Source organism: Pipistrellus kuhlii, unplaced genomic scaffold (assembly GCF_014108245.1).
Source record: "Pipistrellus kuhlii isolate mPipKuh1 unplaced genomic scaffold, mPipKuh1.p scaffold_m20_p_14, whole genome shotgun sequence".
Taxonomy (NCBI): domain Eukaryota; kingdom Metazoa; phylum Chordata; class Mammalia; order Chiroptera; family Vespertilionidae; genus Pipistrellus; species Pipistrellus kuhlii.
The window spans coordinates 24,848,950-24,918,047 of NW_023425449.1; the positions used below are offsets into that span (position 1 = coordinate 24,848,950).

At 38.7% G+C, this 69,098-nt stretch overlaps 2 protein-coding genes and 1 long non-coding RNA gene across 10 annotated transcripts; 1 reads left to right on the plus strand and 2 right to left on the minus strand.

Annotated features, from left to right (window-relative positions):
* Positions 1 to 3,417: 3,417 nt before the first annotated feature.
* Positions 3,418 to 6,158, minus strand: LOC118718276. The gene is made up of 2 exons (XR_004987742.2): positions 5,691 to 6,158; positions 3,418 to 5,619 (listed from the first exon to the last, which is right to left on the minus strand). It is a non-coding gene; the product is annotated as an uncharacterized LOC118718276 (long non-coding RNA).
* Positions 6,159 to 6,446: 288 nt separating this feature from the next.
* Positions 6,447 to 53,782, minus strand: PLAG1 (PLAG1 zinc finger). Of its 4 annotated transcripts, XM_036436949.2 has the most exons (5): positions 53,546 to 53,782; positions 21,652 to 21,756; positions 13,766 to 13,865; positions 10,462 to 10,820; positions 6,447 to 9,936 (listed from the first exon to the last, which is right to left on the minus strand). In XM_036436949.2, the coding sequence occupies exons 4-5, from the start codon at positions 10,701 to 10,703 to the stop codon at positions 8,679 to 8,681; spliced, it is 1,500 nt and encodes a 499-aa protein (XP_036292842.1). In that variant the 5' UTR covers positions 10,704 to 10,820; positions 13,766 to 13,865; positions 21,652 to 21,756; positions 53,546 to 53,782; the 3' UTR covers positions 6,447 to 8,678. The 4 variants fall into 4 exon arrangements, with proteins under 4 accessions (XP_036292842.1, XP_036292841.1, XP_045437379.1 ...); XM_036436948.2 differs by lacking the exon at positions 21,652 to 21,756; XM_045581423.1 differs by lacking the exon at positions 10,462 to 10,820 and having other exon boundaries at positions 53,546 to 53,781.
* A 289-nt stretch (positions 53,783 to 54,071) lies between these two features.
* On the plus strand, positions 54,072 to 60,634 carry CHCHD7 (coiled-coil-helix-coiled-coil-helix domain containing 7). 5 transcript variants are annotated; one of them, XM_036436963.2, is made up of 4 exons: positions 54,072 to 54,236; positions 57,673 to 57,742; positions 59,656 to 59,754; positions 60,505 to 60,634. In XM_036436963.2, the coding sequence occupies exons 2-4, from the start codon at positions 57,689 to 57,691 to the stop codon at positions 60,607 to 60,609; spliced, it is 258 nt and encodes an 85-aa protein (XP_036292856.1). In that variant the 5' UTR covers positions 54,072 to 54,236; positions 57,673 to 57,688; the 3' UTR covers positions 60,610 to 60,634. The 5 variants fall into 5 exon arrangements, with proteins under 5 accessions (XP_036292856.1, XP_036292852.1, XP_036292855.1 ...); XM_036436959.2 differs by having other exon boundaries at positions 54,097 to 54,236; positions 59,612 to 59,754; XM_036436962.1 differs by lacking the exon at positions 54,072 to 54,236 and adding an exon at positions 54,245 to 54,693 and having other exon boundaries at positions 59,612 to 59,754.
* Positions 60,635 to 69,098: the final 8,464 nt, after the last annotated feature.

Genomic DNA, 69,098 nt, shown 5'->3' on the forward strand with positions numbered 1-69,098 from the left:
AGTCTGTGTAGAATAAGCAAACAAAAAGGTCTCCTTCAGTGGCTTTTTATTCACTGGTCTAATTGCTACGAAGAAAAGGAAAATAAAATTTAAATACGGTTTAAGGAGATTTCAAAAATGATAATTTGTTATGAGAATTGATCATAAGGTTATATGATGAATATAACCTTAAGAGCCCTAACTAGTGATACATGTACCCAAACAGTCACACAACTTGCAGAAGTTTTAGAGCTAAAGACTCCATGGTTAGGCTATTAGAGGCCTGGTGCACAGTATCGTGCAATGGTGGGGGTGCAGCCAGCTGCAGGCCTCATCCCAGTCAGCTGAGTGGCTGTGCACCTGCCCTCTGAGCAGCTGCTCTGCTGTGGTAGCAGCTGCTCATCTGGTCAGCCGAGCGGTACTCCCACTGTGAGAGCGCACTGACCACCAGGGGGCAGCTCTTGCATTGAGCATCTGCCCACTGATGGTCAGTGTGTGTCATAGTGACTGGTCAACCGGTCATTCTGCTATTAGGTTGCTGGGCTTTTATTGTATAGGATGCCTATATAATGTATAATTTATAACTGTATCCCTGAAATATGTTACTATATGATGTATATTGCTAAACAAAATAATACGTAATTACTAGAGGCCCTGTGCATGAAATTTGTGCATGGAGGGGGGGAAGGGGCAGTGGTGTCCCTCAGCCAAGCCTGCACCCTCTCCAATCTGGGACGTCTCGAGGGATGTCTGCCTGCCCATTTAGGCCCAATCCCACCAGGCCTAAATGGGCAGTCAGACATCCCTCTCACAATCCAGGACTGCTGGCTCCCAACTGCTTACCTGTCTGCCTTCCTGATTGTCCCTAACCACTTTTGCCTGCAAGCCTGATCACCCCCTAACCACTCCCATGCCAGCCTGATTGATGTCTAAATGCTCCCCTGCCAGCCTGTTTGCCCCCAACTGCCCTCCCCTGCAGGCCTGGTCACCCCTAACTGCCCTCCCCTGCAGGGTTGATCACCCTCCCTTGCAGGCCTGGTGCCTCCCAACTGCCCTTTCTTGCTTGCCTGATCACCCATCACTGCCCTCCCCTGCTGGCCATCTTGTGATGGCCATGTTGTGTCCACATGGGGGCAGGATCTTTGACCACATGGGGGTAGCTATCTTGTGTGTTGGAATGATGGTCAATCTGCATATTACTCTTTTATTAGATTGGGTGGGGGCCAGCTGGTTTGCCCTGAAGGGTGTCCCAGATCAGGGTGGGTGTTCCTTTAGGGTAGGGGTGTTGAACTCAATCAGAGAAGGGGCCAAAATCTAAAATCCAGCCTAAATCGCAGGCCGAATGGTTTACTTAACAGTCATAAACTGTCATTGTGATGAAAACGCAGCCGAGTGCAGTGATGACAGCGCGGTGCGGGCCACATTGCAAGGCCTGGTGGGACGGATTTGGCCCGCAGGCCTTGTGTTTGACACATGTGCTTTAGGGTGTGGGGCGGCCTGTGCAAGGGGCCTGTGGTTGTTTGCAGGCCAGCCATGCCCCCCAGTGACCCAAGTGGAGGCCCTGGTATCTGGAATTTATTTACCTCCTACAATTGAAACTTTGTAGCCTGGAGCAGAGCCAAGCCTCCTGCTCATTCCGTGGCCGGCAGCCATTTCTGTTTGCATTTGTTTACGTTCTATCATTGAAACTTTGTAGCCTTGAGTGGAGGCTTAGGCCAGCTAGGGAAGGTGGAAAGCTTGGCTTTTTCCATTGCCTGGGAAACCCGAACCTCCCTTCTGCTCTTTGTGGCTGCAGCCATCTTGGTTGGGGTTAGTTTGCATACTTGCCCTGATTGGCTGGTGGGTATAGCAGAGTGATGGTTAATTTGCATATCATTCTCTTACTTGGTAGGATATAATATACAGATCCCTGGAGAGATCTGATAAGTTGTAATAAATGTTCGTAGGCAAAAAGTTACCTTTCACTGGGTGAGTCCAGAGAAAGGAGAGCTATCATTAAAAAAGGACTGGAGGAGGGATCAGATTTTGTATGTGGAATTCATAGGCAGGAACAGAGCAGAATAGAAAGCAGGATAACTGAAACCAAAGGGATGGATAAGCATAAGACACAGTGAGTAGCTTCATATGAAAATGCCAGAGGAAGAGGAAATGGATAGACCCAATTAAGAATGGAAGAAAATTTCAGCATTCTTTAAATCACTGACTAGTACTAACTTGAAACTCTGAGTAAAGGTACACTTCAGGAATATAAAAAAATCTGACCAAAAAATTCCACAGTAAGTACTAATACTTTACTACTTACAAAAGATAATTTAACTTAGAAGTCTGCAAATGAGTTGAACTCTTCTGCTTGAAGTCTTGAAACAAAATGATCTTCAAGACACTTAGAACTGAGTTTATAGTAATCAGCATTTATTCTGGGGTTGGGAAAAGCTGACATACCTTAAAATCTTGATTGGGCCATGGCTTAGGCTATTAACCTACTTACACAATGAACATTCCTAGGGCATGAAAATCTGGTTACAGGAGTCTTCTTAGAGATGTCAGCAGGTGTGTGAATACTGATAACAGATTGGTTATGTATTTCTAGAAACAGGGCTGTTTACCAGTATTATCCCAAAGGGACTACCAACTGCACTGACCACACTTTGTAAGGGGCCCCAAGAAAAAGAGTGAAGTTTTAAAATTACAAATAGAATAAACCAGAAGTTAAGCTTTTCCAAAAGTCCTAATAAAACAGAAAATTTGTAGCTTATTCGAGGAACCATTATACTTCTGACCCTCAACCCCTCAAACCTCAGGGCCTTCACCTAGGTATAACTATTTTGAATTTAGGAGTTTTAGATTATATGTGCTTATTATTTTGGTGTAGATGAATTGTCAAGGGAGGGTTTTTAGCAAAATTTTAGACAAAGAGCACAGGGGAACTTCTAAAAGGATTTTAAGTTCTGAAATCTAAAAGGATTTTAAGACAATAAATGTTAATATAATACTTAATGCCAATTTTATCTCACAAAAACAAAAAGATTTTATCAATTTATACTTTCTGATAGCCTTTTAAGAATTCTGTTTTGAATTCTTACCTGGATTAAAGTTTTGATGCATCATGTTTTGACTTTTTTTATTTATTTACAATTTCTATCCTTCCTTTAAATGTACAAAAGTTTTTAGAAAAACAAAAGTAAAAAGAAATCCTAGAACTTTACATTTCAATAACAAACTGTGTTTTAGAGCCAGCTATTAGAAACTTGTATTTATCAAATGAGAAAATATTTAAAATTCAAAGTGAAGGAAAAAAAGTTATAGCAAATAGAAATTTATCATCTATTAAAATTTCAGGTATTTATCTAAAGCAATTCTATAATTTTATTCATATATTTTGTGGAGTTCACATATCTTTTTCTTACAGCAAACATAACACTGTAGGCCACAAGGAGCTGCAGTACTATTGTTTAATTAGCAGCAAATTAATATTTTATATCTGAGTAACTGGACAATAAATAGCCTGCTTCTTTGGATGTGGATGTTTTAAAATGTAGTATTACTGCAGCTTCATAATGTGACTGCTATTTTACAGAGCTTATACACACACAAAAAATACGATCTTTGTCTATATTTTATACAAATACAACAGTAGTTTGTGAATACATTTTTAAGTACATGATATACATGATAAGCCACTTGATTTCCCAATATCACAGAATAGCCATTTTAAATGCAATAAAAATATACAAAATTCAGCCTGGAATGCAGATTTTTTTTCTATTTTGACTCAAAACTTTATCATTAGAACATTTTAAAAAATATTAGTTCAAACACTTTTTTATCAGCTAAAAATACAATTTCAGCAGTCCAGCTTACGTTCAGGCAAGATGCAATCTATTTCCTAATGGATTCCCAGTTTTTGTTAAATTCAAAGGGCCATTAGTTACACACAGCATGTTCTTCACTCTATACCATATTATAAAGTCCACTTTTCTTTGAGTTACAGTCATCTTGTGGACAAAAGCTGGGTTTGTTCTGGTAACATTTGCGTGTCCAAGATTTCCTTTTGCAAGTGCACATGAATACATTGTGGTGAGTGTAAAAGTTTGTTAATGACAAATCAAGTCACAGTATAAAAATATATTGTACACCTTTACACCTAATGAAGTCCTTTTTTTCCTATGGATAAAAAAAAAATTACGACTGAATGAGACAGAGACGTTTGTAGCACCATGGAGAGTTGTATCCCAAGTTACATTAGCAGCATGATCCAACATCATTGAAGGAGTGTTTCTGAGAAGATAAACATTCATTCTGGTTCATCTGTACCACTGAAGCTTATATAATGAAGTGTGTTATACATTAGCAATAGTTCTGTTATTTCTAAGCTAGGTAGCTTATCAAAAGACACTGCCTTCCATCCTCAGAGGGTTGATAATGCAGGAGGGAATAAGGGTGATCTGTGAGTGCCTTTTTGTTGGTAGTATTAAGTTGCTTTATATGATCTGAAAGTAGCTCTTATGGGTTTTTAGCACAAAGCTACACAAGACAACTTATGTGATCTATGTAATCATAACAAACAACCTGTGTTGTTTACATGACTACTGACACAGTGAGAAAAATCAGACTAAGTCAACTTAGCCACTCATTTGTCAGAGATAACAGTCTGCCATTACTAATGAAGAATACTCAACATTGAAATGATCTCCTCCAATGTCACATGGATCTCAGTAGGCTAGAAGCAACTTGGGTGAACTGGTATTTTTACATCTACATACTGGGAAGACAGTGTGTTTTGAGACACGTAAACCTTGTAAAAAAATAAACCATTGTAAAACCTTATGAAAAGACACACACTGATTCTGTGCAATATAGCAAATTGATAAGAAAACACTGTAAAAATGTACCTGTTTAAAATATCGTCTACCATTTTTGAACACAAAGCATTATATATCAAAGTTCTACATATATATCATCTAATGGCACTTGAAACAAATCATATAAGTCTTAAAATAAAAGGCATAACCTATAAGAAAGTTTCTATAAAGGCTTAGATTGTTTGAAAGTGCTATATCTTGTAATATGTGTAGTATAGAGGTTGACCAAGCTATATTTTTATTAAAAAAAAATATTGGCCTACATATGTGTATTGCTCACTAGATGAATGATCCTGAAAATATGTACTCTTTAACATTCATTATTAGCTTAAAAAAGCAATCAGCTCTGGCTCATGTTTCAGTCAGTATATGGTTTTTAAAAACCGCTACTGTCCAAATTAACACAAATGACTAAGAATAATAAAGCACAAGCAACAAACAGGCAAAAATACGTAGTAGGGAAGAAATATTAAATGAAATTTAAAAGCTGCACAAAGAGTGATGCATGATCAGCCAGGACAACTGAAGTTTTGAAAAACTGAACTTGGTGATGGGATTTAAAAATGCAAATCTTAACAGTGACCAATAAGTATAAAGATGACATTTGCATATATCAATGAATAGTAATTGCTTACTGTGCCATGATCCTTCCACAGTCATGCTTCCGTGTCTGGTGATCTAATTTTTTCACGCATGTGGAAGTTCAAACTGAATGAGGTTCAATATCTTGTCTGAGGTCCACATTCTAAACTGAAACATTTTTACTTAATGATAATCACTTTTTAATTTTTATTTAACCAAGCAAAGGCACTACTAGAAATTTCAAGGATGATGATTCTGGCCAATCACTTTTTAATTTTTATTTAACCAAGCAAAGGCACTACTAGAAATTTCAAGGATGATGATTCTGGCCACTGGAGAATAAAAACAGCATTGGCAATAATTATTTTTAATTATATCCAATTGACATAAAAACAGATGTCAACTTTTTTTTTTCTAGGAAAAAAAAAGAGAGCCAATTCTGTGTTGCATACTTGTCAAACCGTTGTGCAATGAAAATAAATGAGTTTGCCTCATCTTTAATAGAAATTCTCTCCAAAATGGTTTAGTGACCATTACAGTCAATTAAAAAAAAATTAGCTGAATTCCCTCTTAGTTGGAAGTGATATTTTAAGTCTGTGGGGGCAGCAACAGGCAAAGAGGTGTATGTATGAAAATTAAGACTCTATACTTTTAATACTGGTGCCCTGAAAGATGTGCCTCCATGTATCTGAAATCCATACAGGGCGAGAATGAGGCATATATATATATATATATATATATATATATATATATATATATATATATATATATATATATTGCCTTTCCCATTTCTAAAATGCTTTATTTAATAAATCCTGGTACTCCCTTTTTTTATTAGCAGTGAAATACAGCCTACTAAGGCCAATGTCTCAGTTCATCAATTTGATTTCTTCTTTAGCAAATTTTAAAGTAGTGTTTCCACACTTGTATTTGTGATTTCTATTTAAAAATAGTTTTTCTATTTATTTGTGCTCTGTCACCAAATTTCTTTTTCCATTTTTAAAAATGGTCATTAAAGCAATATTGAACACTAATCATTCAACTAATGATTTCGGTAAGCAATCTGTTTCATAGAAACTAAAGGAAGCAGTAATAAAGCAGAGCTAAAAGCCTACTTTCAGAGCAAATATTCTCCTAATCAAAAGCTTAGGAGCAGTTTGAAAAAACTTTTAAATGCATTTCCTTATTAACATATATAATCTTAATGCCTTTGGAACACTTTTATAAAATGTAATTTTTAATAATAAAATTTAAATACATAAGTATAAAACTACAGCTCCTAGGACTAAAAAAATAGGAGCATGATAAAATATCAGGAGCCAAAGTTCCTTAAGAGAGCAACTTTGATTCTATGAAGTGCGATAAATGTATGTGTGTGTTTGTATGTATAGATATAATATATATAGTGAAACCCCCATTTACATTATTACAATTTACATTCCTCCACAAATTATACTACTCCCAAATATTTTAAATAATGCAGTATATTCAATAATCTGCACTCATTTTTAGAAATTCTTGGTAAACATTGCAATCTGCAGTGATAATTGGCCCTATAAAAAGGAAAAGAAGCTTCCGTATAGGGCTGAGTGCTCAAAATTTTTTTCTTTCTTTTTCTTTTTTAGAGAGATATATACTCTTCTCTAATCTCCCATCCCTCCCTCCCACCCTGCCCCAAAGGACAGGCTCCCATATAAGGTGTTAACAAGTGCTTAATAGATATGTTTTTAGGTTGATGTTCCTACTGACAATTAGAAAAATATAATTTGACCTTTCAGAAGATTATGGTTGTTGTCTAACATGAGGAAAGCCCATTATGACTTTATTCAGTGAACAAAATATTTTTGATTATTTTCACATTAACTAAGATAGTGCTAGTCTTACTTTACTTTTTCTCCTTCTAAAAATTCAACTTATTTACATTCCCCGCATTTCCCAGAGTTGTGTAAAAGTGGGTTTTACTGTATATATTTTTAGTTGCTTAAAGCTTTGTGATCATTCTTCAAATAGTTTTCTAATGCATTTCAGTTTAAATTCTCTATCTGAAAATAGCAAGGAAAGATGAATTAACACTGAATAGGAAAGATACCCTAGGGCAAAAGTGTTGTTTTTGCTTTTGGCTCTTAAGGGAAAGAAAATGTAATCACATTTAGCTACAAGTGATATAAGCAATAGGCTTTTACTTAACTCCTAAACAGTCTAGTTTCCAACTCTGGCAACAGGGGGCATGACCCCTAGACAAGTCCCTATGTTGAACTGTATGCTTTACACTATCTTCCTGCTTAGGATGTTTATTACACCATCTAAGCTGGGACAGTCCACTCTGTGGGTAAATACACCTAATGCCTGTGTTCCACAATGGTTCTGGATTCTGGACTGAGGACTAACAATGAAAATAAAAATGTGGCTGCACTTGACCCACCCTTTGGCCTTGAAAGGTGGAAAATGTCAAAGAGAGCTGTCTGTATACTGACTTTGAGGACTCCGATACCATATATATTAGTATTATTAAATGGAAAGAGAGCAAGTTAAGCAGTTTAAAACATGGCAAAATTTAAGGCCAACTATTAAGTAACATGGAATGCTGTGTCACCTTAATAGGAATCTCTTTTTGCTATAAATCTGGTGCTTTGTGTTTAGGTTTTGTTTCTTTATATTTGCACAATAAAGACAGCAAATATTTGAGCCAGACAATAGCGAATCTTCAAAATATACTGACCTGAAATTATTGTTTTATCTAAGAAATACTAGTTATCTCCCCAAACTGGATTCTTAATTCATTTCAAACATTTATGAATCCATTTAGAAGCTAGTAAAGATTAAAAAAACAAAACAAAAAACTCTTGGGTTAATCATATACATTTTAGAAAATTTACATTTTCTTGCAAAACTTTTTAATGAGCCAAATGTCAAAAGGCAGAGCCATTAGTAATGGACAAAAACAAAAATTCTAAGATGAAAAAGTGATTTGAATGTGGGACTTGTAAGACTTCACTACTAATAATGGCTTTCCTATATGAAAAATAACCTTAAAGTATGACAATTGGCAGTGAATTAGGATGAAATACCCAGGTAAACATAACTGGACACCAATGGTTCCAAAGCTAGTTCCTATTTTATACTGGCTTAATAAAAATTGGTACTATACAAAAGCAGAAACTTTTATACTGTCTAAAAAGTAGGCACTAAAATAAAAGCGGTCATCTAAGGCAGGGCTACACATACGTTTCTGTAATAAATCCACGTCTTGGAGTCCTACTGAAAAGCCTGATGGAAACGCGGTAGGGTGGTGCTTGTGCTCAAACTACTGGTGAAAGCTGCTGACAGGGAGTGCAGAGACCCAAGACCTATAGTGTTTGCAGGATCCTGAAGATCCTGTGTCTGTGAGGGGAGCTGAGACATAGAAGAATGTGCTTCTTCTTGGGAATAGCTCATTCCGAGGCTCCCCACTGATATGGGATTATAGGGAGGGCCATTTAATGGTATGAAATTAAACAACTGAGAAAAATCCAATGCTGGTGTGTTTAGGGGGTCACTGATGGAAATAGAGCTTTTTGACAGGGGGAGGTCCCCTGCACCCTCCTCAAGAGACCCACTCTGAGAATCTAACCCTAGCTTAGATGACGATGCTTGAGAATCCTGGGATGAAGAGGGTATGCCACCTGGCAGCTCCATCACATAACTCTCTATTTCCCCCTTTAATGGCTGTTCTTTTTCAGGAATAGAAATTGCATATGAGGTAGAACTGAATGGGTATTTGAAGGAAAGGTGGTGAGAAGGATGGACAGCATCCATATCTATGGGGCATGTCATTCCCAAAGGTAAAGTTGTGATCATTTGGTGGGCAGATCCCGAGCTCTGCATGGACTGAAATGGAGTGTTATAGAGGTTTAACTGCAAAGTGTTTGTGAATGGCTTTGATAACAGTTCACTGGAAGGTAAGGACATCACCGGAAGGAGCTCATCTTTTATAGGCACAGAAACATTACAGGTAAATGGATCTAGAAAATCCACTGGTTCTGTTTTGACCTTCAGAAGTTCTTGATTGTGACTCTTCTTCATATGTCGAGTCAGGTGATCCTTTCGGCCAAATCTCTGGGCACAATACTGACAGAGGAAGTCCTTTCTTCCGGTGTGCACCACCATGTGTCTCCGGACATCTTTCCGGGTGTAGAACCGGCGGTCACAATGCTCGCACTGGTGCTTTTTTTCTTTAATCCCGCCAGACGACTTGCCTGCATGAGATTTAAGGTGCTCCAGCAGCACTCCTGTGCTTTCAAAAGTCTGCAAACAAACCTTGCAAGTGAGGTCACCACTTGTTGCAGCATGCAAGGCCAAGTGACGTTTGAATCCAAGCTTGGTGTTGTAGTTTTTCCCACACTCTTCACACTTAAATGTCTCTTTGTTAGGGTCATGTGTATGTAGGTGATTCTTCAGGTGATCTTTGCGGTGAAACATTTTCTCACAATAATTACACTTGTGGGTTTTCTCAGGAGAATGAGTAGCCATGTGCCTTTAAACACAGACATATTCTGTAAGTATCATGACAAAAAATGGTACGTATTCACTTTTCAAATGGAAGCTAAACTGCTATGCTAACACAGAATTTCTCTAATAATGGACACTTTTAAACCTAATATGTACTACAAGGATAGTTAATATACCTAAACACTGCAAAACTTGAGTCATTTAAGTTGCCACTTTAGTTTTTCACTGACTGGTTTTTAGCTATTATTACAAAAGTAAATGAATAAGGCTGAATATACTCACGTAAACGTCCAGACTTTTTCTTGTAATTTCATTGTACAAACGGAAATTCTATTCTCATTAAGCATTTCACTTTTAAAAAATCCAAAGACACTAACTCATAAAAGTATGTGATTTAGAATACTAAAACTAGCCAACACATCTAATCTACTTAACATTTCCTCTCTGCAAATCAGCTAAAAAATGTGTATACACATATATACGTTTACACTGGCTTCACACGGCCAACATCATAGCAATTATAATCTGAAAGACAAATAGAGTTTAATACCTTTGTAATTTGTACTTAGAAACAAAGGCCTTGGTGCAGTCTTGTTGTGTGCACTTGTAGGGCCTCTCTCCTGTGTGAGAGTACGAGTGAACCTTTAATTTCTCAACACTGTTAAAGGCCTTGTCACACAGTTGGCAAGGAAAGTTTTTTCTTGGTTTGGTTTCACCACGCTTACGTTTCCCTGAAGGGACTTTCTGGGTATCTCTTACGTCTGACAAATCACCAGGAATGACAGTGGCCATCGCAGCCTAAACCAGGCCTTCTTGTTGGACACTTGGGAACTGCCCAACTCCACTAAATGATTTAGCTTTAGGTGGCTTCTCAAGTTTCATGTGGTCGTAAAAGAAAGCAAAAGGGGACTGGAAAAAAAAATAAGAAACAACTAGTTTGTAACTAAATTTAATTAAAAAGTTTTATTTGCTATGTGATGCTTTTGAATTAAAAAAGAAATCATAAAATGGATTCAGCTGGTCAAATGTAATATCTGTGGGTTTCTTTATACTTGTCAAAATACACATTAATGCATTGCTCAGAATGAACAGTTCATACATCTTTTGAAATTCCACATGACAAACGTTGTACTGAGGGAAAGCAGTCACGATTTCGGAAGCTCTGAGGAAGCATCAAAACATGACACTAATCTACAAGGCACTTTAGTCTTTCCCCAATGAGATCTCTCCATTGGTGGTGTTTATGGCTTTCCTTGTTTTTAGTGTCTTGTTTGTGACTTTTATGCCATCACAGAATAAACAGAACTGTGAATTATGGAAAAACAACAACAACAAAAAAAAAACATGACACTAAAAGTAGCTTTATTAAGCTTCAAATTTTACAAGGTACTAGAGAACATAAATCTGACTGAGAACATAAAAATGTTTCCACAAATATTTTAATGTCAAAATTATTTTAATTTTTACAAGTTGGCTCTAGTCACATTCTTTATTACAGGAAAATAAAATATAAATAAGCAACTGAAAACTCTTTTAGGCACCTTGTGAACCATTTAGTCCATGGAAGATGTACATAATCCACAGACACCAGAGGCCTGAAAGAGTTGAATGCATCACCCAAAGTGAAAATTTACTCTTTATACCAGTGTCATCACACGCAGAGGAATTTCTGAGTCAAGAGTAGAAATGACTTATCTTCATAACAAATGTGCATCCTTGACATGGAAGTTTTTTTGTTTGTTTGGGTTTTGTTTTTTTTGCACTTAACTGGTATCTGTGTCCATTGGTTATGCTTATATGCATGCATACAAGTCCTTTGGTTGATCTCCCTTTGTCCCCACCTTCCCCAGGGAAAAGCCTTTTGATGTTATATTAGGTGAGGACCATATTAGGTGAGGACCATGGCTCCTTGTCATTTGGAGAAAAGAAGGATTCAGTTGAAGTGATTTTCCTGTTTTTCGTTTTTCACATCATAGAAAATGATTCTATTCATTGGGCAGACTGAACCAGAGTCATCAGGCTTCCCCCAAGAGCAGAGGGGTCAGTCTTTGACACACTCGTAACCAGTGTGCAGCACACAGGGACTTTTGGCTTAGAGCACAATACCTGTGCAAGGATACATCATTATGGAGGTGTTTCAGGTTGTAAAAACATGTGTCAGAGTTCCAATTCATTATCTGTGCTTTGAGAAAGAATGAAAAGAACAAATTTTATGACAAAGAGTATGTTTACTTAAGCAAAAATTTTTTAAAACTGACTGAAACCTTTGGAAATTTGTGGACAAGAGTAAATATTTTCAACTGTATTTCTCAGAGTAAGAAACCAACCCCTAAAGATTCAATTGGCATAAAAGAATTCAATGATTCTTCAAAGTTTATGAATGCTAGTCTAGCAATATACTGTTAAAGAGACATAGAAATAATGAGGTGAAGACTGTGGGTGGGGGGTGAGGGGAAGTGGAAATGGGGTGAAAAGGGGTCAATGGAGGAAAAATAGGACATCTGAAATATTTTTGATAATAAAGAAATAAAAAAAAAGAGAGACAGGAATTACAACTATAATCTCTTTTAAAATGATGTTTTTTAAACTGAAAACTGAATCTGGCTAAATGGCTGCTGTTAACTGCTAATCGGATTTTTAAAATCTTATTACATATTCCAAAAAAAAAAAAAATCAATTTCCTCACACCACTTGTCTTTTGCATGAGATGACACTTGTCTTCACAAGCTAGAGGTATGATACTGACCTTCACAGATTCCAGTAATATTTTTGCAGGGGCTCTAAATTTAAACTGCATATTTGTAAAATAGAGTGTATGTTACAATAGACCTATTGTATTTTAATGTAGAGGTGTCACCAAACAGGCAAAATGGAGTAATTAATTACTTGTGATTAAAATGTAAAGCATGTGGGTAAGTTCATCAGTGTTTGGTTCATGCATCCTTTCTTCATCAGTAGGTAGACACAGGCAAGGAAGCCTTTCTTTATGTTGTTCAGATTGTTTAAGTCTCCACTGCAGTATAAAAGTGACAAGAATACAATAATGCAACTGATGTTGCTAATGCTAATGCAGTACTATGTGCCCTCTGATTTAAGATCGGGTTTGGAATCTCAAGGACTTGTTCTTTTTCTATATATTTGTATTCAGGAGACATTCTCTGCCTCTCTCAGAAATATTTAAAGTTATTCTTCTGTAACTAGTAATGACACTGTAAATTGGTATAAAGCACTCTCCCAGCAGGAAAAAAGAGCAATTTTGACTATTTGATTTCCTATCATGATGCTTTTATGCACTTATTTAGAACATCGTAGGAAATAAGCTAATACATTTTTCAATTGTAAAATCAACACACAATGCAAATAATCTAAATCCCTATTATATAACTAATATCTGAAAATATTTCAAAGACTGGTCATATCTGTCAGTGTGTTATGAGATCCAAACATAATGGGCAGAAAATTCCAGTTGAGAACTTCTAAGTTATTGGAAAAATTATACAAAGTATGCTATTAAACAATATATAAGCATTTGATTATATTAAAATTAGCAATACTCAACATGGAGTAACAAATGAATTATTATCTTTGGATGTACATACTGAGCAATGAAGAACTGCAGATTTCAAATATTACACTTTTCTAAGACCAGCTGAAATTTTTTCATGGCTAATAACATCTTTTTATCTCAATATATTACAAAACTCAAATAAGTTATTGATTCATTTAAAACTTCAGAATAAATACAAGGCTGTGAGCTCAATATCAAATAAAAGTCTACATTCATAATATGCATATCAACCAATTACTTTAAAAGTACATGCACAGAACTGTAGGGATTTTTGTTCAATGCATACCTGATGCCAGGTGGAAAAAAGCCTCAGACCTTGATCTTAGCCAGTCCCACTGACTCTTCGTGGAAGAGAGCGGAATCCAGTCCTTCCCATTTTGGCCAATCTATGAAACAAAAAATAAGAATGGACTACACTCTAAGTGGAACCAGCATATAAATTATGGAAAATAAAGAATAGAAGAATTGCAATTTCATGGCACATGCTTACATTCCATATTCTGCTGACAAGTCATGCATTAATTTTTACCAGTTGCAAATTTATTAGTTCTAAGCACATTTACAGACAAAATAAATGCAGAAACAAACAAAAAAAAATAGTTTTACCTATATAAGTGGCATTTTGCGATGCTGAATGACTCCCCATTTCTTTCCTAAATTTAACTTTTTAAATCTAACTTGCCTACTGAGAGAAATGGGTATTAGAGCTACTATTTGTAACCAAAATGTCAGTGAGCTTAACATGGAAGAGACAAACTCAGTTCTCTCTTGGAGAGAGTGCATGTGGGACATCACAAAGAACAGCAGTCTCCCGATGAGAGCACCTCACATGACACACTGCACATGCTTGTGCAATTGGGCTTGTTACCTGCAATCCCTGACAATTTCTCTCTCCCAAAAACTTCTGAAATGTGGCAATAACTCTGTGCTCTTCAGATTTCAAAAGCATGCAAGGGAAGCTAAATATAGGTTTGCTGGAGGAGAATATAGGTTTGCTGGAGTATCAGGAAGAAAGCATCATTTGGTTTGAAGAGTTCATTATTAAAAATCTTGAAATATCTTTAAAATGCCTTTTAATAACATGATCTTCAGGACACTAAGACCATGTATAGGAAAAAAGCCTGTTAAATTATTTTTTTATTGTACAAGTAAATGTAAAAAGAATAATGGTCAAAGCAGGAAAAACTACAATGATCTACTATCGAGAGTACAGGGCACAGAGAGCTAAAGTAAATTGGGTATCTTAGAGATGAATACTTAGAATCATGATTACAAGAACTTGAGAGGGATAATATAAATCAACTAGATACAATAAGAAAAGAATTCACCAAATGACAGAATAAATCAAAATAATTTTACCTAATGTTCTAAACACAAATCTAATTAATTTCCCCTGACATCAAATTTTCACGTATTTTAAGAATTTGATGATGTGTAAATAAAATATTTAAGAGAGGACATTCAAGCATCATTACAAAAATTCTAAGGGTATATTTGAAAGCAGCATTATTCTCATGGTTTAAAAGTCAAGAAAAATAAAAATTTAGACTAATAAAAGATATTTAAAAAGTTAAAGCAAAAGCTCCATTCTTTGGTAAAGCACAGGACATGCATAAATGGAAGAGCTGAATTCTGCACATCAAAACGGCAAAATAATAAAATTAACTTTGTAAATACTTACTTGCCCAGGGCACATACTGAGTTTTTGGCAGGGTAATTAAGAATACGAGTCTGTTTTATGTATTATGATATTTTAATAATATAAATACCTTACAAGTGTACAGCGTTTCCATCTCTATTACTGCCCTGGAATTCAAATGGATCTGAGAGGCGGACACATTTATCATCACTGCCATTTTAAGGTGAGAGGCCCAGAGAAGCTGAACATCTTGACAGCATACATGTGGTTAAGCATATGTGGTCAAGAAGGGGTTTATGCACTAAAACTCCTATTTCACTCTTATTCTACTACATTCTAAATGAGCAGATTGGCAAAAACAATTTGAAAGTAGATAAATCCTATCATTATACTTAAAAAATTAAAATAGGGGTAGTGCCTATTTTCTCAGCACTGCCAATATAATCCCCAAATAGAAATAAATTTAAGATCTAAAAGGCTACTTTTAACAAAGACTGTTTACAAAGTAAATTTTAAATAATTTAAGTAACAGTTAAAATAATAACTAGTATAATTGTTTAATGGGTGGGTAGGAAAAGATCTAAAACCAAAGATGACTAGTAAACAACGAATTATATATTTCTTTTTTCCCAAGCAATATAAATTTTATTGCTATCTCAAACACATTCATAAAAATTTTATTTATGCTTATTATTCATTGAAATTTATGAAAGTCCCTTTGAGTTTAAGTATTTCAATATAGTTTAAAATTATGCATCTTGATGTGAAATATTACACGTCTAAATTACCCCCTTTACATATTTTACAGTCTTAAGTGAAATAATTTATTTTATCACAAAACATAATTCCAATATCACAGTGATTTCTCTAAATTCAACCTAACTATTTTGAGTTTTTATGAGTGGCCAAATAATTTCAAAGGACTGCTAATTATTTCCCCAAACAAAAGAAACCAAGAGCTGGTTAGGGTTCATTATTACGTGGCCTGGTATAATAAACATAAAAAAAAAAAATACAATTTGCATTTCTGCAATCCTACAACTAAAATTATTTGTGTATTCTCTTGTATAGGATTAAAAAACATTTGAAAAGGCAAATAGTGACTAATATTCTAAAAAGTGTGCAACAAAATTCGTACTTCTGTTTTGTCTTTTTTACATATGGTTACTATGCTTCTCAAATTATTAAAGTTCATTTTAGCCTTGATCTGAAGAATTGTGAAAAAAGGTAGAATCTGTACATATAACCATTTCAAATCACCCTAAGATGAAATAGCACTTTAGAATATCCTTTTCGCTTTTACCGATACCAGGACAGACATTTTTTCTTAGGGCAATTTTGTATACATAACAATAATGAAAGGGGATATTGTGTGCGTACAGGTTATCTTCCATGTTTTACATATTAAAACAGTGACTCACATAAAAAGAACAAGCAAACATGAATCATACATCAAGTGTCAACTAAAACGAATTCTTATTAGGATGCTGGCAAAGGAAGAGACTTGTACTGAAACTGTTTCTATATTTAAAATGTCACAGTTCTGCTGTGATTTTTTAACACTTACCTGAGTCAATAATTCTTTCATATTTAATTTAAAAGTCAAACATATATTTTGCTAATTAAGGGCAAATGTCATCCATAATCAAAGCTTTATTCTCCTTTATGCTAATTATAAGATACCATTAGTAAACATTTCAGAAAATATCAATATTTGCTTAAAACATGTTTTTCTTATAAACAGGTAGGTAGCAAAAGGAAACTTACCAGTAGTTAATACTTTAATTTACATATGTAAGACACAATAGAGCTTTGAATAATTGAAATAAATTATTAACAAGATAAAAATAATTGAAGACAGTCAATTTTTGAAGGGTGACAGCATGCATAAAAATAATAATATTCTTTTTGATCCTGTATGATAATGTGGAAGTTTTTTACAGCATTCAATTTTTGTAGGACTGTAAAATCACTTATTAAAGAATAAATGGAAAAAAATATCTTGCAACTATAAAACATCTTAAATGGATCTAAAAGCAGACTGTAGGTAGCACTGGGGCAAGAGCTGAGTCAGTTTGATTCACTGCTACTTCTTATAAAAGTAAAATTTCTGGCGAATTAATGAAAATAATTAGAGGAGGGCAAGTGCTTTCCAGCAACAAAATGAAATATAGGCTTGCTCAGTCACTACAGTAGACATAACACAGAATATACACATCTATGTTCAAGTAAAAAAAAAAAAAAAGCACACACACACACACACACACACACACACACACACACAAAAACCACCCAAAAAACATAAATGCAATTTGGTTCAACAAACTAACTGGCACTAAGCAAGGTATCTTTGAAACTTAGCTTTGTAATGTCTTAGATGAAAACAATAGCAATTATAATAAGAACTGTCTAAAATACTTTTCAGAAAACAAGCCTTCTCTAATTAATCTATTGCTAAGGAATCAATTAGTTAAAGTAGATAATATCAATTCAGTTCCCATTTCTAATAAAAATTTCTAAAGTGAAAACATGCCTAGTGTCTGCATCCATGCCTGCTATGAAGATGAAGGATGGCTAGATGGTTAGATGGGGCCGCTGATGTCTCAAGAGGAGGAGAGAAAGAAGCAGGAGTGCCCACTGCAAAGCAGGAGATATAGCAGAGAGCTGGGTCTGGCACCTGACCCACCAGAGTTGGAAGTAAGTACCCAAATATTATACCTGGAATATTGAAAATTCAGCACTTAGTTTCCTATAGTAGATGTCACAGATAACTAAAATGAACTAAAAACAAGGATGTCTTCTTTGAATTGCTGTATTTGATGTTTTCAGCTTTTGAGGAATTAATGAAAATGCAGTTCTAGGACAACCCTTTTGAAATTTACCATTAAAATTTAGCCTTCACCTGAGGATATTTTTTTCCATTGCTTTTTAGAGAGTGGAAGAGAGGGCAGAGGAGAGAGAAGCAGAAAGATAGATCAATGTGATATAGATACATAAATTGGCTACCCTGAACAGGTTGAACCTGTAACTCAGGTACCTGCCCTTGACCAGGAGTCAAACCCCAATACCCTTCCGTGTGAGGGCAAACACTCTTAACTACTGAGCAATACCAGCCAGGGCACCTTAACGGATATTTAGAGAGTCTTATTTTTAAATACAAATAAAAAGCAAGCAGAGAAGTTAAGGAAAATAGCAGAAGTATTTGATTTTAAGAACCAACAGGAAAAAGTCAATGAATTCCAAAGCAGAACCAACAAAATCCAACATCAGTTTTCTTCTCTGTAAATTAGGATGTTCCTTTTTGGGTCACCTTAAACCTGGGTATGGCTGTTTATTTTGTTTTTGGTTTTCTTAAACCAGTGGTCACCAACCTTTGGGACCTCATGGACCACTGTTTGGCAACCGCTGTTCTAGAGTCCCAAAGAGAATGACTAGACACTCTGATGATGAAGATCAAATAAATTTTATCTTCCAATTCAGAAATATTTTCCTTAGTTAAGAGATCTGATAATTATGCTCCTTTACCAATTTTACTTGAGCAAGAATGAATTTCAGAACTTATTTTATGGAGCAAAAATGTTTAGGTTGAAAAGTTTTCTTCTCTTTTAGAAATGCTCTTTTAATGATCCTTAACTTAGAAATTAGCATTTCTTTTAACTACTATGTGGGGGAATTTTGTCCCCTTTGGTTGTATATTTTTATCAAAATAAAAACTAAAAAATACAGATGGGTGGTACACCAGGGATGTTTTTATTTTCTTCACATAGGGCAATTAGTATTTGTAAATAGAAAATGAAAAAGGAATAGTGCAAAAGGAAAGCAATGAGGTTTGAGAGAGCAATAAATTGCCATTATATCTTTATACAACCTAAGATTGCTTAATGAAAACGTACACCGTTTTTTAGAGGTTTTCCTGGTTTTGTCTGTTTGTTTTTTTCCTTTTTCTGGCATAAAGCATTTCCAAAATATTAGTGCTCTGGTTAGGATTAAAAAGTAAGTGGCTACAAGTCAGCTCAATCTGAAAATTTCATAGTTTTCAAATTGCAAAGAGTTGTTTTTATTTTTAGTACCACTGACCCCTTAAATTCCTGGGGCTACCATAAAAATGCTTAACACCCGGTATAATAATGTTCACACTGAAGGACCCTAAACACTTGGAGGACATGCCTCCATTCATTTTGGTTAACTGTCTAATGCTATTAAAATTACAAATACAGCATAATCCAGGCTTCATGTTTGAACTCCCCAAGCACTCATACTGAATCGGTCTATAAATTGAAATGAAAAGGCAGAAATAATACATATGAAGACAAAGTGATGAGGAAAGAAGGTTTTCCTTAATAATACAAGCTCATGCAGAGAATTAGTTTTAAGCCATCCCAAAGTAAAGTGCACTTTTAATATAGGTTTGTGGTATAGTATACAACAAGGTATAAATGTTAAGTGTGCAAAATCTTGAGTAGCACTACTCAATCTAATAAAAGCAGAACCCACATTCCAGGAAGGCTCCATACATGCCGTGACTCTGTCCTCCCTCAGTTATGCCAATGGGGCTGTCCAGGACAAAACCACTGTGGAAACAACCACTTCTACTTATTCCCACATTACTGAAGGTAAATAGGTTAGATCTAGGCAAAATTGTCAAGTCAATAGTGGCTACTCCCTGCAGAGGACCCATGCACTCTTCCAGCTGTCACGATTGGAAGAGATTTGATAATTATGTTCCTTCACCAATTTTCCTTGAGCAAGAATGAATTTTTCAGAACTTTACTTCTCTGAGCCTTTTACCCCCTAAAATAAGGACTATAAAACTCTTGACACTCCTTGTCTCTCCTGCAAGACTGCAAATTCACAGAGAGACTATTATTCATCCTTACATCTCTAGCACCTGTCAGGGCCCTGGCATGCAGTAGATGTTTGATAAATATCTGTTGAACATAACTATAGTCCCTTAAAAGAATTTCAGGAATCAAAACAAGCAGGTAAACATGCTTTGGGGTTCGTGGAATCTCAAATTGGTAATGCAAGTCAGAAGACAACCCCCACAGAATGAAACTGTTTTGACAGAGGGGTGGAAACTCAGGGGTGCATCAGAGCCACCTGGGAATCTGTCCTGTTTCTGTCAGTAGGTGTGGAAAACTAGGGAGATGAGCATATGCTGCTCAGAGGCCTGCAGGCATCCTGACAGGTACAGAAACACACCCCAGCAGCACTCAGCTGGCCGGCATTTTTCGGAATATTTGTGTTTTCATATTGTTCCTGAAGTACATGTCATCTGTACTGATAACAATTTACCATTTGGAAATAGCCAATGACGTTTTATGGGAAGGAAAAAGGAGCAAAGGAAAATTAAAAATCTTTAAAGAGGATGTTCTTCATGTGAAATTAAAATGTGACGAGGATGTAGAAAATATCAGAAAATCTTTGACTGGCTACAGAGACGAGAGAGACCAAAAGAGAAAATCTATGTAAATGTAGTTGACTAAAAGTAATGAATTATTTTTCTTTTCTTAGCTTCTAAAAAAAACCCCAAAGCTTTGTTAAAAACAAGTTTAAAAACTACAATGAAATGGAAAAAAAAAATCTGTAACTTGAAACACTAAAAAACCATTAACATGCTTTCATATATTTAAAACATATTTATAAGATACAAATGACCAAAAAAGTTATGCTAACTTGACTTTAACACTTAATCTCCACAGAATGCTGTCATTAGAGAGTTTTAGCCAGATTAATGTACTTTTCATTTTATTATAAAGCTCTGTTCATGTGGACTGTGAGGCCCTGCCTGCATTCTCTTTTTCCCAGGGCTGGGTCCTGCCTGTGGTCAGGAGAGTTTGGGCCCATCCTCTGGCACTTGGCAAACCATCTTTGTTTTTCCCAGTCTTCCTCCCATCGTAGGTCTCTAAACCTCCATCCTGTGCCTGAGGTCCTGCTCACAGACTTACCTGAAGCGAAATCCATGTGTACCTGATTTCCAAACATCGCTACACCTTGATTCTGTGCCACTGAGCTGCATTTACAAGTTGGAAAATCTAGATGCCTGTGCGTGTGCTCTTTCCAACAAGCGTGCTGTTGATCCAGAGTTCCTTGTTCTAGTATCTGTCCCATCCCAGCAAGCAGAGCTAACCTTCCCACCTCACCTGCTTATAGTTAAACAGATCTTTCCAGGTAGACAGGAGATGGAGTGGTAACATGGGATAGTCTATTCCTCTGAGCAGGATTCTGGCAAAGAGCTCAAGAGTTCATCTGTGGGCTATTTGGGGCTATAACTAAGCTCTTATAGCAGTATGCATTTTGTGCAGAGTAAGAAAAACCGTTCCTTGTTAGTATTCCAATCCTTCCATCAGACCATAGCTATTAATGAAGTCCTACTGAGCATAATACATATAGACAGACCTTAAAATAGTAAGTGGCATGCTTATTATGTGGCATGCTTTTCAAAGCTTTTAATATTTTATCTCAGATTATTTAGAAACTGGAGTGATTGATTACTTTGAAAGCTATGCCATATAATGATAAAAGCCACCTACCTGAGTCCCTGCTCCAAACTCTAGCAAGGTAACCTTATTAATAGACCATGATAGAATGAAGCATTCTGGGTGCCAAATACGGCCAAAGCAGCACCAAGAGGCAACCTAAAAAGAAAAGAAGAGTTAGTTTGAGATTCCAAAAGTCAGACCCAATCTGGTCAATGGCATATGAACCAAATAGTTTTTTATTCATTATCACTTGTTCTTTATATTTTATCTTTATTGGAAAATCTATTTCAAATCTTGTTAGAAACAAAATATTCACAGTACAGTTAAAAGTGAAAAGTAAATAAATCAGTATCCCCAGATTAATATCTTCTTCCCTCAAACCAATCACAATTAAGTTATCTAAATGTTCATATTTTTTATTTGGTAAAATATTTATCCAAATCTACTGCTATTTCTCAAAATTGCTGCTATTTTCTTAAACGCTGAACACATCACTCTTTTCTCTATACCGCCGTTTTCGGAAAAACCTTTTGAGGTGTAGATTCTTATTCTCAAGGACAGCCAGGGAAGAGGTCTGCCTGAGCAGTGTGTCCCTCAAGCCACCTGCTCCCAGGAGAGAGCGCAAACCACAAGTGCAGATAAGGACATGGACATTCTCTTTATGACGAGAATATTACTGGATTGAAAGTAAATTCACAGGCACAAAAAGAAAAACCAAAAGTACTTAAACTTGTGGATTGCCTTCAGCTCCGTTCTGTTGGCGCAGGTAATGAAAACCTGCCTCCATGGGCAATAACCAGGAGAGAAAGGAATGCCAGGTGCTCTATGCAGAAATCATCTGCTTCATTTCCCCAGGCCAGAGAGTCAATGCTGTTATACCTGGCTACCACTTTATTAATATAAACAGCTGACAGTGAGGTAATAGATATTACCACCCCTATTATACCACCAATCTGAATTACTGGGGATGCTAACAGACAAGGCCCCTCTTCTCTAGGATCTTACAAGCTAGTTGGGGCTGTAGGGTAGATACCTAATGTCAAGTTAAGCAATATGACTATTAAATAAAATAGAAGCTGCCATAAGGCAGTATTAGAGTGAAAAATCAATAGTAAAAACAATATTATATGGTATAAACAAGTACCACAGGAGGTCAGGAGAGGAAAAGAATACTATGGATTTTTTGGTGATTTTTGCCTTGAAGAATCCTATATAATAAAAGCCTAATATGCTAAGTGTCAGGTTGACCAGTCGGCCGTTTGACCAAGGAGTAATATGCTAATGATATGCTAAGGCTGCTCAACTGCTTGCTATGACGTGAACTGACCACAAGGGGGCAGATGCCCTGACCAGTAGGTTAGCTTGCTGCCAGGGTCCAGCCAATTGGGACTGAGTGAGATGGGTTGGACACACCCTGGAGCCCTCCCCAACTGGTCCAACCTCTCGTGTCCCTCTCCGGCCCCAATCATGCACCAGTGGGGTCCCTTGGCCTGGCAATCCGGGACCCCTTAGGGGATGTTGGGAGAGCTGGTTTTGGCCTGATCCCACAGGCCAGACTGAGGGACCCCAGACTGAGGTCTCTAGCATTCAATAAAGAAAGGGGTGGTGGTGTAAGGGGTGTGGGGGACGTGCTAGTCAGTCATAGAAAATTTTACGTTAAAATTGCAGGTTAGTACAGATTCTAAGATGACCCTCTGGTTGAAGTGTAGCTCAGGGTATAGCTATTGTAGGAATTCAAATGAGAAAGGTTCACTGAAGCCCAAATGCCCAGGATATTGTACACTCATGCACTAAAGATGAGAAGTGAGGTAACTGAGAAATAATGAATGGGTCAAAAGCACTAAGAACAAGTGCTTTTGGGGAGGAGGGAGAGTGAAAAAAAGGGAAGAGGAGGAGAAACAGGAGTGTTTGTTCGAATGAGATACAGGAAGTGGGTGCTGGAGTAGTTAGTCCAAAGCAGAGGCAAAACCCAGCAAAATAAGCATTTCCTAGAAGAAAGGCCACTTATATGCCTAGCAAAGGAGATAGACAAAGATAGTTGTTGTATAGCTTACTCTAAAAAATGATTCTAAATAAATTACTAGCTAACCCATGTTGGAAGAAACCAGGTAATTTAAAGTGTGGAGGGGAGCCCACCCTGTGTGGTTCAGTGGTTGAGTGTCGACCTATGAAACAGGAGGTCAAGGTTTGATTCTCGATCTCTCGTTCTCTTGCACTCTCTCTCTCTCTTTCAATCTCCTTTCCTATCTAACATCAATAAAATAGATTTAAAAAAATAAAGGGAAGAGGGGCAGAGACAGAGCTTCAAGGTGAAGAATGAAAAAGGTGGCCAAATCCACAAAAAAGATAAAGCTGCTAAGAGTTATAGAACTACACTGCAATTTGTGCAAAGAATTCAACACTTAGGCATGAAGACACCAAACTTCAGCAAGAAAGAGCATTGTGGATAGGATGGATGGGAGTTAGAGAATGGGAGGAAAGAGGGAGAATCATCTAAATGAGGACATCTAGTTGAGTGACAAGGAAGTAACTTCCAGCAAGAGGATGCTTTCTTTCAAAGAACCTTTCACTGAAACAGAAGAATAAAGGTAAGATGGTGGCTAAAGGGAAACTCAGGATGCCAGGTGGGAAAGATAAGTGAGCCCTTTTGTGCTAAGGATAAAGAAACAGAGAAGAAAATGAAGCATTCTGGGAGACAAGGCAAAATGGGAAAGGTTTTTAGTAAGAAAAGGGATTTCTTTATAAACCTAGGAGAGAAGTATATTCATACTGGGAAGTTTTTGGTAAAACAGGCTGCTTAACTTTGTCAGTGCCAAGTAAAAGGGTCATATCTGGTTAAAAATGAAGGAGGAGCAAGGAACTTGGTTTGGGACAGGAGGGAAGATTAGAAGGCTATTCAGAGAACAAGAGAGGGGTGTTCAGGGGCATCCTGGAGGGTTTTATAAAAACAAAACTTGCCATAAATAATTAAATTTCTTAGTTATTCCTGGTGGGAAAATAACACGTTGAAATATCTCTAGAATACACTTTGGAAATATGTACCGTATTTTTCGGACCATAAGTCGCACTTTTTTCCCCCCAGAAGTGGGGGGAAAAAGTCCCTGCGTCTTATGGTCCAAATATAGCCTACACATATACTTTAAAAAAAAAAGTTTTTTTTACTTGCCCGGCTCTGTGTGGTCTCTGTGTGCTTGCCCGGCTCTAAAATGGTTCTAAATGCTGCTGTTTACTTTACATGTGTTTATGACTGTGATGTTGGGTTTTAATGCACATAAAATATTTTAGGACACTATTTGTTTCAGAATCTTTTTTTCTTCATTTCCCTTCTCTAAAAACTGGTGCGTCTTATGGTCTGGAGCGTCTTATGGTCCGAAACATACGGTAATCAAAGCCTTAAGTCTTCATGTATGTTGATCTGACAATATATTTCTAAAACTTAAGCACCCCCCCCCCAAACATATACATATGAGAAACAAACATATGTGTGTTTAAAGTATGTTTTAATAATAAAAGTTTTTAACACTTAATAAGAGGGATAAAGTATATTAACTATGTAGCCATTAAAAATAATGCATTTAATTAAATCTCATGGGAAACCACTGATATAATTGTAAAAATTTAAAATGTAGAACACTGAATATACCATTATTCTAATTTTGTAAAGCACACACTTAGAACTACCCCCTCCCACCAATACACTTAAATGAACCTGGGGAAGTTATAGATAAATAAAAAATTAGCAAGCTATAGGCTTTACACCCTTCTATATTTTATAAATGCGTTACTTTTATAATTATAAAAAGTTTTTACCAGAGAAAAATGGCTTCTCAATAAACAGTACTAGAAAAGTTTGTTTTCCATTAACAAAAAACAAAACTTGGATCCATACTACACATCATATACAAACTTAACACTAAGTGAATCACAGACACAAATGTAAAACTAAAATTATAAAAATTTAAGAAGAAAACATACTAAAATCTTGTCATATTAGTTAGCAAAAAGTCCTTGGCCACAACACTAAAAGCACAACCCATAAAACAACAAATTGATAAACTGAATTTCATTAAAATTTAAAACTGCTCTTAAAAAAATGTTAAAAGAATGAAAAGACAAACAATAAAAAAAATAGAAGAAAATCTTTGCAAAGCATATATCTGATACACAACTTGTACCCAGAAAGTGTAAAGAACTTCCAAAACTCCGTAAGAATACCCAATTAAAGAATGGACAATCTCTGACATATGCCAAAAGAACTTCTTCACTGAAACTGACCCTAGAGCAATGGAAGCTAAAGGAAAAATAAACAAATCAAAATAAAAGCTTTTTTACAGCAAAAGAAACCATCAACAAAACAACAAGAAAGCCCACTGTATGGGAGAACATATTTGCAAATGTTATCACTGATAAAGGTTTAATCTCCAACATCTACAGACAGCTTATACAACTAAATAAAAGGAAGATAAATGATCCAATTAAAAAATGGGCAATGGACCTAAATAGAATATTTTCAAATGAAGACAGAAGGCAGAGAGACACATGAAAACATGCTCAGTCACTAATCATCGAGAGATGAAAATCAAAACAATGCGATACCATTTCAGAATGGCTAACACCAACAAATCAACAAACGACAAATGTTGGCCAGGCTGTGGAGAAAAAGGAACCCTCGTGCACTGCTGGTGGGAATGCAGACTGGTGCAACCACTGTGGAGAACAGTGTGGAGTTTCCTCAAAAAACTGAAAATGGAACTCCCATTTGACCCAGTAATCCCACTCCTAGGAATATATCCTAAGAAACTAGAAACACCAATCAGAAAGGATATATGCACCCCTATGTTCATAACAGCACAATTTACAATAGCTAGGATTTGGAAAAAGCCTAGATGCCCATCAGCAGATGATTGGATCAAAAAACTATGGTACATCTACACAATGGAATACTATGCTGCCATAAAAAAGAAGGAATTCTCATCATTTGCAGCAACCTGGATGGAATTAGAAAACATCATGCTGAGTGAAATAAGGCAGTCAATGAAAGAGAAACACCACATGACCTCACTCATTTATGGATAATAAAGAACATTATAAACTGATGAACAAAAAGATAGATAAAGAGACAGTAAAGCAACAAACAGACTGTCAAGTTACAGCAGGGAGGGAGAGAGATATGGGGGAGATAAGAGATCAACTGAACACTTGTATGCATGCATATAAGCAAAACCAATGGACGAAAACTCTGGGGAGGGATGGCATGTATGGGAGTGTGTGTGTGGGGGGCAATGGTAAGATATGTACACATATAATACCTTAATAAAAAAATGAAATAAAAAACTACTAATATGCAAAAAACAAAACAAATAAAAACTAAAAACTAAAGAATGGACGAAATATTTGAATAGACATCTTAAGATAAATGGATGGCAGATATGTGCATGAAAAGATGCTTAATATCATATCACTAGGGAAATGCAAATTAATATCACAGTAAGATACCACTATCTACCCACCAGAATGACTAAAATTAAGACTGGACATCTGATGGTATCAAATGCTGGTAAAGATATAAAGCTAATGTAATCATATACCACTGATGAGAATGTAAAAATGGAACAATCACTTTAGAAAACAGTTTGGCAGTTTCTTAACAAGTTAAACATGTGCCTATCATATGACACAGCCATTTCACACCTATTATTTACTCAAGAGATATGAAAACCTTATATAAAGATTTGTATGTGAATGTTCCTAGCAGCTTTATTTGCAATAGTCGAACACTAGATACAAACCAATGTCCATTAATGTGTGAATGGATAAATTGTAGTAGAATCAGATAATAAACAAATACTAATTCGAATGAAAGAAAGTCAGGCAAGAAAAAACAGAGAGAGTACGTATATTAGAGGCCTGGTGCACGAGATTCGTGCATTGAGGAGGGGCCCCTCAGCCCCGCCTGCGCCCTCTCTCAGTCTGGGACCTCTTGGGGGATGTCCTAAACCTGATTGGGCCTAAGCCAGCAGTCAGATATCCCTCTCAGAGTTCGGGGCCCCTCACTCCTTACCGCCCGCCTGCAGTCGAGGCGGGAGAGGCTCCTGCCACAGCTGCTGTGCTGGCCAGCCATGAGCCTGGTTTCTGGCTGAGTGACGCTCTCCCCATGGGAGCGCACTGACCACCAGGGGGCAGCTTCTGTGTTGAGCAACTGTCTCCTGGTGTTCAGTGTGCATCATAGTGACTGGTCGTTCTGTCATTGGGTTGATTTACATATTATGGCTTTTATTATATAGGACTAGAGGCCTGGTGCACAAAATTCATGCACAGGGTTGGGGGTATCCCTCAGCCCAGCCTGCACTCCTTCCAATCTGGGACCCCTTGGGGGATGGTCTGATTGCCGGTTTAGGGGCATTAACTCCAGCCATTAGGAAAATCACACAGAATGTCCTTGACATACAAACGGTGTGGTTTTATGAGTTGCTTTGATAATAATGGCCACTCCTTTAAATAATATCTGGTTACATATAATATAGCTGGTACTATGTGAATTCAGAATGGTAATATCACAAAATCATAGAAGGTTGTAGTAGAAATAACCTTGAATTGTCTAGTCCAAACTTTTATAAATATTGGAATACCCTTTTCAAAGATTTTGAATGCTTTTTGTCCTAAGAAGTGTAACCAACTTTTGAGGCAACAATTTCTGTGAAAGGACTGAGGGACTTTGGCACTGTGTGCCTGCCACCCCCCTGGACTGAGGGGACTAGGTGCTGCCATCTTTGTGATGACAGGATGGTTAATTTGCATATTCCCTCTTTACTTCATAAGATGATTCATTCCATTTATATAAAATTCTAGGAAATGCAAACTAATCTATAGTGAAAAGAAGCAAGTCAGTGGTTATCTGGGAGAGAGGAGGGAATATTCACAAAACACATGAGCAAACTTCTGGGAATGATGAATATGTTTACTGTGCTAACTATGGTTTCAGGAATATAGACTTATGACACAACTTGGTAAAATTGTATGCTTAAAATATGTGCAGTTTATTAAATATCAATTATAAACTCAAATTATAAAAGAAAAAATTTTCATATTGAGAAAAACTTAAAATTAATAAGGATAAGAAACAAATCTTCATATGATTTACTTAACTTTGCAAACAAGTCCAAAACATCTTTCTGTGAACTGATAAACTAAAACCCTTTAAAAGGGCAATGACTCAAAATGACTAAAATCTTTCTTTCCCATTTGGGAGAGGGAAGAAAGAAGAATATGGGCTTAGTGTAAGAGTAACATTCAATCCTTATTAGAAAGGATGTCTGGGCAGTTTTTATTTATTCTTTTGGCTGTAACACATTTTCTTTATTTTTCAATTGATGAACATTTAGGTTGTTTCCACATTTTGGCTATTATAAATAGTGCTGTGATGTACAACTTGTGCACAAATTTTTGTATTGATATGTTTTTATTTCTTGTGTGTGTGTGTATATATATAGGAGTGGAGTTGCTGGGCCATATAGTAACTTTGTTTAGCCTTTTGAGGAACTGCCAAACTGTCCTCCATAACAGCTGCACCAACCTACACTTTTACCATTAATGGGTGAGGGTTCCAATTTCTCCATTATCTTAGTCAACACTTGCTAATGCCTGTCTTAAAAAAAAAAGTGTAGCTACCCCAGTGAATGTGGACTGGTATTTCATTGTGATTTTGATATGAATTTCTCTAGTGACTAATAATGTTGATCATTTTTTTCATGTTCTTAGTGACCACTTTATGTCTTCTACAGAGAAATGTCTTTTCAAATCCTTTGGGCAGTTTTTAGAGCCACATTCTCAGCTGTCGCCCTTGGAGGAAGCCAGTGCAGTTCACCTGTTGCTTTACAGACTGGCACATCATATTACATTATTTAAAGGCTCCAGGAATACAATCTAACTGGAACTAAAACCTGCAAATAACAAATAGTTCTGAGATAAGTTCCATTTATTAAATACGAAAGGAAGTGTCCACTGAAGTCTCTTAATTCAGCCTCTTGAAAGACCCTTTAAATATGTTAATTAGTGGTAGCTCTAAAAAGAAAGAAGTGCCATGCTAATTGGTAGGTCTGACATTGATTAATTAAAAAAAAAAACAACACAAAAACCCACCAAAGTAACACTCCAGTCAATATAACAAATGTTAGCCAAGCATGGGCTAGGTAGAGGAAATCAGAAACTGAAGGATGGATCTGGGCAACTTCAGGCAATCTGTTCTTTTTGGAGCCCCAAAGTGAGAGACAGAGTGGAGCTATGAGACTGGAGGGCAGAGGAGTCTTGTGAGAATCACAATACCAAGGTCTGACCAATTTACAATAATTCTGATGATTTACAAATTATCCTAAATGTAGGTGCCTGTACCATTTGCTCCTCCATGACCATCTTCAGCTATGGTTTTTTTGGTTTTTTGTTTTTGTTTTACAGAAAACAACCCATCTCTGTGCACCTTTGTTGACTTACGGAGCAGAATGAAGTAGTGAGCTGTCTTTTGATTTTTATTTAGGTGTACATTTTTTGAGAGAAATCTGACCTTCCTCAATCATAAACTCAGGCCTTTGCAGTGTTTGCGGACAGGTCATTAACAAAAAGGGGCTTAAATCCATCAATGTGAGGCCCTGGGATTCTCTTTCCTGAAGCTTCAGCCAGGACCTGGGGCAGCTCCTTCTCTGGTTTCTCCCCCCCCCGATCCCAACTTTGGTAAAATGTGTCATAATCTTTACAGTATAGCTCTGGCAGCTGTCTTTACCCTGCTCCTTTAAAACTCTGACTTAGAGAGGGCCTCAAAATACACATCTTTACATCGCTTAACAGAGCTGAGAGCAGAACAGAGGAACAGGCAAGGGACTTGCTTTTCGGGAATCAGAACTGAATTTGAATCCTGCCTGACTGGCCCTTACTATCAGTGTCACTTTGGACAGTCTGACCTCTCATCAGCATTTTCCTCTGCAGGACGGGAATGCATACTTACCTTGCATTACTGCAAGAATAAACAAGGCTATGTACAGAAAATCTCTAGCATAGTTCTGAAGGCTCAAAATGCAAAGCTATTATATTTAGTGTGCTACTCAGAAATAAGTACTGCCCCACATGGCCTAATGTGTACTTAAAAATAAGTTGTTTTGTTTTCTCCTTCTACTCCCCACCCTTTATAGGCTTTTATACAGAATCACAGCCAACAATCTTTGAAGAAGAAACAATGGGACTACTCTATGTGAAGAAGACTTTGCGGTCATATGTAATGTGAGATTTAAACTAAAAGTAATATTTAGTGAAGCAGTATACTTGTGGTGTTCTCATCTCTGTGACCAAATGGGGCATACCTGAAATTTTTATGGTGCTCATAGTCTCACAGATAATCTCACATCACAGCAAAAAAATAAAACCAATCCACATGGAACCAGAAGTCATTTTCTCGTGTTGAATGGGATGGTAATTTGGGAAATATAAGATTATTAACTATCCAGGGATAGGCTGACCCCTGCTTGTACAGGCTTAACAGTGGTAAAAGATTATAATGCATTCATGAAAATACTAAGATTACTAAAAATCAGAGAAAACAGCTACAAATTTAAAAACTTACTCTACCCAAGTACATACCACAACAAAATGTCACACTGTATATTCTGCAATATGAATGTCTCTTTCACTTCGTCCCCCCCACCCTCAATCCTGAGAATGAAGCAAGGGTTGGTTGGTAAGCGGGGTGGGGAACTGAATACCTTCTTGTAGAGTCAGGCTGGAGAAGGATTAGGTATAGAGGAAAAGCACAGGGAGGAGGGGGAAGCCAATACTGCAAAAACACTAGTACTCAGCTACCACAAAGGGGCTGCTCTAATAGACAGTAACTTCTCTTTGTTTTTAAACAAGCAATGTGTGATTTTTGAGATTTCTAAATGATCATACGTGCACTATTTTTACAGTCTTGCTTATCCCTTGCAGAAGAAATGTTTCTAAATACTAAATGTAATTTTAACTAAGCAAATTTACATTGGTTCCACAATGTCAAATAGTTACCTTTAGCAACAATGCAGTGTCTGCCAAATTTATCCATAGGTACCTGCCCACAACACTGGACTTGCTTGTTTTAAATTTTTTTTTACTGGCATTGCTCTTCATCAGAATGCAAGGAATGATACAGAGACCTGAGTATCTATTTTTCCATGTATTTTCCTATGCAATCCTGGACATGTCTTGGGGCCTTTCTGAACCTCAACATCTTTAACTCGAAAGAGAACACAGATGATTTTTGATTGACTGGAGTAACTGAGAAGTAAGGTAGAAAGAAGGCCACAGAAAACCATGGCTGGTGCTCTTTGGCTTTTTAAACGGAAACCCTTCTGGATAATATAAAACTATGGCTTTAATCCATGCCAGGCGAGAGGGGGGGAAGTGACTTCAGGAGTAAGAAACATAGGGAAAAAAACATCTTGGGTGTAAATCCAATATTTTCAGTTGGGTCCTAGTGAAGGCTGCAGAATAAGCTCCATCGGAGCAGACATATTGCCTTTATTATCCATTTCTATATCTCTAACATCTAGAACAGTGGACACACAAAGGAGATACTCAAATATTTGTTGAATGAACAGAGGAGCAGAAGCGAGAAAGAGGGAAACTCTCCATTCTGTTGGCCAAATGGATCTGTGGAAGAAAACAGCTGCCTAACCTATTTGATTACTTTGGTGAATAATTAGGAATTGATTATATACTTTAAATTTGAAAATTCTTTTGTATTTCCCTGGAGTATTCAGCAATCAAGAACATCTTGTTCTTTCTCGACTTGGCCCACCCTCACAGACAGCAGGACGCTGCAGTCACTGTGCCATCTTGTGGTCGTATCTAGAAAGTTCGTCTTCCTCAATATAACAGTAGAATCTCCTTACCTGCACAGAGGCTCTGGGGATGGGCTGTAAAAATAAACTTTTGGGTAAATAAATAAACCTCTTTCGGGTAAATAAATGTATTATTTAATTATCGAGGTATCATGGAAAACACAAAGATTTATCAGGCACTAGTTGTACCATCAAAAAGTCTGTAATCTAATAGGGAAGGTATCCCAAAAGGATACCTATAATTTGCAATTTTTGATAACACGAAATAGAAGGGAGAATATGCAATAAAATAAAGCATAGATTAGGAACAATGGGAATTCACAGAAAGAAAAGATTCTTTTAAGCTCTGGAGATGAGAATTTTGGAAAGAAGAGCCAGCTGAACCAAGGAAAGAAGTAAGATGTGGAGTACAGCCTCAAGGTGAGGAGCAGCCCGGAAAAGGGAGGGCCCGCGGAGTGCGCAGACTGCAGGAAGAGCAGTTATCCTTCCCTGACTGGAGCCCACAGAGCCTTCGGGGAAGGAGTGGGAAAGGAGGCTGTAGAAAGGCAAGGCTGGGAGCAGACTAGGACCATGGGAAGGGCCTTTGCTTTAGGAAGGTGAACAGCAGAGGAAAAGGCAGTTTTGCTTGTGGAAACAATCTTTCCTGGTAATTACAGGGGTCACAGGGACTAGCTGTGTGGCCTTGGGTAAATGACTTACCTTATTTTCAGCTGGTGTTTCCTCAGCTGAAAAGTGAGATAATTAAACCCTACAGGGTTGCTGTGAAGAATAACTGTTACTTGTATATAAAGCACATGCCACAGTGATCAGCACTCATGGGAAGTCACGGCGATAACGTGAAGCCCTTGAATGGCAGCTGATTTAACCAGCAAGGGGGAACCAGAACAGGTTTTAAAGAGCCAGGTAAGGACCAGAAGAGAAGAAGGCCTGTGACGGAGACATGGGAGGGATGACTTGCAACACACAGGTGTTTTGGGGAATAAGTGTGGAGGGGGCAAAAGCAGGAACTCTACCACCTACAGAATGGACAGAAGAGGATGGTCAATAGTAGTATAGAAGGAACACTATCGAACAGGAGGAAAAGCAGGAAGGTTCTGTCATAGAAACAAAAGGAAGAGACTGGTCCACGAAGACAGTGATCAAAATAAAGACTAAACTCTACTCCCTTTTGATTTAACAACCTGTAGGTTTTCAGTCATCTTGTAAAGAACTATTTCAGGGGTTGGAGGTTCCAGAATGAAATTAAGTAAGTTGAAGAAGGAATGCCAATGTGAGAATCCTGAGGTTCTAAGAATACATCACTCTTTGGAGAAATTATCAGCTGGAGGAGAAATTAGAGAGAGCTTTCTGTCACTGTTTGTTTGATTTTTCAGATGGCAGAGATTTGACATGTTTAGGTTCCATAGGAAGGACAAGGTAGAGAAGGAAAGGCTGAGGATGAGACTCAGAGCACAAGAAGAGACGGAGAAGGACAGGGTATGTGCAGATGCTGAACTACAGACCCTGCAAGGCACAGGTGGACGACAGAGAAGACAGTAATCAATGTCGCTTCACAGGAGAGGTGACACCTGAGCACAGTTTTCAAGAATGAACAGACTTTGGCCAAGTGGACAAAGGATGACAGAACATTCTAGTAGAAAAAATAGCATGAGCAAGGGCAAGCCTACGAATCCCAGTCTGACATGCTTAAGAACTTCAGTAGTTTGGTGCGAGGTGAGGGAAAAGGGGAAGAAGGGAGAGAACATTCCTGGGGCAGAGCTGGAGAGTAACTGGGGACCAAATTACAATAGGCCTGGACTCAAGCTGTCCTTTCAGGCCTACTTTATACTCTCTTCTTCTAAATCACCCCGCCAGGGCCATTCCCAGGCATCTGGAAAGCCAATAAAAGAAAATGCAGGGGACAGAATTCTTCCAGGGTTGGGAGCAGTGAGGTGGGTACAGAGGGCAGTCGCTGGGGTGGAATGTTCGTAAGCACTAGTGAGAGCAAGCTGTTGGTGGCAGGCAGCAAGTGAAACCAGAAGGGAATGGACAGCCCGAGAGAAAAGGAGGAGCTGAGGGTGGCAATCATGAAAGAACAGGTTCAGCAGGAGCCAGGGAGTAAGCAGAGTTAAAGGACATGAAACAGGTCAGCAAGGTCCATGACAGGGTTCTAATTCAGAGGGGAGCAGTTCCAAGCCGCAATGACAGGTTGCAAAACATTATGCAAATGTGAGGTATTTTTTTATTATGTATTGTAATTTAAGAGAATCTTGATTATGACTTTTGAATATCCCTATCAATCTAGATTTCTCAATGGACATAGACAATACTTAAAAGTATCAAAACAGGTGCCAATTTGAATCACTATTGTTTTTAAAAGGAATTATTAGGTAATATACAGGTATATAATTACTCCCTTAAATCACTTGCTTCCTAACTTCTGATCAGTTCAGAATTTTTCCTCTCACCCTATCGTGAATATGTAGCATTAATATAAAGTGATCTTTCATTTATTCTACATGGTCAGTGATCTAAAACATAGGAGGAAAGACAAAAAGGGGGAACACAGGTTCGGAACAGCCAAATTAGATGCTACAAATCCACACAGATCATGAACTTTATTGTGGAGGTGAGGACCATACGCCTCCCTCACTCAGTGCCAATCTCACAGGAAAAACGATAACAAGTTGAGTTACTGAGAGTTTGGGTACAGGCAACCTCACGTGTCAAAGGCAAATGTAATGATGGCAGCAAGAGGTGACTGCTAGGAAGGAAAACACAGAAAGAAAAATACATATAAGAGAAATGAAAGGGCACAGACAGTAGCATGGTTTATGTGGTGGGGACGACAAGAAAATGGGCACTCCCATGGAGACTACTGGCAGCTACCTGAGGACAAACTGGCCATGCAATAGCCAAGCAAGGAAGCATTTATCATTTTGTCCACTCGTTTCACTCCTAAAATATTATTTAAAGAAAATAATCTGAGATGCACATAAAGATTTAGGCACAAGGCATTCATCACTGCATTATTCATTATTTAAAGACTGAAAACAAACTACACAGCCAACAATTGGGGGAGGCTAAATAAACCATGGTGTTCATCCCCAAGTACTCTGGGTTTTGAGGACTATGCAGTAGTAACACATAATCACATGGGAAATAACCTTTATACAATGTCAACTTTTCCTAAGATAGAATACAAAATAGAGACCCCAATTTTGTTTATTGAAGTATTGTCTATTATATAGGTTTAAAGAAAAAAAAAATGCCAGAAGGAAATACCTCTTAGTATTTATCATTTTTTAAATAATGTGAACATTAATATACCAGAAATGATATATATTTACTATATTTATATTGATGTTATAGTTATTGCTTATAGCACCTAATTGAATATTTACCTCTTACATATTCAATGGTTCCAACTTTTCTTTCTAGGGCATTATTATATGTTTGGAGGCAAAACATAGAAGTTGAATCTCACATAAAATGAGGAGACACAGGAGCACATCAAACAATCCAAAAGGAATGCAATTAGCAAAATCCAGACTTGTGAGAAACTCTGCAGGACCAAACCAAAACCAACACCTAATTTCTTCCACAAAAACTTTAAGGGTGAGGAAAAAGAAGGGGTAACTTTAAGGTCAAAAAGAATTTTAAGAGATATATCAACTAACTGTAGATATGGTCTTTCCAAATTTGGATCATGTAAATGTTTTTAAAAAATTAAGAAACAACTGTGGAGATATGACACTAAATATCTGATATTAAGGAACTATTGTTCTTCTGAAGTGTGATAACTGCATTATGATTATACTTTTAAAAAGCCTGAATATTTTGTAATATACCAAAAATATACAAATGATATGAAATAATTTGCAGGAGAAGGGGCTAGCATGGGTAGAGGGACAGACAAAATAAGACTGGCTACAGAGGCAATAACTGCTGAAACTGGTTATGGGTATATGAAGATTCATTCTACAATTCTTCCTATTTTTGTACATCTTCAAAATATTATAAAAAGATTTTAAAAGATCTCAAGAAGCAGCACTACTCTTAACATACCCAGTAAACCTATAAGAGATATACTGTGTGGGTACTTAAAGACTGGAAAGTCAGAAATTATTCTCATGCAATTTATAATGTTTACAACTTCTGTGATCTAAGAAATACACATGATCATTTCTGAAACCCTGACCCTGCCACAAAGTCACAGGCCAACCAACGGATCTATGCTACTCAACTGAAGCCAAGTAGATATACTTCTGAGGGTATGAAAGTAAAGTGCGTAAGAGTAACACAGTAACAATATCTTTAGTAGTCATGGTCTTACAATTATATAAACTATACTGGCAAATGGCTTCTAACATTTAGGCTTTCAAGCAATCATTCAGTACACAATGGCCCCGGACAGACCAAGCAGCACGAAAAAGCATTTGCTGCACTTGATGATGGAGAGAGGGAGAGAGTAAGTGATTGAGGAGAAAGAGAGTAAATAAGAATGAGAGTGAGAGTGAGAGGAAGAGAGAGAGAGAGAGAGAGAGAGAGAGAGAGAGAGAGAGAGAGAGAGAGAGAGAGAGAGAGAGAGAGAGAGAGAGAGTGCCTAAACTGGTGAGGGTCAGGAGAGGAGGCAAAGACGTGAAGGTCTGTGAAAGAGGACAATGGGATGGAGGTGGCAGGGTCAAGTGAAGGCTGCGAACCATTTTGGCTTGGAGAAATCTTGAATATCTCCACTGGCTGCAGAAAAGGAGCCAATGGGATGAACACAATTTCATATTCAATGACACAGAAAAGAGATGATGCACCTTGAGCAGCAGCATAGAGCTTCTAAGCAGCTAAGAAAAGAAGGGGTTTGGGTACAAGTGAGGTTGGTGGTCAGGGAACAGACTGTTAACAGGGCATATCTGATATACTCATTGTTCTCAGTGAACTTGGGGCAAACTTAGCTAATGTCTATTACAGTAGAATATCTATTAGACTATTAGCTATTAATAGATTAGTAGTATTAGAACATAAATATTATATATTTTTATTCTATTAAATATTAGACGAGACTATAAATAAAATATTGACAAAGTAACATTAGTCTATTAATAGACTATTAGACTCTTAAGATAGTTCTATAAGAGAACTATCATCATCATCATTATTAGGTAGAATTTCAGAGTGGACAGGGCTGTTTAAAAAACAAAAACCTTATGATGAGCACTTACAATGAACCAGGTTCTATGCTGGAAATTTTTTCATGTATTTCATTTAATACTTAGTTACCTAACTTCTCTGAGCCTCATTTTCTTCTCTGTGAATGAGGGGTAAGCACAGTACCTACCTGATGGTTAGTGATCAGGAGGATTAGAAGAGCCATGGAGTAAGCCCCTCATAATGTCAGGCGATACTGCTGTTCCAGAGAAGCCAGATAACTTCCCATTCCTGGGGTCAGTAACAGAAGTAACCCTGCAGAAGCTAACTAGCTTCCTTGGATTGCCAGTGATGGGGAGAGAGCAGCACAGGGTGAGAACATACAGGAAATAGGTGGCCAGAGGGGTTGGCATAAGGCAGTAGTGGAGCCATGAAGCAGGCACCAGATTCAGGGTCCGGGGATGGCTGAAGGTGTCTGTAAGGAAGTTAGTTCCCAGCAGCTGGGGAAAGTGTGTGCAGGTCCCTTGGCCCAACTCCAAGGGAGTAAGGAGGCCTGAAACTCTTGTGGGGGCACCAGAGGCATTGCAAGCGGGAGGGAGCCAGCCCCCATGCTGCTCTGGGTAGGAGAGAAGACAGCACCCACTAAAGAGTGGTCAGGCCCTAATCTTCATGAAAGATTCTCTGTGAAAATCCAGTGGAGGCATCAGGATAGGACACACCACTCATGGGACTGAGAAGCACTGTGAGTATTTCCCCACCCTTTCCTGGTGTGCAAACACCAAGGGTGCGGGTGAGTGCGTCTCCCTCACTGCCCTGTGTCCTGGCCTTCGCTTGGCCCAAGTCTCTCTCCTCTTCAAGGGTCTCCTGCCATCACCTCCTCCCCACCCCCTCCACTCCCAAGTCTGCCTCTCTTTCCCCTCTTGATGTGTGCAGATGCTTGTGCACCTTCCTCTGCAGGTGTCTCTCTCACCCCTCCCGTCTGGCTATGTGTGTGCATTCACCTATGCCAACACGTTTCTGAATTTCTGTTGTCTTGCTTTTCCAGTTGGGGATGTGTCCATCTCTCTCCCCTCTCCTGATGTGTGAGCATGCTCCCTCCCCCCCCCCCTTTCTCTGGGTACTTGTGTTTGCAAATCCCTAGGTGTCCATGTGTCTGATCACCACTGTGTGTATGTCTTTCTCCCCTCCAGGTGTGTGTAAGTCCTTCTCTTCCTGTCCCCCTCCTGCTAAGGATGTGTACGTGGTGTCTCCCTCTACTCTGGGGGGCTGTCTCTCCCACACTCTACCTGTCTGTGTATGTGACTAGCTCCTTTTGGGGATGAGTGTGCCTCTCTCCCCCCATCCTAGTGTGCCTGACGTCAATGTATCTCTCCCCCTAACCCCAGTGCACTGGAGTGTGACTCTCTCCCTACCTTCTGGGTGTGTGTGTGCCCTTTTCCCTCCTCAACCTGGAGTCTGTCTCTCTCTCCCACCTCTCACCTTCTTCGACCTTCCAGATGTATATCACCCTCCCTCCCCACCCCCCAACCCACCTGATTCTTCCCCCAGGCAGAGGAGAGAGAAGCACAGAGTTGTCTGTGTGTCTTTCTTTTTCCTGAGTATGAGCTGGGTGTGCTTCTCTCTCTTTTCCCTCTGTCTTTCTCCTGCTCTCTCTCTCTCCAGAAACAGAAGCACTCATTTACGCATTCATACACACATACATACAGTCTCCTGACATACATGTCTCCCAGGCTCTCTGTGTTTAGGTATGTGTGTCTGTGTTTCTCTCTGCAATTCTGGATCTCCCTTGGCCCTGGGTGCTCTGGTGTGTGTACATCCTGTCCCCCTATACACACATCCATCTGTGTCTGCCTTTCCTTGGGGAATGTGTATTATCTCCACAGCAGCCTGAAAGGCTTGCTGTGGGTAAGGATTGAACTGCCTGGTGATGCTGAGGAGGATCTGTCTACACATGATGGAAAGGGCTCAGGCCATGAAGGGAGGAGGAGATGGAGTAGGTGGGGGGCCACAGGATGAGAGAAGCCATCTCCCTACCTCTCAACCTTGTGGTCTTGAACTTCACAGTTACAAGGGGACTGGCTGTGGCTCCTGAGGGCCCATTCCAAGTTTCTTCCTGTTGACCTGGATATGGAGCTCAGTGCTGCCTGTCATGCCTCTACTGGGACACCCTCCTGTATGACTAATCACACAGCCCCTAAGTGCTGCTTCAGGCTGCTGCCAGCTTCTCTCTACCACAGGCAACCCTTCAGTCTGCCCCTGAGAACCAAGCACTCCTCCCCAGATATATGTGGGCCTGGTTCCAGAGAGAGAAAGAAGGGAGAAGACCAGGGCTCAGCCCAGTAAGAAAGATGAACATGCACAGGATGGAAACAGTGCCCCAGAGCCATGACTGGAGATGTCTGTGCAAGCACAAAGGTGTCACCCCCAACCCAGAGCTCCAAAGGAACAGGGGGGGGGGGGGAACGGATGAGGGAGGGATGAGCAGAAAGGTCACTAGTCACAGGGAGCCGCACTCTCAAGGTGCCACACCTGAGGGAGGGGATAACTTCACCCTTTAACCACAGGAAAGGAGAGTCTTGGAAGAGGATGAGGCCTGAGGTGACAGCCAGCCTTCAAAGGGTGACCCCTGCTGTGCTAACGCGCTACCGCAGTCTGGGCTGGTTGTCCTCAAATGGGACACAAGATAGTCCAGCAGGGCGGCTCTCTGGCTTCATGCTCCATCCTGCTCCTCTGACTGGGTTTGGAAGTGCTTGGCCCAGGTTGTTCATAACTTGCTCTTTCTCATCATTTAGGCCTCCACACAAAGGCGACTTTATCAAAAGGTCTTCCCTGACCACTGTTTCTAAAGGCTCCTTTTTCCTAAGGCCCCCAAGACTCATCATCCTTGTATTTATTTCCTTCAAACCACCTACCCGAGACAAGAGAATTCTGCTTCCTGTCTCTCTCCATTGCTCACTGAGGGTGGGATGTGGCTTTGTGTCTGGCACTGAACCTGACCCCTGACATGCACTCTGAATAAGAGATTGGAGGAGAGGTATCCTGTACACAGGTGTGGAGGTGTTGGTATACATAGAAAAACAGTGGTAGGAGTCCAAGAGGGGGTAAGGACTGAAGCTTTTTTAGAACAAAGCTGCAAGGCAAAGAAGAGGTAGCAGTGCTCAGGAAAAGTGTACACTAAGAGAAGAGAGGTGGTGGACCAGGGAACCTTACAAGTCATGGGAAATGCCAAAATGCTGGTCATTAGGGATAGGCAAGAGAACAGGTGCCATCAAAGGAGAGTGCCAAGGTGCTGGAAGCAACAGCAGGAAGGAAGAGCAGTGATAAAGGGAGTTTTCAGAAATGCATCAAGTACTGCAGAAAAGCCAAGTAGAAATAAAATGGAAAAGAAGCCACCACGTTTGATATGTGGGAGTTACTGATGGATGGTCTCTTCAAACAGAATATGGAGGACGGATGGGTTGAAAAGGAGATGAAGGCAACAGAGCCTGGATGCAGACTCTTTTAGGGAGTCTAGCACTGATGGGAAGGAATATTCTCGAGGAGGGGCTGGGCTGAAAGCAAAGGTCATTTTTGATATTCTGTTTTTGACAGGGGAAGATTTAAGCATACTTTGCAGATTGAGAGGAAGAGATGGGTGATACCAGAATGGGAGGGGTGAGTGGGCTGGAATAACCCAGTTAGCTCCAGCAACCAGAAAGATGCATGCCTCTCAAGGTCATGGGGCCCAAGTCTCCCCAACCAGACCAACCCTCCCTGAGACTCAACCAAGTTCGAAAGGTTAGTGATGAGAGGACTGAATAAAGGGACTGAGAATGGAGACACAGCTAAAATAGTGGCTTTCCATCACTGAAGACCCTGCTTTGAACCTCAGTGGGTTCCTCTCTCAACAGCATGAAAACCTTTCAGAGTGGTCATCAAGATGCAATACCTCCTGGCCCCAGTCTCCTTTTCTAGCCTCATCTACCGTACCATCATTCTGCTCACTCCTGACACCTTACTCTTCAGCTACAGAAGAGGACCCTGCATGGCCTCATGAGAAGACCAGTCATTCTTCCCTTGTTCTTAGCTTTCCCTTCCTATTCCCTGCTCTAGGACCACCTTCCTTTGGGAGTCAGATTCACTTGTTGGTATAAACTGCTCCTTCCTCTATGTGTCCACTTTGTGTAGGTCCCCACAATAGAAGTACTAAACCTACAACACAAGATCCAACACAATGTAGAAAAGGCAGTGGTAACTATGGTCCTTAAGTCTGAATTGCTAATTTTAGGGATGTTGAGAGTTTAAGATGCCAATCGTCCATTGAGGTGGCAACATCAAAGAAGTTCTTGTAAATGTACAGCAAGTCCTCATGTAATGTTGCTGACAGGTTCTGGGACTTTTAAGTGAAATGACATATAAGGAAATCAACTTTACCATATACTAATTGATATAAACAAGACTTAAGGTCCTATGGCAATATGGCAACTCATCAAAGTTATAACAAAATGATGCTGAATGAAGTGCCATTTAAGGACCTGCTGTATGCAGGTACTGAACTAGCTAGTGAGAATGGTCATCTGCATAGCAGTGAACCACCAACTCAAATCTGAATTATATTAACATTTCTGTAACTCTTCTCTCATATCCATGAGCTCAATTTATTCTTTGGATTTCTAAATCAGCTTAATTTTCCTAACTCATCCTATACTGCTCAAAAAGCTACAATGTCTTCTACAGCACAGAGGGCAAATTCCTCAGGTTGCCAATCAAGGTTGTTCCCAATCAGGTCTCAGCATACCTTTCTAGTCTTACCTTGATTGCTCCCTAACAAACCATCCTCTCCAGTCAGACTGGTCTTCTTAGAGGCCATGAAAAATAAGCACATTTCTGCCTCTGCTGCAACCATTCATTTCACCTGATTATCCTCACATCTTTCTGTCTATTCCTAAGACCCATTATTCAAAAATCCACCTCAAATTCCAACTCTCCTTCCCTTGAATACTTATAGTTTTTATTGTCTGGAATATTCGCTTGGCATTGTAAAATACACGATTTTGTGATTTCTTTCTTATATCAACCCATCATCCAAAAGGGGAGAGGAAAAAGTAGAAAGCAAATATAAGTTCTCTAAGTGGCACAGAAAATTCTCCATTTCTGGTTACAACTTGGAGTAAGAATAAACTTCAGAAAGATGGTTAGAGATGGGACTTAAAGAAAATTTAGAAGTGGACAGGAATGGAAGAAGAAGCATTGCAGGGAAATTGCACCAAGTCAAAGGGATGACCACAGTCAAATGTAGAGTGTCTCTAAATCCCTTAAATCTATGGAGGTACGTACATGAAGAACAAAATAAGAGATTTCAAACATTATTTGGAATTCTGTAGTAACTGGGATGATATCATATACTGTATTAAATTTTTTCAATTCTCCTAGGTGGTAAAATCATCAGTGATATTTCTATCTTGAAAGCCTCCAAAATGAAACAAACAATATTTTTGATTATCACAATACAGAATTATAGTTTATTCAACTAACCATGCAAAAATTCAAAAAGAGATGCTTATTATCCTGAAATTAAATAGCTTTTTAAAAACAATTATTTTCCCCCCATCACAATTTATTCCCTTGAAATCATATACTTTTGATATAAATTTGTTTGAAAGCAAGAAATGATAAAATCAGACCTATTTAAAATAATTAAATCTGTAAAACAAATGTTAGGGTGGTTATCTTTAAAAATCTCCTTTGCCTGGCTGGTATGGCTTGGTGATTGACTGTCAATCTATGAACCAGGAGATCACGGTTTGATTCTTTGTCAGGGCACATGCCCAGGTTGCAGGCTTGATCCCCAGTGGGAGATGTGTAGGAGGAGCATGATCAATGGTTCTCTCTCATCACTGATGTTTCTCTTTCTTCCTCTCTCTCTCTCCCCCCCGCCTCTCCTTCCTCCCTCCCTCCCTCCCTCCCTCCCTCCCTCCCTCCCTCCCCTCTCTCCCTTCCTCCCTCTCCTATCCACTCTGAAATAAATGAAAATATATTTTTAAAATATCTCCTTTAACTTAGTATATTTATAAAATTTCTCCCAATTCCTATGTATGGCTGAAAAGCAAGTAATCATGCAGCACTTTCCAATTTGAGTTACTCAGTGTCAACTTTATGACTGAAAATTTTATAACAAATTGATTTTAAAAATAAATATGTTGACTACAATATAGATAAAATTTAGGTTTACACTAGCAAATTAATATATATTAACTAGTTTCTGTGGCATGTGCATTTTAAGAACTTACAAAAAGTGAAAGAATTACAGTTTCTGAAATCATTACCCCTTGCATACATATTATGCCTCCACTTCCTATCTCACAAGATTGCTGTAAAAATTCAATAAGATAATGTAGGTAAAAAGCAAAGAGTGTTTTCAAGCCAAAGTATTTTATAGCTAACACTTAGCATTAATACTCAAAATATTTGGGGTGATGTCATTTGGAAATCATGTCTAATGATTCGAGGAATAATTTAACCAATCAAGTTAAGTTTCTTTTTCTTTTAAATAGAAACAGTCTTGTTTTTGTGCTTATTTTTGGTTTTGCTTTTATAGAGAGAACTTTTCATGAAAACTTGACTAAAATAATCCTATAATATCCCTCATATCTTTAAAGGACCTAAGCCTCCACTTTCTTATTTGATCAATGTCAAGCTATATTTAAAATACTAGTCCAATCCCACCTTATTTTAGCAAAGGGACAGATGAAACAGATTAAGGTATTTCATCTTTTAAAAGTCCCAAATTTCATTTGGGGCTGTTGAATACCATATTTCTGAACTGTGTAACTTTAAAAAAAATCTAGATTTAGTACTGCATTAGCCACAGAAGCAGAGTTTTACCAAAATATATTTTAAATTTATTATAATATGCATGCTTATTTTCCAGAAGGGGTTTGAACATAATCGCCTGATAAAAAACAGAGAAATTAGTGCATTTGGTACTCAGGCACTGCCATACACAGGGTGGCAGCACTGAGAACAGAATGCGTGCAAACAGAATACTTGGAATGGCCAATGCAGGCATACAAGTGTGCCTGAAATCTAATTATGAAAACACTTCTTAGACACACGGGTATTTTGGTTTTAATTAAGAAATTCCTTTTAATTCTGGCAGAAGTATCATGCATTTTAGAAAAGCTCTTATGAGTCAGCCTCTGAAATGTGATCAATTGTATTTCTCTCAAAACCAATTGCTTTCTCTCTTCCTGCACTGACTGATAAAATGTGAACTGAGCATGATTAAATTTAAGCACTACATCAGATCCAATGTTTAAGTAGAGCAATTGGATATACAGTATATATTTTAAAATATAACCTGAGCTATAATTAAAAGTGCTTCAAGATAGGAATTTTTAAAAGAATAACATGATTTTGGGAACAGGAATGCTCTTAATAAATAAAAGTAGTTAGTTTTATATCTATTTTAATTAAGTTATAATGTCTAAAAAAACAGGTTTTAAGGAAAACATCTGTAAAACTACTTTAAATAAACTAAAATATCTATAAGAGTATTAAATGCTCAATGATTAAAATTTTCAAATACAATGGATATTCAGTTAATGTAGATAACAGTACTAACCATTCACCACCATTTTTTCTTTGAAAAATAACTATAATAATTGAGTGTATTATTTTTTGAAGTAATTTTGCCTATGTCAAAGGAAAGATGTTTAGGAACTTCTATAAACTGCCAGACTTTTATATATATTCACTTCATTTACAGATTTCTAGGCATACAAAGATAGATTCAGGGACAAAGAAAACATTCACCTAAAATTCTCTACATTTCAGCAGTACATCAAGTTACCCAGTTAAATGTTTAAAACTTCCATTCTATGCCTAATTAAAACTATTACATGCTACTTTCCTTTCCTTTTGATTTGGGCAAATAATTATGATAATATAGTTTACATGTAATATCTTTTAAAATGTGACTAATGCCAAGTTATTGTTAAGTATGTCTTATAATTTTTGTCTTAAAAATACTAAAGCAAATTACATTAAAAGCCAAACCTGATGTAGGTACTTTACAGAGGGCATGGTTAAGTCAGTTATTTGTTTGCATGCCAGCAGCACTGAGGATGCTCAAGTTTTATGAAGGAGAAAAGAAAAGCATAAAATATCACCAACTGCTGTCAGAGGTATGCTCTACACTCCCAGGCACTTTCCTTCTCTGAAACATTTTAAACTCCTCCAGGTAAGAACTACTGGGGCTGCTTCCACCTCTCTTAGTCTAATTAATCTATCATTTTATTGTATGCCTAATTCTATTTTAATGCTAAAACTCTATGCATCTGAATACTGAGTTTCAAATAAAATACTATCAGTATTAGAAGAGAAACATAACTGAAATTGAAATTTTGCTCAATTAAATTACCTCAGACAATAACAAATTAGAAAAACACATGAAAAACATTTTCTCAGATTTCTTTAGAAAATAAATTTAGAAGTACAAGGAAAGCAAATTCATGTTTGAGATGTAGTTTATAATCTGATATGCTAGTCATATTAATATTTATTTTTAAGGTTATAATAGATCTTATCTAAATATGTAAAGTGACAGCTCTCCTATAAACGGTAAGTTTAGAACAAATTTAGTTTTAAAGAAATTAATTCCTCTTCTTTAGAATGGAATAGAGAAATTACATTTAGAAAGTGCAAAAAATAGATTAAGAAAGGGGATGTACACTTAAAGAGTATTTTCATCTCATTGCCTAAAGTTGATAAAAATAAAAGCTATTATAGCCTTCTACGGTTTGATGAAAATTGATGTGGGCTCTATTCAATTCCAGCATTGAGACAATACAAGGAAATAAAATAAAATTATTGAGAAAATCTAGCAGACTAAAATTCAAATGATGCTATTTTGAACCTGCACAATTTAACTACCTTAAGCTTTCAGGTTCTTAAAATTCTCCCAATCAAGAACAACTGAATCAACTTTTTACAATGTATCTTCAAGTGAACCAAATTGATCAAAACATTTTCTAATTTTGCCTTTTAGCCAAAGGGAATAAGTTCCTCATTCTCTAATTGATTTCTTGTTTAAGAAAGTAGATCTCAAAAGTAAAGGCTCTAATGATTAACTATTGATTAAAAAGACACAATTTTTTAAAAAGTCAAATGGCAGCCCGTCAGTTGTAGTATTTAACCTGAGAATATTCCCATACTCAGAAATGGAAAGATAAAATATCATAAATAATCAAAATGCACATGTTCAATTCCAACATTGGTTTGAGATAATAATCCTAATATTTAATAATTGCGAGTCTAAAATGAGTGTCTGACTCTCAAAGAAGAGTTCAAGACTCTGCAATGGCAAATCATTCACAATCTGTAGAGGATTCAGTCTTCCTTTAAAAAACAATGCCACCTCTATCCTCAAAATATTTTCTAATATTAAAATAAATTTCTCCTCTCCAATATAACGGCTTAATAGGTTTAGAGTCCCTTTCAAAAAAACCAATTGCTAATTAGTAAATGAGAAGGAAAATTTATTTTATTGTCAGGATATATCTAAAACATCCCAGAAATTAAGAATTTTATTGGTGAATGTTTTAATCTTTACCTTGTGAAAAGCTTTTTACATGTTAAATCTGAAAGAAATTATTTTAATTTGCCCTAAAAAAGTCCACAAAGTATACTGCTTTTAGATTAAGATTTTAAAATTTATTTTATTAACTTAGCAAACAGTTTTAAGCTTTTTGATGAAGAAGGAAGAAAACAATTTTAAATAGTTTCTAAGATTTTTCAGAAAATTTCACTTAGGTTACACATGTAAAATAATTTTTAAAATCTTTTAAAAAAATTAACAGAAAATGATTTTTCCTTATTTAAAAATTAATAATTCCAAATAATCACTATAAATTATTCCTAGAATTTAATTTAGTTTAATTCAAATGTAAGAAGATATAAAAGAAAAAACTTGGGGGAATCCATTTTTTAAAAGTTATAAAATGAGCAATTTGTATCAAAATACTGTCTTACAGTTTCCCCAATCATCACTTGTTGTTTGGGAGGAGGTAAATTTAATATTTTTGCTTTTTAGTTAGTTATTCTTTATCCAAGTAAGTAAAATTTCAAATTTAACATGATTATTTTTTGATCCTGAAATTCTCATCCACTTGGTTCTTTCCCATCAATTTTAGGCATTTTAACCTGTACTTAAGCTCTTATGTACACTTTTATTACATGAAAGTCTTACTCTTCAAAGGCATAAAAAAAAAAATAGTTTGCTTTCTCACAAAATCTTCACATTTCTAGGTTTTCTGTGTTTTTTTGAAACAGCTTTTACTAAAAAATGCAAGGGAACATGTCAAGCAAATTGCTTATCCTATTAACCCTAGGACATAATTGCCTAAGTTCACGCCTTCTACTTACACACACATATTTCTCAGGTAGTCCCCTCAAGTTCCCCACACACTGTGGTTAGTTTAATATCATGATCCTGCAGTAACTGTTTATAAGACATCCGGGAACCTTTAAATACTAACAATTTTCATGTAGTATCACATCACTTTTTAAAAAATGAGATATTATTTCTGTTTTATAAGTTTTGTGTGTGTTTTCTAAAAATATTAATAAAAAAAGAGCAAAAACCTGCACACCTTAATAACAACAAACTCAAAATCAGATAACAGAAATACCAAAACCCCTTGGAAGTTCCACATCACCATATCCTTGTCAATACCACCCTGGAAAGAGGTGGCAGGGACAGGTGTACACATTGAGTAGAATGTAAACCTCTGGGCAGTAGGCCAAGTAACTCAAAAGTAAAAATCAAATGATATCTCTGTAGAAATTCTACTTAGGCTTTCGTTCATATATATTTCTTATAACTTCAGGTGTTACTAACTATACACCAATACTTTCATAAAATCTGATCTAAAAATTTTCCATTTAATTTCTCAAATTATATTTAAAAATTAAATTTGTTAATGAGTTATAAAAACTGTCCTGTCATCAATGAAAAGTAGTAACACAGTAGATGTCCGGTTCAGGCATTTCAAAAAAACGAGGCAATGAAATAAATACAAAAAGTAAAAATTAGTTACCTACAAAGTGGTCTTACTGTAAAAGGGAAAAGAATTCCCATGCATGAACTCTAAAATCTTAGTTAACTTTACAGTTCATCAATCCAGTGTACCCTGCCCTCACATTTAACTTATTTGTGAATACTTTCCCAAGACTACCTAAACACTTACTAATTGGTTAAATGTGCTGCCTACGTTAATTTCTCTTAAAATTAAAGAAATTATAAGCCCAGTTTTTTGGTTTTTTTTTTTTTTTTTTTTTTGCTTTGTCTGATATATTTTCAAAGTATTCGATGTTTCAGAAAAGGTGTTTGTCAGGTTCTTAAAACATTTAAAAATGGCTCAAGGAACATATTCACTATCTTAGAGTTTGTTGAATAGATTCAGCTGTTCTTTCCTTCTTTTGAAACTCTTCCCTTATTCAATAACTTAACAAGAATCTAAGATATTATCAATATAAGGAGAAAAACATTTATTTCGTACACATATGGAAACACATAAAGAATAACAAGTATTTCAGGCAGTAGAAGTAAAGTTATTCAGTAAAATTTCTTTTTTTTCTTTTTTTCTTGTGTGTGTGTGTGTGTGTGTGTGTGTGTGTGTAACAGGTAATTTTTTATGTATCTTAATTTTCAAAGAACATTACTGTAAATAAAAGATTAATAAATTCCTAGAAGGAACCAATATTTTGATTATACAGTTTGATAGGCAACTGATTATTGAAACAAAACTTCAAAGATAGTTATAGATATGTTTCAGTTATCTGGCTTTTCCAATTTCAAAGACAGGCACATTACACTTAATTTGCCAAATAACAATTTAATCCTAAAGAGGAAAAATTTCAGAATGCCAAAATAAAATGTATATAGTAACAACCAGGATTCTGTTAAAAATAAAGGACCCCCCCCCCTTCCACCTTTGCATAATATCAAACCACAGAGTAACCTTAAATCTTTAATATATTGATAAAAGCACTTGTTTAGCTATGTCTGATTAAAACATTTTGGTTATAATTAATATACAGATATAGAATTTTATCAGTATTACATCACATTTATAAATCATTTTCCGAAGCAAATAAATTCCTTGTAACAAATAGCAAAATTAGGCATATAAATTTCAAATAAGAATCTCAATCTATGAGGTTTTTCTAACTGATGTACAGATTTTGGGCATATAATATCCTTCGATTACTTCTGGAAATTGGTATAATTTAATTGTAGCTTCAGAAAAAGGATGTTCAACAGATAGTATTTCTAAGGCATTAAAAAAGCTCAGTACAACCAATTCAAAGTAGATACTGTGCTGTGCCCTATCTAAAGACTCCCTAAGGAATTACAGATTTTATACTTGTGCACTTTCTAATTCAGACAAGTAATTAGTTATGTCAAACCAAACCTGAGGGAAGTTTTCTATCTCCCTTTCTGAGAGAAACCCCCTCCCCCACAATGCCAGCACTTTTATTTAGGTTGACAAGGACCATAACATGAAGTGTCCAAACAACCTGCTTAACTCAATGCTCTAAAATAAGTGGAAGAAATATCCTTTTCCTTCACTTTTACAGAAACTGAATTTATCCAAAAGACTCATTTATTTGAAACACACAGCCTAATTTTGACTACTTAGAGTCAATGGAACTGTCTTGAGTCAAAAGACAATAAAAATGTAAGATAAACTTCAAAGGCTTTATAAGCACTAATAGCATTCTCAAATCTCTGGACAGAAGACTATGTGGGGGAGGAACAAAGTTTCTCTTCTGTATTGATAGTTTAATCACTTTCCAATCAATTTTGATTTAACAGCAGTTCCTGGGATTAATTTTTAATGACTTCTTATAAAGTTGTAATTGCTTCCAAAATCAGAAACCACAAGATGATGTACTCAAACACTACACCGATGTAATGCTGTTATGGAGGTATTTACAGAAAGGTGCAGATAAGAGCTCAGCTGTGAACACAAGTTAACATACAGTGGACTCCAAAAGAGTAATTTGTTTGTATAGTATGGCAAGAAAAAAATATTCTGAATAAGCAGCATAAAAATCTAGCTGTATTTTTAATCTATTTTTATAAATCATAAAAACAAAGGAAAATAGGCATTTATCCTAGAAACTCCATTTACCTGTGGAAAACGGAACACAAGTAATTTTTATTCAAGATTAACCTTCATCCCAATAGAGTACAGCTAACAATTTACATTATTTAAATTTTTGAAAATATTGTGGAAATTGACACCATGAGAGGTGACATTAGTTTGTGCTCAGTAAACATTTTGTTAAATAACACAAGCAAATTAACTTAAGATGCAGACTGATAGGTCTCAGGATTTAAAAAACCTTGTCATTCCAAAGGCACAGAATTACAGCACATGTATAGGATGGGCTTTAAAAATGGGTGGACGTAAACTTTTCCATGGTGTTGGTGTGTGTGTGTGTTTTTTTTTCTTTTCCCTTTAAAGTGCTTAGTGTTAAAGAATCTCCATCAAGAGCTCTGTCTACAGTTTTCAAGCAGAAGTCCTCCCTGTACCTTAAGCCAAATTGAATATTAGCATTTTACAGCTTTTTTTTTTTTTAACAAAATGGCTGTAAAATCACATTATGGGCATACAAAGCCCTTTGATCTCACTGCACAGAATTCATAACTGTTCAATAATGCTATACCATTACACCACACACCTTAAACTATTTCCATTTTTCCACCCTTCCTTCCAAAATCAGCCTTCCAAAAAGCAAAGCAACAGTAACATGAAAAAGTTCCTGGGAGGGCTTGTGACACAAAAAGAACAATTTGGAAACAACCTCATCTACACAATATCCATCTTCTGCGGGGCTGGCGTGCCCCTCCTTCCCCTCCATCACTCCTTAAAGGTGGGCGCCCTTGAGTCATGGAAAAGAAGGCTCCTCCATCACCACCCCCCCTCCCCAGCACCTCTGCTGCTGGTCCTCAGACAGGGGCTCTGTGTAGGTGATGGAAACCACAGGGGGTGGGGGGTGGGGGGAAAAGAGAAGCTGTCCCTTTAAAATGCCCTGCTCTGTCCCATATCCCACGTGGAACCAACATCAGCAGCACTTTCCCATTAGCTTCCATGTGATGCAAGAGGCATACCATGCCCTTTCTATATACACGAAAGCCATGAAAACAACCCAGCTTCACGTTCTGGACGGAGGATGAACAGGTGAAGCCAACATGGTCAGGAAAGGGAGCGGCCCAAGCACCCTCCCCAGAAAGGTGCTCCCAGCCCCGCACTCCCAGGCTCTCAGTCGCCTCCCTCCACCCCTCCTCGGTGGAGCTCCGTTTTAAATAAAAGGAGGGAGCCACCAACAAAACCTGAGGCAGAAACGCGACCAAAATTTGCAATCCAAAAGCCGGGAAAGGTTTATTCTTCCCATCACACATATTAACTCCATTAAGAAAGAAATGGCATCACTTTTTTTTCTCCCCCCCCTCTCCACCCACCCCCCTCCCCTCCAAAAAAAAACCCCCCCAAAAAACCAACAACAACAAAAAAAAAACCCAACACCCAGCGAAGATCACCAAAAAGAGAGTTATTAAAAATCGCACAAATATACTGTTTATCTTATCTCGGATCAGCCCCCAGTGCCCGATAAAGTTTAGCAAGTTTCTGCCCTGCCACCTCCCCCCCCCTCTTCCCTCCTTTCCCCCCCCTCCTCCCCCTGCATCGGATTTTCACGTTTTCTCCTCATTGTCGGTGGAAGTTATAAGAAGGGCTTTTTTTTTTTTTTCGCCGCTGCCCTTCGAAGAAAAGTTTTTTTTTTTTCCCTGAAAAAATAAATAAATATTCACTCCTCGGTCCCTGCGACGCCGAAATGGACCTCCGGGGAAGGGCGGTTCGTGCTTTCACCTCTGGCGAGGAAACGGGGAGCATCCCGGGCTCGTAGGGATTTTTTGCGATTTTTTGAAAATTTTTATTTGGTTATATGCCTGAGTTCTCCCTCCATTTTGGTTGTTTATGATACTGACAACAAGCTGTCCCTGCTCGGCGCAGAGATCTCGCTCTCTCCTGCTTTCATTTAGCGCCCCCTCCCCCGGGCGCCCCCTCCCGCCGCCACCCCGCCGGCCCGCACCCGCCCGGGGACCCCGCGGCCGGACCCCGGCTCGCCCACCTGGGGAGGAGGGAAAGGGCGAAGAAAAACACACACACACACAAATCCATTTCGCCAGAAAAGAAAAAAAAAAAAAACCTCTTTGGGTGGAAAAAAAAAAAAAAAAAGGGGCAAAGTTACCCCAAGTCACTCCAAGTTTCCCCCCCAAATACCGCCGACCGCGGGTCCCCGCCGGGCCCCCTGGGGAGCCACCTCCCCCCGGGATGTTTTGGTGGAAAATGCGGGGACTTTGCTCCTAAAACCGAATTTATATTAATTTTTTCCCTTATTTTTTTCGGGTCTCTTAATGTCTTCCGCTCTCGCTTGCTGCCGCTGCCGCCGCTGTCACAATATTCACAGCACCAGAGAGGAGGAGGAGGAGGAGGAGGAGGAGGAGGAAAACTTTTCAAACTTTCCAGACCCCGAATAAAGGTTTTTTTTCTTTTTCTTCTTCTTCTCTCTTTATTTCTTTTTTTTTTTTTTTTTTTTTTTCCCACCGACCTCACCTTCGGGTCTCCAGCCGCCTTGCCCCCCTGCCCTGTCAGAAGCTACCTTCGGGGAGTCCTCGCCACCCCTCCAGGAATTTTTTATTTTATTTTAATTTATTTTTTTATTATTATTTTCCCTCTCCTCCCCGGGGTCCCGAGCAGGGGCTGGGAGTGAGCACAAACTTTTCCTCCTCCTCCGGCCGCCGCCGCCGCCGCCGCCGCGGTTCCTCTTGCCCCCTCGGCTCGTCCCATAATTTAAAGAACCCTGATATTCCTCCCGCTAAACGCCTCTCCGCCGCCCCGGACCCCGGCAGGACTCACCGCGGGGCTTTAACATCCTCCCTCCGGCCCGTCCGCCGCCTTTACACCGCCCGCGGAATTTCTAATAATTTTTTTCTCATATTTCGGGCTGGACGCGGCGGGCCTGGAAATTGTTTCCTTACGCCTCTTTCCAGCAGCCATTGTAGTGTATGCGCTGCCCCTGCAGCCCAACTTGCAGCTGCCGCCGCCGCAGCCGCCGCCGCCGCCGACGTCGCGCCCACCGCCGCCTCCCCGGGCCTTGCTCGGCCGCCGCCCCCGCCCCCCGCCGGCCCCGCCTCCCGGGCCCCGCCCGCCGCTGCGGCCGCCCCCTCCCCGAATGCGCCCCGCCCACTAGGCCCCGCGCCGCCGGGAATGGACCCAGCCGATTGGTCGAAGGAGCCGCCGATCAAGCGAAAGTGTTAAGGGGCGGGCCGAGGGGCGGTGGGGCCGAGCGCGACGCCCCGCCCACCCCGCCCTCCTCGGCCCTCCTCCCGCCAGCTGGGGGCGGGGCGAGGCCCGCCCGCCCCCCGCCGCGCAGGGCCGGGATCGGCTGTCAGTCAGGCGGCGGCGCTCGCCGATTGGGCGGGCGGCCGCCGGGGAGCGGGGGCAGCACGTTAGGCTGCGCGCTACTTAAGGTCCAGCTGCGGGAGCTATTGACGTGTTTGGAGCTGGAGACTGTGTCGGGTGCCTGGCGAAGCGGCGGCACTTCGAGGTGAGTGATCCCGCAGCCCTCCTTCTGTGGCGTCCGCAGGGGACGGGGGATCGTGGGCTGCACCTGAGCCGCCACGGGGCCCGCACACACTTCCGCGCGGAGCTGCTTCCACCAGGCCTCGCTGCGGCGCGGGCCCCTTCCCCTCGTTTCTCCTCCCGGGTCTCCTCTTTCGGGCCGGGGACGAGAAAGGGGACCCGTGCCAGGGCCACCCCAGCTGTGTCTTCAGCCTCCTTCCCAGCCTTGGAAGCGTCATTGCCTGCGCCTACACCCCAGTGTCCTGCCTGGTCGTCACCACCTGCCCCCTCGGCGCCCGTCGAAGGTGGAAGCAAGGTGTGCCCACCTGTGCCCGCCGTCCACGGTCAGACGGTTGGACGGGCTGCAGTCGCGGAAGGAAGGCAGCGAGGTCTCGGGCTTACATCCTCTCCGGCTCCTCCATTCGATTTCCCGCCTCCCTCCGGTATGCCACCCTGACTTTCCTGACCCTGTCTCCCTGCATCCAAAGGTGGGAGCAGGGCTTTAGGCCCTCACGGGGACATTCTCCAGCTGCCCGAGAGTTGCATCCGCGCTTTGCCAGGAGCACAGAGCTCTGCCTTGGCTCTGGCCAGCCTGTGGACGTGGGCGCAAGGCCCCTTCCCCTTTCCCTTACAAAGCTACTGGTGCTTGGAGAGTGGGGACATGATGGGAAGGAAAGCAAATACTTCTTAAAGAAGTCTGCCCTGTAGGGGAGATTGTTAGAGCTGTTCCTCAAATGTGCTTGGGAGGCCCTTCCTTCAACTCTTTGCTTTCTTTCTGGCAAGGAGAGCTTTGCACCAATCACTTCTGTCTAGCACATCCAGAAAGTGAAGTAGATGAGGCCTCTCTCTAGCGGACCACTTCTCACTGTAAATTGACATTTCTAGTTCACACGTGAGGAATATTTTTGCAAAGGTGACATTCAGAAGTCCAAATGTAGATGGACGTGTGTTTAGAGTTCGGAGCGGAAAGGAAATGACATGTGGATAAACTCATGCTGCAGACTTTATTGGGGTAAATGTGATGTTATCTAGAGGTTATTTTTTTTTTTAAGAACCCCTCATGATGATGATAAAATGTAGAGTAGGACACTTTCACATGAGGCATGCATCTGATCGTTGTTGAGATGACATCCCAGGAATATGAACAGCAAAGCAAAGAGTTCTGTGTTCTCACATCATAGGATAGACAAATAGCAGGGCTGTGCATGCAGTACCATCATTTTCTCTAGGATGTCAAGCCTGGGAAAGAATTGTGTTCCGTAGACGAAGAGACTTCTAGATATATTTGAGCAACATTTTGAATATCCCTTTTGCCAAGATGTTTTTGTTAGCCAGTTATATTCATGTACTGTTCAATGAAAACCATAAAAAAAAAAAAAAAAAGGATTGCATCATGGGTATGCAAGGACTCCAGAATGACTGACTAAACTTTTTTTCATCCTTCTTTGCAAAGGTTGGTCTCTCTTAGCCTGGACAACCTGATTATTCCATAATTGACGAAACCAAGCTTGGTGACTCTTGATTGAGAATACCTCCCCTTTTCAGGAGCTTGTGGGTTTTGACAATTAGTCCTGAATGTATTTTTTTTAAACATGATATATATATATATATATGTATATATATATATATATATATATGTATATATTTTTAAATATATTTTATTGATTTTGTACAGAGAGGAAGGGAGAGAGATAGAGAGTAAGAAACATCGATGAGAGAGAGAGTCATCGATCAGCTGCCTCTTGCACACCCCCTACTGGGGATATGCCCGCAACCAAGGTACATGCCCTTGACCGGAATCGAACCCAGGACCTTTCAGTCCCCAAGCCGACGCTCTATCCATTGAGCCAAACCAGTCCCGGCACATGATAATATTTTTTGATGGTTCCATCTTGGGCAATGAAAGAAGAAACCATTTCATACAAAAAATTCTGACCTCTGTCTGGTTATGCTGATGTACAATAGTTTTCATTCTGTGGCATTTTAGAAGTCACACTACATTATTTGCTGTCTTTCCCTTCAATCTTTATGTGAAATAACTAAGCTAGAACAGGTTTCGAGAATATAAATTAAATCAGCTCTTTAAACTTAGTGCAGCGCATTGAAAAAATATTTGTAATCCAGCCTGGGTGGCTCAGTGGTTGAGGATGGACCTATGAACCAGGAGGTAACTGTTCCATTCCTGGTCAGGGCACATGCCTGGTTTGTGGTCTCAATCCCCAGTAGGGGCCATGCAGGAGGCAGCCAATCAAGGATTCTGTCTCATCGTTGATGTTTCTATCTCTTTCTTCCTCTCCCTGCCTCTCTGAAATCAATAAAAACATATTTGAAAAAAAATATTTGTAGGTGGTTCATCCATGGTATACAATATATTGAAACAAGAAAATCACTTTGAAATATAGTTTTATAATTTTTTCTTTTAGTTCCTATGATATGTCTTTGAAGATAATAAGCATACCAACTTCAGTTGAACTTACTTATAGAAAGCAATTGTTGTGGACTGTAGTTGACATGCCAGTTATATGAGTATATGACTTGGCTGGGAATATAACTAATTGGCTCTTAGGGAATGGTTATCACTTTTAACCAATAAAGACTTCTGAGGCTGTATCTGGAAGATTTGAGTTGAAAGATTAATGAATGACAGTAGCTTTCCCTGATTCCTTCAACCCAGAAATATCAATTAAATATAAGATAATGCTGGAAATCAGGTTTCAACTTAAAAAAACAAAACAAACAAACAAAAAAACTTTTCAAAATCTCACCTAAGCAGTAACTTTTATTTTTTGGTATATTGGCACTGTGGTGCTGGCCATGGAATAGGCATTCATGCTCTTTAGTTAAATGTTTTTGCTAAAGTCGGGTTATTCCACATATATTTTTGTATGCTAATTCTATATAATAAAGAGCTAATATGTTAATTAGATCAAACAGCAGAACAACTGTCCGGACGACCTTCAGATGAAGCCAGGGCTGTGAGGACGGCTGAGTCTCAAGAGCCGAGTCCCTTGCATGACAAATTTTGTGCATCGAGCCTCTAGTCAATGTATAATAAGGAAACAACTGTTAGAGTGCATGTTGTATTCTTAGGTTTTGTTAGTATAATTAATTGCTTAACCTTTAGAAATAAAAATAAACTAAAATTGAATGCTAGCTGAACTATCTTTCTTTTTGGACTTCACAATCAATATTTCAGTAGATGTACTTAAATATCACCTTTGTGCTGAGGCACCATGGCAATGCAAAGGAAAAACATATCCAAGTCTTTTTTTTTCCCCAATACATAGGCTGTAGGAAGTTCCTCACTAGATAATCACTATGCCAAAAGTAATTTTCAAGCATTTATGGGGCTAATGAGATTTATTGATTCGTTTTATGACATCCACTGTATAACTCTTTCCCCCAACATTTACTACCTTCAGTAAGAAGACTGTTAGGATGCCAATGGTAGCACGAAGAATGAGAGATCCTGATACAAATCCTTGCTTGTTGGTAAGGTGGTTTGCTTTTAATTTTTGTGAGTGTTAAGCTGGGAAAACAGGCTTCTTCTGGTTTTGTGGGTATCTGTTTTCTGCAGTCTTTTTAAAAAAATGTTTTCCTCTCTTTATTTGCTTTTTTATTTTAATGGGATTTTAAAAAATACAGAAGTTTTATATTTCCTACTCAGAAATCCAGTAAATAGTCACTTCCATCTTTTTTTTTTTACTATGTCATTTATTATTTTTTAATTAATTTAGTTATTTTTATTAAAGTATAATTGACATATATTAGTTTCAAGTGTACAACATAGTTATTTGACATTTATATTCCTTATGATGTGATAACCACAATATGTCAAATATAACCATCTGTCACCGTACGTTATCATTGACTGTATTCCCTGGGCTCATTAAATCCCTGTCACTTACTTATTTTATGACTGGAAGTTTGTACCTTCACCTTTTTCATCCATCCCTAAGCCCCCTTCCCTTTGGCAACCATAAGTTTGTTCTCTGTATCTACCAATCTGTTTCTATTTTCTGCCATTTTTTAAAAGTTATTTCTGTCCAAAAAAAAAATATTCCTAACTAGTCTATCCTTATTTTACTAGGACATTTTTAGATATGCATAATTTAGCTAACAAAGATTTATCTCTTTTAAGTTTTCCTTATTTATATAATCTGCAAGCATTTAGTTGTCACTATAATGTTAAACAAGCATATGTAACACTGAGGAAAATTTTTAGTTCAAACATGGAAAGTTGGAAAATATGATGTTTTTAAATTGTTACTGAAATTTACGTTTTAATAGCAATAATTTCATCATGTCCTTGAGATCACCTGGCCAAGGGTAAGGGGCTGATATAGAATTAGTCTATTTAAACTCTAAAGATTTTCACAAAGATATATAAACAAAATGCTTTGTTGAATAATAAGCTTTGTTGGCATTTATTTGGTATGACTAGCAGTATTTCTGGTTTTGTCACCCTGGGATAATGTAATCACCAGACTAGTGCTAGGGAAATGATATTCCCTAATCCTATATGGATTTTCTAAACATACACATTCATTAATTATTTGGCATAGAAATTTAGATTTGTTCTGAATATTATGTTTTCAATTGCTTTACTAAGTCTCTTTAGATAGAAATATTTTTTTGATCTATGAAGCAAATTACCTGTTTAGTTAAAGCTTTCCTTTAGGTAGTGACCTCTCAGAATCATACCTTTTACTTTGAAGTTTGTTATCCAATCTGCTTCCAGTTCAGACAGCTTGAATTTCATTCCCAAATGGCAGCTACCCTCCTTTGAACTCATAGCCCTGTGTTGCTCACGTTAGTTTTGAAGTGATCTTAATGATATCTATTAAAATCGCTCACACGATAGTGTATTTACTTGCATAATGATAGCAAAAATACATGGAGATGAATGGTGTTAATTTAAGTTGCCTTGATGTAGACCAGTTATTAGCAATTTACTTAGGATCTCAAAACTAGCATTAACATCAAACATTCAAGTCAAAGTCAGAACTGGGAAAAGCAGGAGACCTGCCCTCTGAGTCAAGAGATGATTTTGATTCTAGCTTGTGCTGCAGTGATTTTGAACACATTGCACCTTGCCACAGCCTCTTTGTTAAATGGTTACTGGGTTAAATGATCTCGGTCAGTGCTTTGGCTCAAATTCCCGTGGTTAGATATTCAACAAACTGACCCAGACTACAAAAAGGAAGATGTCTGCCCTGTGCAGAATGACTGCCTGGGATAGTTGGAAAAATAATTCAATTTTTGTTCATTAAATGTTCATTAAAACAAACAAAAGGAAACTGTTTCATATTAGCTGCTTTGTGGAGGAAGCATCTTCAGAAGTTATTTTGGGTTTTTTAGATCCTATCCCACCTCTTAAATGATGCCTATCTTACATATTTAAGGAATCTGATGCTTCTACCAGATGTATGGATGAAAATAACTATGACAGGGAAATGTGTTCCAATTACTTCTTGAAGTACAAAAACTGCCGAAAGTTCTGGGTAAGTCTAGCGAGGTTAGATGAGATGGTCTAACTCATCCCTTAGGCTCGAAAATGAAGGCTGAAATGAATCAGTTCCCACAATCCCGCCTTTGGGATGGCTGTAGGGAAACTTAACCTTGCCACTTTGTCCTCAGTGTGTTATTTTAGCCTAAATAATCATCGAGAGGTCTTCTTAATTGCCTCATCTTACTCCAAGGTAAAAGAATGCAGTTCTAATATAGGTGGCTTTTCCTAGGTGTATGAGTATCTGCAGCCCTAAAACAATAACCCTGTTATAATTTTACTTCTCTTGGAGATGAACAGAATGGATGATTTGTCTTGTCATAACACATATTAGGCTTCCATTTCTGTCTCCTGCTTTCCCGCTGCCACCCAGGATAGTTTAAATGGTCCCATGTTTTCTGGAGACATTGGTATGCAATTTCTGTTTCTCTGAGCACAAGGTGCAGCTGCTTCATTTCTCTCTGCTAAATTAAGTGATGGTTTCATCGAAGGACTGTGCTCTTGTAGTTAAACAGCATGTCCCCATCCCAGTCACCGTTAACGCAGTCCTCTGGGAATAGCCACTTCTACTTAATTGTTCTTAGTTTGAAACTTAATCTGAACTCTTACAATTAGTTTTTTGGGTTTTCTTTGTAATTTTTTAAAAAAAATTCTTTTTGAGGATACAGTAGCAAGTTACTGGAAAATAATTAGCAGTTAATACATGACTGAATTTGGTTTCTTCTCTTTTTTTCCCTAAATGCAGAATGCTATCATGATGCAGAGAAGACAGAATGGAGTGAAGCCACCTATGCCAACAGCAGCAGAAAGAAATGAGATCTTGGCAGCAATGGGAAAGATGCCCTATTGAATGTTTGCATTAAAGTGATTTAACTTAAAAGGAGAAATTTTTAATAAATAATTACTGTAATCTTTTAAGACCGGACAAACCTTACCCAGACAGATCTTATATTCTGTTAGGAAAGGCTACACAAGGAGCTGGGCTTTTCCTCTGGGTCTCAAAAGAAAAGAAAAGTATGAGAAAGTAAAGCCTTAATGGGGTGAAAAGAAGGCAGTATCTCATGTGAGCAACAACATGCTAGAAGGAAAGCTGGAGACAAATTCAGAGTTGTCCACTGTCTCACCTGAGTTTAAGGTGGGCAGGGAAGTAATGGCAGAGATGACTGTGTGTGGCCTCAAACCCGAGGCTCATTATTAAGATCTCTATCCTTCACTCACTCACCGTGGTTTAAATTAGGTCAGTGCATCCACCAGGCAGGAAGCAGGGCTGAGGAAGGTTGCCGTAAGTAAATGGCATACAAAAGAACTGGCTTGCTTTCTTTAAGGAAAGGTATGGCTAAAGGCCTGTGACTAAAATCCATAAACATTGGACAACCTTCTGAAGGCATAGTATTCTCAAACTACAGCAGTGATTCTCTCAGAAGTAGGATGTTTATTTTCAGGATGTGCAGGGAAGGGTAGGGGGTTCATCAGGTGGATACAACACAGATGAAACTAGAGCTCAACTTCACTTTATGATATAAAAACCATTCATAAGCCTGTCAGAGAAAGACAAGTATCACATGATCTCACTTATGTGTGGAACCTAATGAACAAAATAAACTGATGAACAAAATAAATCCAGACACATGGAAACATGCAACAGACTATGAGTCTCAGAGGGAAGTGGGTGAAGGAGGGAGAGATTAATTAAAGAACTTACATGCATATGTGCATGACCCAGGGACACAGACAATAGTGTGAAAGCCTGGGAGGGGTCAGGAGCTGGGTGGAGGGGGTCAATGGAGGATAAAAAAAGGATAACTAATACTTTCAATAACATATTTAAAGAAATATTCAGTATAATGATGGGTGCATTGCATAGCAGCTCTTATACCCTCCACTTTTTAAAATCCAGTTTGCTTCATTTAAAGAGTAGTTTTATAAAAGACATTTAATAATGGAAAAATCAACAAAAACAAATAGTTTGTGTCCCTTTTCTTCAGGTGGCCCATGATCATCAAGGAATATAATTTTAATGGCTGCTGACAACAAATTATCTATCTGGTCTTTGTCTAAAATTCAGCTCAACTGTTTTTAAGCCATAGCATTGTCACTGGTACCTCTGATTCTACTTGAGTACAATGTGATTTCATTTTGAGTAAAGTTGTATTTGAAATTCTGGAATGTTTCAGAAATTCATTTGTATTGATGACTGTCAAAGTGATGGATTAAAATAGGACCTGACAAGAAATTAATACATACTTGAGTGAGAAGAATTTCAATACCCTTAAGCATGCTTGTTTAAGGGTTTGGAATTTTAATGTCATCTCTTTAAATGTACATACCAATATCGACACTCATCCTGTAGTTCTTTGTCCTGGCATAGCTCTTTTTAAAAATAGCAACTGCATTCAGATAGAATTCATATATAAAACACCTATTTAAAGTGTATAATACAGTGGTTTTTAATATATTGACAATGTTGTGCAGCCTTCACCACAATGGTTTTATCACCCCAGAAGGAAACCCTGTACCCATTAGCGCACATTCTTCATTTTCCCCTAACACCACATTTCTTCCCCCTCCTCTCCAAAACATAGGCAACTACTTATCTACTTTCTTTCTCTAGAATTGTTCTGGGATTATACAACATGTGGCCTTTTGTGACTGGCCTCTTTCACTTAGCCTCTTATCAAGGTTCATTCATGTTATATGCATCAGTACTTCATTCTTTTTTATTACTAAGTAACATTCCATTGCATGGATATACCACATTTTATTTATTGATTCATCAATGGGTGGATTTTTGAGTTGTTTCTACTGTTTGGCTAAATATGGATCATGCTTTTACTTGTTTTTGGGTGGGCATTCATTTGTGTACTCGTTTTTGGGTGGGCATTCATTTCTTTTGGATATATGCCTGGGAGTTGAATTGCTGGATTGTAAAGGTAACCATATTTAACCTCTGGAGGAACTGACACAGTATTTTCCAAAAGTGGCAGCACCATTTTGCAGTTTATGAGAATTTCAATCTACACATCTTCATTAGCACTTATTGTCTGTCTTTGAATACAACCATTTTAATGCATGTGAACTGGTGTCTCATTGTGGTTTTGATTTACATTTCCCTGATGGCGAATGAGGTTGAACATCTTTTCATGTGCATATTGGCCACTTGTACAGATTCTCTGGAGAAATGTTCATTCAGATCCTTTGTCCATTTTTAAATTGGATTGTGTATACTCCTTATTGAGTTGAGGGAGTGCTTATGTATACTAAATACAAGGCTCATCAGATACATGATTTGCAGGGTTTCTCCCCGCTTCTCCCCCCAATTCTTTGGGTTGTAGCTTCACTTTATAGTGTCCTTTAAAACATACAGGCTTTTAATTTAAAAAAAAATACATATATTTATTTCAGAGAGGAAGGGAGAGGAAGAGAGAGAGAAACATCAGTGAGAGAAAATCATTGATCAGCTGCCTCCTGCATGCCCCCTACTGGGGATTGAGCTAGCAACCTGGGCATGTGCCCTTGTTGAACTTGGGACCCTTTAGTCTCCAGGCCTGTGCTCTATCCACTGAGCCAAACCAGCTAGGGCCAGGCTTTTAATATTTTAAAAATGTTTTTATTGGTTTTTAAAGAGAGGAAAAGAGAGAGAAACATTGATGAAAGAGAAACACCAATACTGATTGGCTGCCTCCTATTGTACATGCACCCTGCTGGGGATCGAGCCTGCAATCCCTGTAAATGCCCTGAACCAGAGACCTCCTGGCACATAGGTCGACACTCAACTACTGAGCACACTGGCCAGGCCAAAGGCTTTTAATTTTGATGAAGGTCCCGTTTGTTTTTTCCTTTTGTTGCTTTCGATGTCACGTCTAAGAAAGCATTGCCCAGTTCAAGGTTACAAAGGTCTACACAGATGTTTTCTTCTAAGAGTTTTGTGGTTCTAAGCTTTTGTATTTAGGTCTTTGATCCATTTCGAATTAATTTTTGTATATGGTACAAAGTAGAAGTCCCAATTTCATTCCTTTGTATCTGGCTATCCAGTCGTCCCCGCACCTTTTGTTGACAAGACTGCTCTTCCCTATTGAATTGTCTTTTAGTCACTCTTGTTGGAAATCAATTGCTTGTATTTGTGAGAGTTTATTTCTGGGCTTTCAGTTCTATTCCATTGATAGATATGTCTGTCTTTATGCTGGCACCACACTGTCTTGATTACTGTAGCTTTGTAGCAACGCAAAGCTCTTTGATCCCTGGTTACTATAAACATGTTCCCTATAAAGTGCTTTTAATAACAAACTAATTATTTGGGTGTTTTTGATCAGCAAACCTTTACCACCTAATCGTAATATGGCCCCACAAAGCTGTTAAATGTTAAAGTAGTCTACAGTAATCCCCTACTTCCTTGTTTGCATCTTTACACAAACCCTGATAACTTCAGTATACACGTCTTATATCCAGGTTGTTCAAGATCTTGTTTCATCACTTCAGATGGGGGAGAGTCCCAGGGTTTGTTTCCCTTGTCAGCATTGTTAAATTTGCCACGATTGTATTTCTTGCTTCAAGATTCTACGTTGGGACAGGAGAAGCTCATTAACCGATAAATTAATTGTGTCAGGATGTTAGTGAGTGCTGTGAACAATTTTGGGGTTAGGCAAGCCTTTGATATGAACTATCAACTCAAAATGCAGGTAGCAGGAATCTTACCACGTTCAGGTGCACTCACTGTTGTAGAAAGCATCTCACAGGTTCTGTGAGCCGTGGGGGGAGTGTGACACCCTCTGTAGTGTGTAGCAGCAATCCTTTGGAGAATCACTATGTCCATTTGAAAGCTGGAGGATATAAACAATAGTGTTCATGGTTATATCCAGAACCCCGGGTATGCTTTTACTGTGAAAGAAATGTTCAACAAATGTGTATGTGCTTTAGGAGGGACAGCTTTTAAAATGGGACAAATTGAGAACCATGCAGGTTCAAACAATGCAAAAGGCTACACAATGTAAACAAGACTTCCCAGAAGCAGCCGATGTTGAGTTTTCAAGATTTTCCGGCCTTACTGGTATGCAAACATATATATATATATATATATATATATATATACATACACACACACACACACACATATATATGTATATATATGTGTGTATGGATGGATGGATGTATATGTATGTATTTGCTGGGTTTTCACAAAAGAACCACCATAGTGCATGAGCAGGAGGTACCTTGCTTTTTTCACTTAGTGATACAGTTTGGAATAATTCCCCATCAGTGATTATAGGTTGATTGCATTCTTTCCATGGCTGCAGTTCTTCACTGCTTAGACATACCATCATGAAATAACAGTCTCTCCCTGATGGTTTTGCTATTAGATACAAAATTGCTATAAGCATCTTCATGTATGCTCTTTGTTCTGTTTTTATCTATATGATTAATTTCTTTTTTTAAATATATTTTATTGATTTTTTTTACAGAGAGGAAGGGAGAGAGATAGAGAGCTAGAAACATCGATGAGAGAGAAACATCGACCAGCTGCCTCTTGCACACTCCCTACCGGGAATGTGCCCCCAACCAATGTACATGTCCCTGACCGAATCGAACCTGGGACCTTTCAGTCCGCAGACCGATGCTCTACCACTGAGCCAAACTGGTTTCAGCTATATGATTAATTTCTAAGAGTGCAGTTTTAAGAGTGCAGTTTTTAGGTTCAAGGTTACAGCATCTGAAAAATCACCCTCAAACACACACACACACACACACACACACACCCCGGCCATCACCATTTGGAGCATACAAGTTTTTACTCCCATCAACAAAGGCTGTAGGTGTGTCTTTTCACACCCTCAGTCCCACTGGGGTACTTTAGAACTCTTTCATCCTTACAATTGATGAGTGAGAAAAGGAATGAGTGTTTTTATTTCCTTTGCCCATTTTTTTTTTTTTTTTAAAGACTGTTGGTGTGAACAATTTTGGGAACTCTTCGTGTATTAAGAAAATTACCTCTTTGTCAGATGTATTTTTTATATATATATTTTTTGCTTTGTCTTTTAACTTTTATTTCTGTGCAGTGTTTTACCTTTTTAATGTAATTAAGCAGATCAATCTTTTTGTGTCTGATTTCTGGTTTTTAAAACATATTCAATGAATCCAAATGCAAGCCCTGTGATTACTGTTCAATTCTGCTCAACAAATATCTGCCAAGTGCTAGGCTAACTGGTGTGGAGGAGCATGGATGTATAAGTCACCATCTGGCTCTTAAAGAACTTCCCCTACCCTGCATGCAAGAATGAAAGGAGCATCACAGATAAGACCAAGAGCTAACTGCTAAGTAGATCAATAGCCTTAATTAACCCATAGGGGCACATCCAGGAGGTGGTAGTCTTGACTGACTAAAACCAGAGGAAAGGAGGGAGGTCTCCAGAGAAAGAAAATCTAACCAGGTAGAATGGATCCACATTAGAAAGGGACTTCAACCTTTATTCTAAACACAAAGGAAAGCTTTGAAGGGTTTTGAGATAGAGAGGGTCAAATCCAATTTAGAAGGATTATTCTGGAGGCCTGGAGGCAGAGAGGATATTACAATGATCCCGGATCACTGCAATTGATGAAAGTGTTTTCCCCATAAATTCTTGCCCCACTCCAATTCTTCATACTGCAGCCAGGTGAATCTTTCTAAAATGCAAATACAGTAATTTCCCTCCTTAAATTCTCTAGACCTGCTCACTACCAAAGAATAGCACCCAAATTCCTTCCCTTGGGATACCGGGTCCTTTAAGATCTGGGGACATTTACAAAGGCTTGAGGAAGCTGGGGAGAGGGTTGGTTTTTGGATACAAGAGCCAGGCTCTGTCCTCAAGGACCTTCACTTTCAGTGAGGGAGACAGACATGAAAATATCCCACTATGTCTGTCCTAATCATAGTGACTTCCTGCCACACCCACCATTCCCTGAACACACCTTATCTTCTCAACCTGCATAGCTGCCCCTCAAGTGCTGCCGTTCAAATCTGACATCTCTTTTCAGGCTCAGCTCGCCAGTAATCTCTCTGAAACCTTTCCAGTATCCCCAGTCAGAATTAACCTCACTTCTTCTTCATTCCCCTTTGGTTCTCCGGTGGCAGTGCTGGGTTCTCCTGTGACATAGCTGGGTACGAAATCGGATGTAGCAAAAATTAGACAAGTAAAGTCACCTGCACATTCTTTTCATTTTCCACCTTCTGTTTTGATTTTGTGGGAAGAGAAATGTGGCTTCAGTGCCAAAGTGGACTCGTTTTGCTTTTCAGTTACAAACACAATAATAATATTCGGTCACAGGTTTCACCATTCTGAGTGATCTCTGCTGTCACAGGGCTGTGTCAGACAGCGCCTGGCAGCCTGAAGGCTGTGGAGTGGTCAGTGTGAGCGCTGAGCCGGGCTGCCTGGGAGCTGGCTGGCTCTCACCCAGGGCCGCTGGGCTCTTCCTCTGACAACTGGATGGAGCTATTGCACAACAAAATGCAGTCTGTTTCGGGATACCGACGTTCTTCTAGGAAAACCCTTCAATTACGTTTAAAAATCCATGTGCCTATAAAACTTTTCCCAGACTACGAGTTCTCTGGACCCAGTTTTTCTGTTTTATCACTCTGTTTACAGACCACAAATAAACAGGTTTAGGACCAACTCGGATCCTGCCACCAGTTTTCATAGTCCTCCCAAGGAAACTCAAAGGAAGTAAGGGTCACTTCAGAGCAGCGTACTTCAGTAGTGGTAGGATGAGAGAAATGGGGAAAGTTGCAAACGTTTAGGCAAAGGGAAGAGAGAGGAATTGATAGAAAATGGCAAGAGGAAAACAACAAGAAAGTGGGCCAGTGGCTGCTGGGTGCTGGCTGTTGATTGCAGTGAGCACTCGAGAATAAAACATCAGTCACCGTGAAAATAAAGGTTCCAGTGCCAGAACCTAAACCAGAAAGTCCCGCCTAATGCACCGAAGTAAAACATGACCTGATACATTTGCAGACAGCATTGCCTTTGGAGTTAAATATCTGCAGTTGAGTTCTGCCTAGGGCACTTACTGCCTGTAGAGTCTTTGTTTTAAAATTGATTTCAGAGAGGAAGGGAGAGGAAGAGAGAGATAGAAACATTAATGATTGGAGAGAATCCTCGATTGTCTGCCTCCTGCATGCCCCATACTGGGGATCGAGCCTGCAACCCTGCACGAGTCCCTCACTGGAACCCAGGACCCTTCAGTCTGCAGGTTCTAGCCACTGAGGCAAACTCGTTAAGACTGCCTGAAGATTCTTGAGTAAATTGCTTAATCTCTTAGAGCTTTTCTTTCCAACTATGAGATAGGTACTTTTAAAAATGCCCTAACCAGCCCTAGCCGGTTTAGCTCAGTGGATAAAGCATTGGCCTGTGGACTGAAGGGTCCCAGGTTCGATTCTGATCAAGGACACATGCCTAGGTTGCAAGCTCAATCCCCAGGTAGGGGGGCATGTAGGAGGCATCCGATCAATGATTCTCTCTCATCATTGATGTTTCTATTTCTCTCTCCCTCTCTCTTCCTCTCTGAAATCAATAAAAATATATTTAAATAAGTAAATAAATAAAATAAAAATGCCTGTAGGTGGCTGTGTGACCCAAAGAAGTCTTCACGTGTGTCATGCAGGTAGATTTCATTAATATAGGAAATGCATCTATGTAGATAGATACCAAACTTATTTGTGATAAGTGAAAGCCTCAGCTAATTCTTGGTCTATCCTAGTATAGCTATAATATCAGCTACTACAACTCTCTCACTTGCCCCCTCCCTTAAAATCCCCACTCAAAAAATCCACACTACACCACTGCTAAGAGGTTACAAAAAGCCAAATTGATTGCTGGTTTATTTCATTCCTTCCCTTGTACAGTTTTAGAATGCAATTTGCTTCAGAATGTTCCCTCTTTATAAATTTACTAGAGGCCCGGTGCATGAATTTGTGCATGGGTGGGGTCCCTCAGGGTGGTCTGCGGGGATTGGGCCCCAGCTCACGCCCCCAGACTCAGTCCCTGCTCACGCCTCCAGCCCAGCAGCCCCTCCTGGCACCCTACTGTGGCCTGGCACTGCCCCCTCAACTGATCCACCATCCTGCCTGCAGGGCGATAGATTGGGGCTGTGGCCCTCCACCCTGCTGCTGGTGACCGTCTGCAGGGCGATCAGCAGGGAAATTTGGCCCTTGCTCACACCGTCCTTGGCCTGTTGCTGCCCGCTCACCTGTTCCACCATCCCACCATGGTTCTGCTCTCATTGGGGCCCTCAGGGCTGGCAGCACCTCCACTGCTACCTGCTGCCTGCACCACATCAGACACCCCCCATGTACCACGCTGCCCCCTGGTGATCAGT

Coding starts and splice junctions, on each gene's coding strand:
- PLAG1 (XM_036436948.2), bottom strand. CDS start 10,703: ATGGCCACTGTCATTCCTGGTGATTTGTCAGACGTAAGAGATACCCAG. Junction 9,937..10,461: donor TCTAAGTACAAATTACAAAG/GTATTAAACTCT, acceptor CTGTGTTTAAAG/GCACATGGCTACTCATTCTC.
- CHCHD7 (XM_036436963.2), top strand. CDS start 57,689: ATGCCAATGGTAGCACGAAGAATGAGAGATCCTGATACAAATCCTTGC. Junction 57,743..59,655: donor ATACAAATCCTTGCTTGTTG/GTAAGGTGGTTT, acceptor TACATATTTAAG/GAATCTGATGCTTCTACCAG. Junction 59,755..60,504: donor AAAACTGCCGAAAGTTCTGG/GTAAGTCTAGCG, acceptor CCCTAAATGCAG/AATGCTATCATGATGCAGAG.